We start from the raw sequence: 60,948 nt of genomic DNA, 5'->3' as shown, positions 1-60,948 counted from the left end.
TTTGCTTTCCTATGGGAAGGAGGCCCCTGTGGTCATGCTGTTTGTGTAAGTGTATGTCTGCTTGACAGTTGGGCCCCCCCTTGCTTTCAAAACCATCCACCAGTTTCAGGCAAATCTCAAAGATACTATACTGCCATAAATATATGGAAATTGGAAGTCCAACTGAGGAAAGAGGTCTTGCTAGAGATCCAGTGAGAAGAAGAGAGCAGTGTAAACCCAGTCCTTAATAGGGACCTAGAAAAGCAGCCTGAGGGAGAAGATGCTAAAAATACTCCAGGTATGAGAAAAGCCTCAGCTGGTCTCCACGCTTTATTAAACACTTGGCCACAGTCAAGGTTTACCTCTTCTGTTGGTTCTCTGAATGGGATAAATACATATTGTGGTGATGCTCCTTCAGCAGATCACCCTGCAGGCTGGTACCTGCTGGTCCCAAAGCTCCTTGCCTTTCTGCACAGCCCAGCCCCATGTGGTCAGGGCTTCCCATGTGGTCATTGCTACTGCTTTGGCTTAGCCCACACTGTGGGGACACCCATGTTCTCTGCCCTGCACGCTGCCTTCCATAAGCAATACTCCTTCTTCATGAGAGAGTATGGAACTCTGTCTGGGGACGGGTGATGAGGTAACAGAGTGTTTGTGGGTCAGGATCAAAGGGAAAACAGCAACAGGGGACATTACGGTGGGGATCTGTTACAGGCCGCCTGATCAAGAGGACTCTGTGGATGAAGCGCTCTACAGACAGATAGGAGCAGCCTCACGCTCGCAGGCCCTGGTCCTCATGGGGGACTTCAACCATCCTGACATCTGTTGGAGGGACGGTACGGCCCGGCACAAGCAATCCAGGAGGTTCCTCGATTGTGTGGAAGACAACTTCCTCTTTCAAGCAGTAGAGGAGCCGACGAGGAGAGGTGCCATGCTGGACCTTGTGCTCACCAACAGGGAGGGACTGGTTGGAAATGTAACGCTCCAGGGCAGCCTTGGCTCTAGTGATCACGAGATGGTTGAGTTTGAGATCCTCAGGACGGTGAGAAGAGCGTGCAGCAAGCTCACTGCCCTGGACTTCAAGAAAGCAGACTTTGGCCTCTTCAGGAACCTCCTTAGTAAGGTTTCATAGGATACAGTCCTAGAGGGCAGGGGGGCCCAAGACTGCTGGTTGGTATTCAAGGATCACCTGCTACGTGCTCAAGAGTGTTGCATCCCGACTAGAAGAAAGTGCAGCAGGAGGGCCAGGAGACCTCCATGGATGGACAAGGAGCTGCTGAGGAAACTTAGAGGGAAAAAAGAAGCTTATAGAACATGGAAGCGAGGACAGGCGGCCTGGGAAGAATACAGGAACATTGCCCGAGAAGCTAGGGACCAGGTTAGGAAAGCTAAGGCCCAGCTAGAATTAAGTTTGGCAAGGGATGTAAAAGATAACAGGAAAGGATTCTATAGATATGTAGCAAATAAAAGACAGGCTAGGGACAATGTAGGCCCTCTCCAGAAGCTATCAGGAGAACTGGCTACCATGGATTTGGAGAAGGCTGAGGTTCTTAATGACTTCTTTGCCTCCATCTTCCCCAGCAAATGCTCTGACCACACAACCCAAGTCTTGGAAAGCAAATGCAGGGACTGTGAGAACGAAGACCTTAGGCCCACTGTAGGAGAGGATCAGGTTCGAGACCATCTTAAGAACCTGAACGTGCACAAGTCCATGGGACCTGATGAAATCCATCCACGGGTCCTGAAGGAGCTGGTGAATGAAGTTGCTAAACCACTGTCCATCATATTCGAAAAATCCTGGCAGTCAGGTGAAGTTCCTGATGACTGGAAGAAGGGTAATATAACCCCCATTTTCAAGAAGGGGAAGGTGGAAGACCCGGGGAACTACAGACCAGTCAGCCTCACCTCTGTGCCTGGCAAAATCTTGGAACAGTTTCTCCTGGAAAACATGCTAAGGCACATGAAAAACAACGAGGTGGTTGGTGACAGCCAACATGGCTTCACTAAGGGGAAATCCTGCCTGACCAATTTGGTGGCCTTCTATGATGGAGCCACGGAACTGATGGACAGCGGCAGAGCAGTTGATGTCATCTACCTGGACTTGTGCAAAGCATTCGACACTGTCCCACATGACATCCTTGTCTCTAAATTGGAGAGACATCAATTTGATAGATGGACCACTCGGTGGATAAAAAACTGGCTCGATGGCTGATTGCAAAGAGTTGTGGTAAATGGCTCGATGTCCAGTTGGAAACCTGTAACGAGTGGTGTCCCTCAGGGATCGGTGTTGGGACCGGTCCTGTTCAACATCTTTGTCGACGACATGGACAGTGGGATTGAGTGCGCCCTCAGCAAGTTTGCCGACGACACCAAGCTGTGTGGTTCGGTTGATACGCTGGAGGGAAGGGATGCCATCCAGAGGGACCTTGACACGCTTGTGAGGTGGGCCGATGCCAACCTTATGAAGTTTAACCAAGGCAAGTGCAAGGTCCTACATCTGGGTCGGGGCAACCCCAGGCACTGCTACAGGCTGGGCAGAGAAGAGATTCAGAGCAGCCCTGCAGAAAAGGACTTGGGGGTGTTGGTTGACGAGAAGCTTAACATGAGCCGGCAGTGTGCGCTTGCAGCCCAGAAAGCCAACCGTATCCTGGGCTGCATCAAAAGAAGCGTGGCCAGCAGGTCGAAGGAGGTGATCCTGCCCCTCTACTCTGCTCTTGTGAGACCCCACTTGGAGTACTGTGTACAGTTCTGGTGTCCTCAACATAAAAAGGACATGGAGCTGTTGGAGCGAGTCCAGAGGAGGGCCACGAGGATGATAAGAGGGCTGGAGCACCTCCCATATGAAGACAGGCTGAGAAAGTTGGGGCTGTTCAGCCTGGAGAAGAGAAGGCTGCGTGGAGACCTCATAGCAGCCTTCCAGTATCTGAAGGGGGTCTACAAGGATGCTGGGGAGGGACTCTTCCTTAGGGACTGTAGTGGTAGGACAAGGGGTAATGGGTTCAAACTTAAACAGAGGAAGTTTAGATTAGATATAAGGAAGAAGTTCTTTACAGTGAGGGTGGTGAAGCACTGGAATGGGTTGCCCAGGGAGGTTGTGGATGCTCCATCCCTGGCGGTGTTCAAGGCCAGGTTGGACAGAGCCTTGAGCCACATGGTTTAGGGCAAGGTGTCCCTGCCCATGGCAGGGGGGTTGGAACTAGATGATCTTAAGGTCCTTTCCAACCCTTACGATTCTATGATTCTATGATTCTATGAGATCTTCCATGTCAGCTGCTACTTTAGCATGTGGGGGCTTTGCAAACGTTGGGTAAGCCATCTTCAGAAGCTCCCAGTGTGGATACCTAGGTTCAAGGAGAAGAGATTCAGGTCCTCTCCCATTGTGGAACTAGGGGTATCATGCAGGTGCCCTGGGAGGTATTGGTAGGACACACTGTCCTACTCATGCAGTAAGTTGATAGCCAGATGCTGTACAAACCCCTGGAGGACAGCAGCGCAGATGGCTTCCTGCAGAGACTGGGCATAGTCAGGGACAAACACAAGCAGTGATGGATAAGCAGTGGGGTTGATGGCAGGCTGGAGTGGCTAAACCTAAGCCTGTCTTCTCAGGACTGCGGGAGACCATTACTTCCTTATTCTACAGACTGGAAACTGAGGCTCAGTTAAAGGGCAGCTCAATTGCTTTCTCTAAAGAAAGAAGTGAAGAGGTGCTTCTTCCAAGCAGGGGCTGAAGGAGCAAAGGGGAGGTTGAGCTGCACTGGGGCTCGTAGCCATGGATCAATTTGCTAGTCAAACATGAACACTGATTTTAAACTAGCGCTCAAACCCCACCGAGTCCTGCAAAACAGAATTTAAGATCTTTTGTGAAGCATGTCATAATGCTACACCTCTGTTTATTATAAACCAGACCCAGATGCACGCTGCCCCTCCTCTTTCCAGTGTATGCAGCCTTTTGGCATGGCAGTATTGTTAGAGCCAAAGGTTTAAAGATAAAGATTTTTAGGTAGGTGTAATAGCTTTTATGAAGGCGGCTAATAAAGCTGGAGAAAGCAGATAAGGTTTGGGGCATGCAAGCTCCTTGGAAAAGACACAGTGAATTTCAAACCTGACTGCATATGGGGAACAATTGTTCTGGGTTTAATTAGACCTGTGTCTGAGCTAGATATCTGACAGCACCTGTGGAATGTAAAGAGGATATTGGTGGTTGTCTCCTGAGGGAAAAAGAAAGGCAGGTAATTTGTAGAAAAATAGCAGCACAATGTAGATCACCAAGACATTAGTGGGAATGGTGAAAAGAGCAGGATGGTAACATGCTCTAATACGTTAGTATTCAGAAAAGTCATGAGATAGAGTTCCCAGCTTTACCAAGGGAGAGTTCTGTAGCTTTTCTTTGGGAATCAGGCCTGGGAGATCAGAGATGGAATGACTATGCTGTAAGACATGTTGCCTGTTGGAAGCGCTTCATTCCAGCTGACTTGTATGAAGAGTTGAAGATTGTATCTTTTGACAGACTGAGAAGAAAAACTTTCTTTTGTCTTTGCAAATTTGTGCCTATTGAATTGAAACTCCCAAGCATTTGGCAGATCTTCACTGTCTCAGCTAAACCAAGAATTCCTCCCTGTGAAGAGTTTTTAATGTGACTTTGCAACTAAAACTGCTCAGCTGCTAATTGAGGGGTGTGCAGCAGTCAAAATAGGATGATGCCTCAGCTGCCTGCATCATGCCTCATCTCACTTGCTGGTGGGATTTGGATGCTGGTGGGGGTCTCTGCCTTTTCTGTGTGCCTAAAGCCAGAAAAGAGGTTCCAAGTCCACTATTGGGCAATGTTTCCTCCTTAGGACAGCAGGGATACAGGAAGTATCAAAGGAGGAAGCCTGTGGTCCATGTCCCAGGAGGTATCAGTCTGTTGGTCTGTGCCCATCTCCCAGTGCTAGTGAAGATCACCACCAACTGGTGGCCAGGCAGCTCCTTCCACCCACAGTTTTCCAGGATCTTGATGAGCAGGATTCAACCCATGGGAATGGGACAGAAACTTCACTGTTTGCCGCAGCTGATGGTGAGACATCTTTCATCTTAGGAATGGACAAGGCAAAGTGCATCTCTCTGTGTCGTTCAATAGAGCAGGCCATAAGGTTCCTGCACATCAGTGCAGCCACATAGAGAGAGAAGACTGGTCCTGTGGGGTGGACAGGCTCCCTGCTCACATCCCTGCTCAGCCTGGCATTGCTGCAGCACCTGCCTTCCTGCCTGTGGAATGAGATCTTCGCTCCCCCCTTGCCTGGGGGTACAGCATCTCCAGAGCAGGTCTGAGGGAGCTGCTCCTCAAGCTCCAGCCAGTCTCTTCTCAGCATTTGTGCAGTAGGTGTCATTGCCAGGTCCTCTTCTGATTCCTGCCAGAGCATCAGCACTGTGCAGAAACCTCCCTAAGAGCATCACCCATAACCCACAGCATGGCAGCAGTGGTCTTGTGCTAGCTTATGCCCTAACAGGCTCAGCCTGGTACCTGTGTCTCTCGCCCAGCGGAGGCCTGGGTAGAATGAGGGTGGCAGAGAGAAGATGCTGGGCCAGGGGCACCTGCAAGTGTCAGGACCTGGTTGTGTGTATGTGAGCTCTGCAGGAAGATGGCATTTTTGGGGTGGCCTCCCTACCTATGCAGAGCATGACAGTGACAGGAAGAACTGCGTGAAGTCTTTGTCAATGGCCTTGGTTTCTCTGCTCTGGGAAACTTTCATTTCGCAGACAATAATTCATATGTCAAAGAATTAAAGTGTTGCATTCAATACGTGATTGTGAGTGCATCCTCTTGCTGTGCTTGTTTTCCTCTCACACGCAGGGTTTGAAGAGACAATTAAAACCTGGTGGCTTTTGTAGCAGGCGGCACAGAGGTGAATAGTACCTGACCTGCGTGACCCCACTTCCCCTGTGGCAGCAGCCCAGCTCTCCCATAGTAGCTACAAAGATGAAGTTTGGAAAGCCTTGGCTCCTTTATTTCCCTAGAAGACCCCAGGATGTCCTTGAGGCAGCATCAGAGCCCAGCTGGTGCTGATGCTGGCTGGTGGTCTTGAGGATGCTCACAGGTGAGCCCACAGGGAAGGTCAGAGCCATGTAGTGCAGGTGCTGAGGAACTGTTCATTAACGGGGTCCCTGGGCCCTCAAGTCATGGCTCCAGCTGGAAAGCTGCCTATGGTGATTTTGAATTACCTGGCTTCCCTCTGGCAGTGAGTGAGCTGTGAAGGTTCAGCCATGGCAGCCAAATTCCCAGTTTCTCAGTTCTGGGCCCCTCGCTACAAGAAAGACATTGAGGTGCTGAAGCAGGTCCAGAGAAGGGCGACGGAGCTGGTGAGGGGTCTGGAGCACAAGTGTGATGAGGAACAGCTGAGGGAACTGTGGTTGCTTAGTCTGGAGAAGAGAAGGCTCAGGGGAGACCTTATCGCTCTCTACAACTACCTGAAAGGAGGATGGAGCAAGGAGGTGGCTGGTCTCTTCTCTCAAGTAACAAGTGATAGGACAAGATAACAGCCTCAAGCTGCCCCAGGGGAGGTTTAGACTGGATATTAGGAAAAATTTCTTCACCAAAAAGGTGCTCAGGCATTGGAACAGGCTGCCCAGGGAAGTGGTGGAGTCACCGTCCCTGGAATTGTTCAAAAACTGTGTAGATGAGGCCCTTAGTGACATGCTTTAGTGGTGGACTTGGCAGTGCTGGGGTAATGGTTGGACTTGATGATCTTAAAGGTCTTTTCCAACCTAGCTGGTTCTGTGATTCTGATTCCTTATTCCTGGCACTTTGCCTCGGTGGGCAGATGTGGAAGGGCACAAGGCGAGCAGGCGACAGGAGAGCAGCTGGGAGAACACACAGCATTTCACATGTGTTTTGTTTTCCACCTCAGACCCACTATTTGTATTCTGCCCATGTACTTATAAAGGCTGAGCCTCACCTGGGTCACAGAAGATGGAAGTTACCTTGGAAACCACAGCCAGCCCTTGATGGTTTCTAAACAGATTCCCCCAGGCTGTGGGCTCTGTGCACACCAGCAGCTGGCCTCTCTCCTATTCCTGAAGTTCCATTGTGCCTCTCTGGAAACCACCAGCTTTGACTTACCATCTCCTGGTGCTCTGGGGGCAAACCCCGAGCAGCAGAAAGGATCATTAGTCCGCCATGACCTCCATGTATAAATGCTCTCCAGGCCTCCTGCATTTTAGCTTGGTCAGATCAGCCTGTGCAAGGTGGAGTGGATCCAGCCTGGTGCAGTGCCTGTCCGTGGGTGCAGGCTGTGGGAAGGGACCTGCTTGTTCTCCCATAGCTTAGTGTGTATGGTCACACTGAATGTGACTCATCTGAGTCACGATGGGGAGAGCTGTGGTGGCTTTTCCAGGGCTCACACAAGTTAAGACATAGCAAAAAGTATTTGTTGATGTACATCAAGTGTTTTGTAGCAGCTCAGGCACTGGCTATCGTAGGGAGCAAGGCTCCTGGAAAGAGACAGCCACGAGAGGACAGAGAGAAGACGTAATTTGCCCTGAGGTTGGGAAGTTGTCTAACTCAAGGTCAGGTGTGAGCACAAATGGCTACAACCCTATGAAGCGAAGCAAGTGATGGCAGTGTTAAGTAGCTGAGAGCCTGGGCCAGCCCTTTTTCTTTTTTTCTCTCTCTGAAGCCTGCTTATGAGACTTGCTTTTGAATATTTATGTTTAAATTGCTTATTTGGAAGAAGTCACAGCTGCAGCTGTTCCTGCTGAAGTGACAGTCTGTGCTGCTGTCTCCTAGAGACCTTCAGTTCCCACTCCATACGAGTGGTTTTTAAAATAAGGCTTGATTTGCCACGCAGATTCAAAATGTGTATAATTTCAACGAGCAATGAGATTTATTAGTGGTTTAAAGACCAGTGTAAGAAAACAGATGATCAGAACAACAAGGAACAAAGATGGGATGGTGGAGAATAGGCTTTTGCTTATTGCCTTGATGGCCACTGTGACGTGGCTGCTGTGAAAAGACCAGCTCTGCACAGGTAATAACTCTGTGTTCATGTTGTGACTGAAAATAACAGAAATACCACATGTAGGGGAGTTATTGTTGAGGGCCACCGCTTCTCATTTGGCTGCCAGAGCTGAAAGCACCATGAAGATGCGCTTCACAGGTGCACAACAGAGCCCTCCACTAACGCTCGTCACTGAGTTCAGCTAACAAGACACTATCTTCATTACTGAGCACAAGAGAAAAATCCAGAGGTGGTGGCTGGAAGACACCACGTAACTTTAGGATTTTTTCCCCAGCATATAAAACACTGCACATTGTTCATAAGGACAGAAAATCACATGCATGAATTTATTCCAGATCAGGTAATCACGCAACTAGAAACCATATGCACTGTAAGCAGGTGAGGCGGCTGAAGTTAAGGATGCATACACAGAAAGTTCTCTCAGATTCTGATTTTTAATGCTGAATTACTCTTAAATCAACATACAATTTATAATCAGAAAGAAATAACAAAGTTTACATTTCAGAAACAAAACAGGTCCCCAAAAGTCCAGGGTAGCCCTGGACTCCTGGAGCATTTTGAAACTTCTTTTATGCAGAAAACCTCCTTTCCTACTGGAGAGAAACATCTCAATGTCTCATCTCAACGTTTCTTTCGAGAAGGCTGCTTTGACAATGCCACTTTTGTGCTATCAACATGACAGCTAACTACCAAAGCCCTAAATAAAATGCATTTCTATTGCTGTTTATTATTTGGTAAACACTTCATCCAGGAAAATCACCACACACACAGTGCATCCACTGCCTGCAATGGCAGAAGCAAAGAATAACTCTCCATAAATAGGTGTTTAAATGAGAAGAGCAGAGATTTTCCTCAGGTGACAGTATTGCAATACTATATTCCAACAAAATTTTACAGATCAAACATCATGGTAGCTCAGTATTATGTCCTGAAGATACACACAAAGAAATCAGTAAGTTCTCTTCATATGTCTTTATTGCTTTTAATTGTTCCTTTGTAAAAGCAGACTCAACAGGGTTAAATTTTTTTGTTATTAACATAGAATATTCCTTAAAATGAAACACCCGATTTATCATATGCCTACCACAAAAGCCTTCTTTTTATGGAATTCACTATGAATTCCACACCTATTTAGCATTTCAGAAGGAGGGGACTCTACTCTCGAGCAGAAATTTTTACTGTCAGTTTTAACAGAGGATGCCTGTGCCAGCACAAACAAAGGCAAGCACTTTAAAATCTAGGCTGATGGGCTTCTTGCACGCAGGAAAACCTCTCTGAGAAAACTGAGTTTCCTGATGTGCCTGGAGTCGATACACTGCGACGCAGGCTGGCAGCACAGCATAGCAATAGAATCCATTAAGTCTGTGTCGGGAGCCGGTTACCAGCAACACTACATAGTAATTATGGGGAGGAATTTCTCTGAAGTAAATTCTGGTTTTTCAAATGAGATTCTGAAAAATCACCCACTAACATTTCTGCAGAAATGCTTTACAACTTGTCTAAATTGTAGAGGACACCTCATCTTTTCCCACAAAAGCTTACAGAGCTTGTAATTTACTGAGTTATTGCTTGTTCTAATGACTGTTGGAGGGAATGGTTTGGCATCAGTAAAAAGATTAGTTTATGTATTAATGCAATTCAAAAGTTCACTCAATTTACACACCGTAATGAAAAGCTTAATCTGAACTCTCAACAATTCCATTTTCCCCCTCTCAAGTTCGTAACAGGGATTTCATCGAGTCTTTTGAGAGGCTGCTTCAGAGCGGAGAAAAAAGATGAAGCAGATGAGAGAAAACACATTCCCAACTCACATCAAGGCTTCGCTAATTAGAACCACACATCCCACACACGGAGGTGTAACCTACTGCCACATGGCTGCAAAGGATCTGCCTGCACTCCTGTTACTACAGCTCTCCTGTTGAGCAACACGACAGAGCCTCCACTCCAACACATCATTGGAGAGGGCAGGAGACCACAATGGGGCCAGGGAGGGCAGCGAGCAGACAGCAGGGATACAGCTGGAGGGCAAGGCCCAGCCATCTGCCACATCTGGTGACCAGTCCTCAGTTTGGAGGTGGAGAGACTAAACAACAAAAATGGAAATGCAGCATGTAACAGCAACAAAATCTTGATACAAACAGCCCTCTGCCTGCTACAGACTTGTCTGAATGAGTGATGCATGATGTCTGAACTGCACGATGTGCTCATGAGAGCAGCTTTCAGCATAAGGCAATGCCTGATAGTTGATTTCTCAAGGCAGTAGGGTTTCCAAAAGTGGGTGTGAGGATCATTTTTGTCAACCGTGGAGATTTAGCCAATCATGTGATGCTCACCCTGTCATTGCTTTAGTTGCCTAAAAACCCCCAAATATTCCAAATACTGCCTTTCCAATTCAGGAATCTACATTTGCTGAATTGCTAGAGATGTTATTTAATGCCCAGCTGTAGAGGAGCTCCCAAAAATGGGAAAGCAACAACCCACAAGGTAAAAACCTAGTGAGGGCTTGCTTGCTGGGCTAAAAAAGCACGGGGCACTAAGAGAAGCCTGTTTTAGGGGAGGAAAACCAGAAGGTGCTTGTATAAACTTTCCTCTTGCCTTAAAGAGAAAAGGCTCAGGAACTCGAAGTCAGTTAAATTATAACCAAACCCAGTACAAAGCCAGTCCCTCTTCCTCCTGAAGGCAGCAGACTTTTCTGATGGCAAACTGAACTGTCTATTTAAAAAAGCGCAGAACCTAAATGTATTTTATGTAATCATTGATTTGTGATACTGAAAATTCTCCAAGACTTTGCAGCACATGGAGGCTGTGCCTTGGGCTCACGCACACGTGCAATAAAATAAGACCAAGTTTTTAGCCACTTATTCCTGGGGCTTGTTGGGCCACTGCTCCATTAACACAAACCAACCCAGACACCATCTGCCACGGTAGCCTTTTTACAAATGACAGTGAGCCTCATGGTATTTAACACACCAAATACGTCACACTTCCAAACAAGTTGCAAGCATCTCTCATATAACATTATTTTCATACACAGATACTCTCAGTAACTCCTCAAAAAGAATCCCAAATATTACTCAAGAGAAAAAGGATGTAAATGCAAGTCTAATTTTAAATAAGTAACACAACTCTCCCTTCAGCTTCTCCACATACACACAGGAGCTAAAGGACTCCAAGAATCAAATGTAAAGCTCCTTAAAATAATACCTATTCCAAGTATTTTTATGCTAGCAAAAAATATACATCTCAATGTTTTAAAATAGCAAATTTACATTACCTTTTTTATACTAGGATTTTCCTTTACCAGTTTAGTTTTAGTGCAGATAATCCTCCCTAACAGAGTATTTACAGACAAGGAAAAATAATTAAACATCAGGATATTTATTTTGCATACAAATATTTACAGGAAAATACTTAAAAAATTAAGTATTCAAAGTTTCATTGACTTCAAAAAAGCTTCATGCTTTTATGTTATAAAAACATATTGCCTTTGCTGTGCTCAAATTTACTATTCAGATCTCTGGATTTTCTTATAAGAGCTTTCTTTTGTGCTTCATCAAATCGATGGACTTTGAGATCCTGGTCTCGGTCGAATGGCCTTCTTTCCTGAGGTTTGTTCTTTTCTTCAGATGCCTTGCTCTTTAGCTTTTTCTGATGTATGTCCATCAGGGATTCTGACCTCTTTGACTCCTGGAAAAACAGGAAGAAGGAAGACGAAGTGAGGTATTACAAAATACCAACAGAAAATCCAAATGGAAAGATTGGAACTAGGAAGGCTAAAAATTCCAGAAAAAAGATGACAGCTTAGTAAGTGTAAAAGAGAATGATACATTTAAGCATACGCAAGAGAGCAGAAAGCATGTGTAATCTTGTCTACGCTGAATAAAATACTAATAACCCACTGACACTGAAGATACCCATAATGATGTTGAATCTCTGCAGACAGTGGAGATAAATTATAAAAATAATGCAAAAGAAATGTAAAAGTTGCTCTGCCATTCTTAGCAGAGACAAATGAAGACAACACGCCAAGAGCACAGGCTCAGTTTCTGAGACACTTCGCCAAGCATCTGCATTTGGTCACTGCTAGGGGCAGGAACAAGCTAGATACCCTTCTGATCTTACTCTCGTGCTATTGTGTTTTTAAGGTGTGCCCTCTTCAGCATTTGAATTACCTGTTGCAAGCGTACAGGACAAAGTCACAGGTTTGAGCTAGAACACATGTTTTGCCAAGTCAAGGACTTCAGTTGCATTTATTAAAGAGCACGATCCAGCTCAAATATGACATAAAACTTTTGCTGATTTCACGCAGGAGCAGGATAGGTCTCACAAGGCTATGCATCCCCTCCTTTACCTAAGTGTATCTGTGTATCCCATAGCAGTCAATTTCTCAGACTCTCAAAATCATTACAAATCATCGAAAAGATCAGTCTGAACCAATTCTCTCATCAGAAAAAGCAAAAGGTGAGCAGCTCTGTTTTCTCACGTGTAGGAACAAGACATCTTTATTCCAAAGGTTCACTCTCCCTCACTCCCTGTGCAAACACTTCTTCCCACATACAAATAATAATTCATACATAGCATAAGAAAACAGAAAATGGGTAATACTTATTCCTGGTGTAACTGCATCAGTGTTGACAGCATTGCACCAGAGAATGTATATGGCAGCAGTGTTGAAAGAATTAACTGTAAGAAACCAGTTTAAGAATTAAAGCTCCTGTTCTATGACAGTATCCTTGATAAAGGTCAGTGGAGAAAGAAATAGAAAAGAATAGAGGAAAAAAACTTTAAGAGAACACAAACAAACCCAACAAACAAAACCAACCACCTGAAAACCAGAAAAATGCTGATTTGAATCAAACAAACAAAAGGCAAAAACCCCAAACCAACAACAAAACAACCCGAGAAACATGGTTCTTAAAGTGTCTTCTTCAATACTTTTTTTGGTTTTTTGAGACAACTCCATTAACCTTGGAAACAGGAGAGGCCTATATATATGTTTTATTCTGGCAATGGTACAGAGCAAATCCCATAGTTTTACATGAAAAACTATATTCAGAATGACAGTGGAAACAGACAATACAGAAGGAATTTAAGGCAGTATGCTAACAGCTCTGGATTTGCCAGCCTCTAAGTCGAGAGGGACATGTGATTTAATGAATGACAATTAAAAGTGCCGGATAAACTTCAATCATGTAACATAAGCCAAGGCTGTGATTCTCAAGAATTATACTCTCAAGAGACCAGACTGTCTTCCAGAAGACATCAGGCCTTAAATCAGGGAGGAACAGGAACGAACAGCTGTAAGGCAACAGTCCATATTCTCTGGTGGACAGGGCTGGCAGACAGAAAAGTGAGAGGGAAGTTGACATGGAGTTCAGATTTCTAGTAACCAACATTGGTCTGTGAAAATTATCTGCTTCTCCACAGACTGAGGAAAAGTAATAATGTTGTTGTGATGAGCAGTTAATGTAATTAAGTAAGTAGTATAATTAATGCATTGATCTGCTTAGCCCATCAAGCTTCTTTCGGGTTAATGCGTATTCTGTCCTAATACCTGAATGAAGGTTGTCTACTCCCAGCAACGATGTCCTGGTGTGAGGATGATTTAAGGAAAACCCACCTAAAACTGAGCCAATACACACAAACCCCAATTCTGTCACACTGTTTTCAGCAGCACTCGGCAGACCTGATCCTTCTTGTTGAAGTCAATGGCAAATGTTCTAATGACTTAAGCAGCAGTAGGTTTGGGCACTAAAAGGGAAGACTGTAGTAGCATCACCATGGAAACCAGCAGTGCTAGGAATGAGAACCAGAAGAAAAGTGTGAAGAATTAAAAGAAATGCAGGAAGAAGAAGTATTTTGCTATCCCACTTACATTGTATGAAGTCACCTGCTCAACAAGTCTCTTATCTCTCCCAGATAACACGATTTCTTCATCATCCTTACTGGCCGACTTTTTTGCCTCTTCTCTTTCCTGGTGAGTAAAAGCAAATCACATGCTACAGTAATCAGAATGTCTGCAGTAAAAAGCAAGGAAATCTATATTTACTTTAATTAAATCTGAAGATTAGAGGCCACAGTAGAGGCCACCAGATACTTTTTGCTCAGCTTGATAAAAGAAACTGAACACACTGTAATTGGAAATTCAATGAGCTGATACAGAGTACCTGGCTACTACAGAAGGAAGAGGGAATAAATGAGTGTTAATGTTACTTAAAATCGTTACTTCTTTGCCTTCACCTTTAAGCCTGAATTAGTAAGTTCTGGAAACAAAGGATAAACTCAAAAAAAAAAAAAAATTTAATTGACCAGCTCAGGGCATCTTACTTTGTTTTCACGGAGTATCAACAACATACATCCTGCCCACAGGTGTACCTGGATGAATAAATGCTCACCTTGGCTTTTCTCTCTCTGTCGGCTGGAGTATCTGTCCAAATAGATCTATCGCCTGATTTATCATCAGCTCTTCTCTTGAATGTTCTTGGGCCAAATCCAAAACTTTTCAATTCAGGTGGAAGCTCTGTCATCCACGATTCCCTGGTAATTTGCTTGGGTTCATCCTTTATGAAAGAAATAGGTGCAGAGGAAGAGTAAAAAAAGCATAATCAAGAATTGCTGTCTGAATCTCTTAGCTTCCAGTAGAAATCATGGTTTTTTCTTCAAACATTTAGTGTCCTGAGCAGAACTGCAATTGGGTTCACACAGAAATAGGCAAAGACAAATACACTCCAGCAACAAAATATTAGAAATTAAGAAATACAACTTACGCTGTCTGCTGAAGTAAGTTTTTCCTTCATTCTCTGAGCTCTGCGTTCAAATTCTTTAGTCATATCGGACTCCACTGGTCCTTTTGCAGGCATTGGGCCTATTATATCGTCTTCTTCCTCACTACTATCTGTTACCTTCCAAAAATAAAACATTTCTCTCAACCACAGCTTTAAGACCACCAAGAAACACTTCAGCTTCACAGGATTAGAATGATTTTATAAACCTAACACAATGCATCTGCCAGTCAGACAACAAAAACCTGGATTAAAACTCCAGATTAGACCTGTTCTAGCACTTTAACATGGATACTTAGTGTCCATGTTTCCAAAAGCACCATCTTTTGTCTGAAGCAAAACAGCTGGTAAACACAGTGGCAAAGTCCTTTTACTTTATATTGCTCTGAATGCAGCCATGTAGTCCCTGTGGCCCTAGGTAAAGTTGAAACACACAAGCATACATATTTGATGCTTTGGGCTTCACCATCACTAGCAACATTTGGAAGCATCTCTGGAATAAGGATCACAATTTCTCACTGCAAGGAGAACTGTCTCAAGCTTAGATTCAGTACGGATGCTAGAAAGAGTTACACGCAAGCTAGGGCACAGTGGCATGCATGGTACTACACCCCTAAGTGTATAATAACCTGCCAGCCTCACCTCTTGCTTCTGTTATTCATTTCTTCAAACCCTTTCGACATCGCTTTCTAAGCAATTATTTGGAGAATGGCTCCAAAAAACCAAACTTTGAAAGGGACTAGGTGTTAATAAGAATCTTTATGGATGCCAGAGGTGGTACTGAAAGCTCACAGGTCCCTCCAAGTTAAAACAGCACAGAAGTGGACAGAGGCAGAACTAAATAGGAAATGGTGATGCCACAGTGCCCTGGAAGCAAAGCTGAGATGCCCGATATCTACAAAAGTGAAAAGATTCAGCTACAGCCTGAATATGGGTGATAAAGCAATAGGAGTAGGATGAGGACAAGGCTGCATACTCAGGAAGCACAGAGCATTGTTTGAGAATGTAAGGTGATGGTAAAAAAGTTTCAAATGAAAGATGGTTTTGGGGGAATGGCTTGCTTTTGTCATGCCAAACTTTGGTTACCTGGTGGGCATCCTAAAATCAAGACAGGACACCGTCAGACAAAATAAGGACTCAAGAGTGATGAGCAGCGAAAAAACAGTATCAGTAGCCTTTTATGTAAAATAAGGCTCATGAGGCAGAGGTAAACCCAGTGGAGGATACAATAATGGAGTACAGAACCTTACTGGAAGAGTCACCTAACTGGAGCATGGGGAGTGGAGGACAAGCGAAATGAGGAGGAGAGTGGGAAAGGTCTCCTGCTATACGGAGTTCAAACCTAATACTTCAGGTTGCTCATAGCTGTCATCCCTCTGCTGGAGGGATCTGAGCTAAGGAGGACAGAAGGTGTGAAATAAGCCACTTCACTCCTCTGTGTGCCATTTCCCACAGAAACATTGCTCCAAGCTGGCCAAGCCATTTGGCCCTGCCTGCCTTTTGGGGTCAACAAAAGTGCAAACAATGAGGAAGGCAAGTTTCAAGGAGCAAGAGACACAGCTTCATGTGGCTGTAGACCACAAGGTGCAAGAAGAGGCTTAGCAAATTTAATGGCTGTATGACCAGCTGCATGAAATGGATCTGAAAGACCACCATCAATGCAACATGGTTACACCAATTCCTCTCATAATTTTTCTCAAAACCAGTTACATAGCCAAGCTTTCACTGATTATCTACCACTGCAATATTGCTTCAACTTCTAGAGAATGGGATGACTGCATTTTCTCTCTCTTTTTAAAGAAGGAGCTGGTGGGGAAGAAGAATAACCATCTTGAGAAACCAAGGTAGTAAAACACTTCCTTCTTCTGTGTACAGACAAATAAAAAAAGCAAAGACATAAGACTTTCACAATAAATTGTAGTGTGAAGTAGTTGAGAATGAAAGACAAATTTCATGCTGAGTTTTAATTGAAGAAGTGTGTCTCGTTTCCTTTCTCATTAGACTGAAGTTCAATTCACTCCATTACCACTTGCTTCAAACAAGATGAAATTAAACAAAGATTAAAAAATACTGCCTTCAAGTTTGAAGGGGAAATCAATATAAGGTGAAAAGTCAGCATGGAATAAGCTGCTTCTAAAGATGTGCTACAATACAAAATAAATAAATAAAAATAAACAACCTCCCTCATATTCAAAAGTAAAAGATAAAGTATTATTAGGAAGAGAAAAAAAAAAAGTAAGCTAAGTTCTGTAATAGCTGTAACAAAGCTGATGCTAGATCTATTAAAGATTAAGAGAGACCTTATGTTTGCAAAATATACAAGCAGACCGGTTTTGACATCCCTGCCTCAAGAAATCTGTCATTATGATAAATTGCTTAATTGTCATTTGGAGTTGCAAGACGATGAGTATCTTAAAAATGTCAGACAATCATTCTTCATTAAGGATTATGACAACACTTTGTTGTAGGAGGCTAGAGAATGATGCACAACTACTAACCAAAAAAGTGAAGTTCCAGAGCAGCCCTTGCCTCATTCCTTTCTAACATGTCCCATAGTGGCTGGGAGTTAAACTTTAAAATGTAAGTATTTTAGAAATAAACAGAATAATTCTAAATTCTCACAAGGAATTAATATTTAGTTTATCATAGCATGAGAGAGACTCAGTTGCCTAAATGCTAGTATCCAATACCATTTTTGATGTCTTAGGGCATCCTGCATGGCTTCAGAGGTGCTGTTCAAGAAGGATGCAGGCTTCTCTTTAAGGTGCTACTACCTATCTGCCAGCCTGCTGCAGACAATTCAGATCCTTCAGAATGGTGCTAGAGGCCCCTGTTTAGGGAGCTGAATTTTCCCCATACTTCTGGCTGTATTTCATAATATGTCTTCGTCCAGAATGTTCTTTAGTAGTAGATGCATTATTTTGTGGCTAAGGCTTATCAGCTATAGGACTTCTACCCAGTTTTTATCTAACCTGATGAGAACAGTCAAAAACCATGAACCAAAAAGTTGCGTCGGCATCACTGTCCTGCTCCACCTTACTCCCAGTTACAGGTATCATCTTGCTATTGATAACAACAACTAGTGACATTATGGCATCATTCTTGATTGCATTCTTTCAGATACGTTTAGTTAACACATCCACTAACAAACATTTTTAAGGAGGTGAAGATATGTGAAACATTCAATCATTCTGCTCCCCCATCAGCAATAGAGTAAAAGCTTGAATTACAGGTAAATGTTTTCATTTTAACAGGTTGCATTACTTCTTTCACACCTTTAAAAATTTGAACTTTGCCAAAACGTTCACTTGTGAAGGACACCACACCAAAAGAAATAAAAAAAAAGCACTAGGAAGTATTACTGTGACTGCAGTTCAGGATGCCTACATCTCGTGTTCATTGAGTGCATTATGGCAAACTGCAAAATCACATCAAACCAGACCAGCCTTTTTCTTTTTTAAGGCTTATTTATGCTTCAGTATTTGACTCAGGCAAAAATATGCCTGACACTTTCTGGTCTAAAATTAAACTGTCATTGAGAAGCATGTCTAGTAGACTTTTTCAGGCTCCTCCTTGCTTAAGCATTTCAGATAGCTTGTATTAAAACAAAAGGCTTCTGTTTTCACAAACCTGGGTACGGAATTCCGAAGAAACAGACGGTCCTATGGAACATCTGCTATTCCCGGTGTCCTGTGAAGGTTTTCTAAAGCCAGGAGGTAATGCAGGACCTATAATGGGCCTTGAAGGGACAAAAAAACCTAAGTCTTTATTTTCAATTGGGGGGCAGGAAAAACACAAGAAGTAACATAACTAACATGGACAGTACATTAAATGACAGCCTTCCACTCTTTGCTGCAGGAAAATGTGTAATAGATTAATACAAAAATCAAACGCAGATGACAAATGTGATTCTCCTTCTTCCCCATGCCAAGTGTGCCCCCTATGCGCACAGAGTAAGAAGAGTCTCTGTTCTCCAGGAGGACTTCTGCAGATATCTGGGATGCAAGAAAACAGAGAAAGTTGCAGCATGTAGTCAAAGAAATCCACTTTTTTCTTCCCTAGCTTCCTTCAGCAGATTCAAGAGCAATGAAAGGTGGGAGGTCAAACACACACTACTCTTTCCCCAGCAACAAAGCCAATTTTGTTCATTCTTGCATTGCACCAGTTTCGCTGCCCTTCAATAAACAGATTCAGTGAACTGCTCTGATTTTGAATTTATTTTCTCTTGAAGTGGGGATGAGAGAAGAAGTTTTGTGATCCCAAGTAACTTCACTGGTTTGTTTTTTTGCCACGGCTCTGCCAACAGGATAATTCAATTGTCTCCAGGAACACAGAAAGGTGAGAACCTCTTTTCAGACATGAAAACAGTTCAAAGTATACTACAGACTGTGTTTGCAGCACTGAAAGACTTTTTTTGTACAAGTTCCTCTTAATAACCCCTCAACATATTCTTTAAAGCTAACTAAACCCTCCAAACAATTATCACCTGAAGAGATATCCAAGTGGCAGTATGCTCACAGTGTATCAGCAGAGACTTTATTGATCTCCAGTTTCTGAGCTTTAGGGTGATCAAACATAACACAACATGAACTGAATTATGCTAATTATGGTCTTCTACTAAATCCTGCTTAATCTAATCAGTACAACCCTGCTGTAGTGATATTATTGTCAGGATTTGAAGAGGGGAAATAAAAAGCAGGAAGCCCTGCCAGAAAGCCAACCACAGACAGATAGACAGAAGCAATAAATGCGACCTTAGGCCAGGACAAGGGCACTGGTGCGGTTTCAAACCCAGACAAGAGGTCTGGGTTAAATTTGAAGTTCCACCCCCACCTAGCTGCTATGAAAAAGAAGCAGCTTTTATTTTCCTTTGATTCTTTCTGACTGCTTTCTTGTTAGGACCATATTTTAAAGTCCCAATATAATTTCAAGAGACTGAATTTAAACCTATGCAGATACTGCCAAAATAATCTTATTTTAGCATACAAGTATGAATGGAGAATGAGAGACAGTTTAACCAAACTATAAAAAAAGCTTTCTACCAAAATATATGAGAACATCCATGTTGTGGGCTGTATCTGTGCAACCTGTGAAAAAGAGCAGATCTCAAATACTCTGCCTTGCTTCTGTTGCAGCCCAAAGGCTCTTCTAAGGAATGGAAAAACAGTTCCCATATTCATCCTTCCCACACTTTCCATTTCTATGCCTTTTTTTTTTTTTTTGTTTTCCACATGAATAACCCTGGTACTCAGGTCTTCCCTCAGCAACACACGGCCAACATGATTCTTGACAGTTTCCTGCATGTCCAAAGGCTCTCTGAACAGGTGAAGTGAATCTAAATAAAATTCTGTTAAACACGTTCTGCTGCTGTTGGCAACTTCGGTACCTATCTACACATGTTTAAAAAAACACCCCCCAAAAAACTTAGCATGAATTAGGCTCTAATTTAAGGAATACTGCATTTCATATACTGCAAAAAACTCCTTCCGGTTGTTGGACTTGGAGTCCTTGCGAAAGCATGTTTCAAGACGGGCATTTCAGCATCCCTCTGATGTACAACAACACTCTTTAAGATAACCTTTGCTCTTTACCTTGATGTGTGAATACTTTGGGAATGAGTGCTGCACTTCTGTCTAACATTGCTAAACAGCAATATCCTTTCCAAAGTTGAAGGAAAAATGTTCATGTGTATATTTTATGCTGGAATGATTCAAACAATTTTTAACAAGCTGTGAATTCCCACATGAGCTGCTCCTAATCATGAATATGTTGCTCTGGCAAGTCTGGATAAGATGTAACAGAACAAAAGCTTTCCTAAAAGAAGGAGTATGTCACACAGAGCTAATAAATATTATGTCTATACATTAAAACAAACAGCTGGTATTTGCTTCCATTATTCATGGCTAGATGGTGAGCTAGCAAGTTGCTCAATGCTCGAGGCAATGCAGCAGGGAGACACTTAACAGCATTGTGTCTACACCCTGCACAGCTTACGTGCCTCAGTGTGTCAGACTCCCAGGTGTATGGGAATGGAAGACAGACAGGGCTCTTCCCACACATCACACCTTTCCCACCTATTCAGGGTGCAGAATGGCTCCACTCAATCTGCTTTCTGGGTGTGCTAGGAGCAATTGTATGGTGAGCTAGGACAAAAAAAACCTAGCAAGTGCCTTTTACTGCTTTAATCTCTCACACTCAGACACAGAGCAGACTCCTGCCCTCTGAATGTAAATGCCCTCTGAATGTAAATGCAAGTTACCCAACATTATGGAAATAAACTGCTAGGTAGAAATAAAAGTTGGGTGAATATACAAAAAAAAAAAAAACCAACCCAAAAAACCCACCAAAAAACATTATATGATGGGTCACCACAGGTGTTACTGCTCATCTCTCTAACCTCCAAACTACAAATTGCCTCTTTTCTTCCTCTTTTCCTTTGCACGCTTTGATGTAACATTTTACCACAGGAGTGTTCCTGTCAAAAATCAAGAAAGCAAGAAGGCTACCACTGCTGATATTAAAAGCTACAAGCATTTATTTGCTTTATTAGAGATCACATTATTTTAGAGATTTCCTAGATTTTATGTTCAACAATTATGCATATGAAACAGAACAAAAAGAAAAAATATTACTCTTGGGACCACCATAGCACCAAATGAGCATGACAGCCACAATTAGAAGAGTTGGTCAGTTACAGCAAAGTGTAACCAAACAGATACAGAAAGGATACTTACACAGCTCAATAACAAATTGAGTCCCTTTCCTAGAACTGAAAACTCATACCTGATAGGTAAGTATTGATTTATTTTATCAATCAGCTCTTTATTGCTCTGAGGAAGGTAATAGTGATCAAGGGACTTTCTTGTACCTTTCATTAATAAGCGTCCCCTTGGAAGTACCAATTTCACTATGGATTATCATTTCAAATTATAGAAGGAAGAGCACAGATTGATGTAAAGACTAGAATGCTGTGAGACACGGTTAAGTTCTGCATAGAAAAATCCATAAACAGTTGTTTGGGTTTTTTTTTTTTTTTGGGAGAGGGGAAGTATTTTATAACTGCATGCAAACGAAAAGAAAGCTTCCTTATAGAGGCTATAAATAATGCTTATTTGCTTAGACCTGAGTGCTTGCTTTCTAGAAACCCAGACTGTTCAGATTAGTTCTGTACCTGGAAACACAAAAATAACCGCTGATGCATTAGCAAATGACAATTCCAATAACCTGCATTGCACTGCGCCACACAAAAGCTAACTGCCCTACTTGCCCAGCCCAAAATTAAATACAGAACTGCGTGTCCTTGCACCTATAATGTGTTTTTTTCTGCACTGATCCGAGACCTATAGATTTTGAATGTCAAATTTCTTCTAACTCTGACAATTCATATTTCTTCTTTTTCTCTCCAACCTTCCACTCAGGACTAGGAGGGCAGTGTGTTCTACTTCAAAGGAATGCTGCTCCTGTTCTCAGAATATGGAGGAAGCAGTTCTAACAATCTGAACCTGAAGTGCACAACTGGAAGTGTTCTGTAATAGTGCGATAAAATATTTTACCTTCAATAATCATGTTTCAAGGAAAAGAGTCTGAAAATAATTCCACTTTAATTACCTCTCTGGAGAATCATCCTGTTTTTTAAACCCAGGAGGAAGAGCAGGCCCGAAAAAGCCATCATCATCATCATCATTTTCCTGAATTCTTTTTGGCTTTCTGCAAATACAAAGATTTCACTTAATAATTACCTTGACATGCACAGCAATTATCAACATTTTAAAAAGGAAAAAAACCCCATTAAATTATTTCGAACAGCCTTATGTACTAAATATCCTGCTGTTACCAAGGAAACAGTGCAAAAGGATCCAAAATAATTTGAAGCAATTAAAGAATTGGGAGCATAAGCTTCACTCCAAAAAACGCTCTGACATTTGAAAAAACATTAAGAATGCTTTTGCTGTAGAAGGAAGAGCAGCATAATGTTGAAATACCATTTTCTAGCCACAAAGTAATTTTAAATTCAACACACTTTTTTCTGCATTTTTATACAGTGTCTGCATTTTGACTAGTAATTTTCCCAGTTCAGTTGTAATTAACTGAAAAACTGTTAAGAAAAGAGTAATAATTACTCTAACACTCTAAGATGGCATAACACCCTTAAAGTTCCTTATACAAGGCCTAGCACAAACACACACAAGTTCTTAACACAGCAGTTGTAAGTAATCAGCCCCACCAAATGAGAGTATATGCAGACTCCTGTTATTTGCTAAACAACTCATGTTTTTTCATTAGAGTTGACTTATGAGCATAAATTCATGCCCATAAATAGTTCTTATGACCTTTCAGTGAGAGGTAGTATACCAGAAACAGGGCAAAACTCAAGTACTAAGTACATATATGGTAAGTGGTGTCTGACCTTAGCATAAACCAAGCAAAACATTAAGGATTTATTACTTTAATGGCAGAATTAATGAAAAGACATAGATCTGATTGCCCTAAATAACTTAATTCCACTGTAGGGTGTCAAACAGGTCAGCTGGACATTCTTGACCGCAAAGAACATGCAGAACATGTCATGAAGTTTTACACAGGTACAGGGTTTAAATTTTTATTTATACAATACTGTCCCTGTCTCATAATTTAAACAGAAAATTTCATTTGCAATACAATGTGAATATACAAATAACCTAAGAACATACTCACTTGGGTGCTGGATCTCCTTCTATCTCTTCTTCAGAATCTCTGTCTGCATCTCTGGGTAGAGGAACTGATTCCGAGTCATTGTCACTGTCAGGAGTTTCTGAGCTACAGCTGCTTTTATAGCCTGGAGGCAATGCTGGTCCTGCAACTGAATATCCCAGTATTTAGGATACTTAGTAAACATTTCAAGTAAGTATGATCTATTTTGGTATTCCCAAAACATCTATCTACCTGGAATTGAGTTTATTCAATCATTGTTCTGCCTAGCACTTAGAGAAGACAAATAAATAAACTTCTAGAAGTTACTTTTTTCAGCACCCTATTTCAATGAATAACCCCCCCTGAATTAAACTAGTACATTACTAATCCATTACTACATGAGTGTCTTCTGGAACAGGACTAGAAAAGCCATTTTATCTAGCAACTGATTTACAATACATATGGCATAAACTGGTATATTTAAAAGAAACTACCACCTTAATAAAGCATTTGAATCTTACTGGTGAAGAATCACTCCATTTGTACATACACAGCATGGGAGACCATAGATTAGTGGAATTTAATTGCCAGCCTGCTTTAGGAATGGTTTAACAATTAAGGTTATTCCCAGTTCAGCTACGCATGAACAGCAGACACAGACTTAAATACTCTGCTGAAAAAAGGGGTGATTTAGGCATTCAGACTTCAAAGAATGACTACTGTCAGAAGGCTGGGGCAGTGGATGGAGCATCCAGTCAACCCTTTACGCTCTGGAGTAATGAGGGGGAATATCCCAGCAAAGGAAAAAACGAGATGCTAACACTGCTAACAGGCCTGAGCTGTTTCTGGCACTGTCCCCACAAGCAGGCACAGCTCTTTACAGACTTACTTGGATATAGTACCATGTACACTGGGTCCAGAAGTGGCTTAGCAACTGATCCTAACACCAAATACCCCTCAAATGAGACACTGTGTTAACACAGACACCCTCACAGGCTCAAACAAAACAGAGCCAGCTGGAGTAAGCAAAGACCAGCAATGGTCCCAAATAAGAGGCCTTCCCAGACCCACGGCCAGCACTAATTTACACAGACAGCACAAACAGCCATCTGATATAATGGAGATTTGATCCTACTGAAGATTTAGCATCCTGAAATACAGACACCATTCCTCCTTTTAATATTTCAAGCACCATATCCAAGACTGACAGGACAGAAAGATGCTTTAGTGAGAAAAGACATTGTTAGCTTTCTGAACAGTCAAGGGTTAGATGAAAAGATGAGGTGCAATAAAATCACATAATGAAGAGTACCAGGAAATTACATCTCCAGATAAAGAACTACGACTTTTTGATGGTTCAAAATAAAATCTGATACAGACTATGGTTCCACTATTAGCTGACAAAGGCCAAGCAGAAATTGAGTCCTTCAAGTGAGCTTCATAAAGCTTTGACTGATCTTTAGCACAAGACACAGAACAAGCTCAGTCTACTAGTTACAAAGCATCCAGACAGATCTGCCACTTATTTTGTTTTCTGTTTTAATGGGAAAAACTTTAACCAGGACATACAAATCCATTTCAGCACTAAGAAAGAAAAAAAGCCCACAACACCCCAGCCTATAAAGGTAAAGTAAGTTCAAGATGAGAGGGAACCAACATATCAATGATAAGTAGGAATAAAGACTGCTATTAAGAAGTCTCCCATTTTGGTATGAGAAACACCAATGGATAAAGAGCACTTGAAAACCAGACAAAGCCTGCACAATGGCTTTCTCCAGCCACTTGCTGCCCTGATATCACGAAAGCAGAGCTTCATTTGCTCTGAATGCAGACAAGTAAGAGAAGGCCTTGGACTAAAAGGAGCAAACTGAGATGCAGTCTGCGGAGTCTGACACTGCAGAGAAAGATAGGGAGCAGCTTTGTGAACTAGAAAGAACTCATAAAATCAAAACTATTTAAGGGAGAAGACTGGTCCCACTGACATGCTGGCTAACATCAGGGTTAACACACATGCGTTCTATCCCAATTCCTCTCCATTTTGATGGCACAACTCTTTGCGTGGGCTATGCAATAAACTGGCTCAGGGAACTTCAGAGGCATAAAAATAACACTGAAAAACCCAGCCCTCCCCTGAAAGAACTGTTTGTTCATGGAACTGCAGTCTAAGCAGGACTAACCAGAAACAAAATAAGAGAACAGAGAGTGGTTCATGAAGGGAAAATGGCATTTAAAGCCTGTGGAAGGAAAAGTCATTGGATATGGTAAAAGAAGTGGTAGAGAAAGAGACTTGCAAGAACGGGGATTAAAAATGAATATGGTCCTGGTACTGACTGAGACTCGTAATCAGCACAGGTGAGGATACAGTGATGGATCATGGTAGGGAGCCACAGGAAAGAGTAGAAAGGAAGGAATGAGAATTGCTATGCATAGATTCTAGGGGCAAAGAAGGGAAAGGGTAAGGAGGGAGGCCAAGATCTAATAAGAAGTCTGTGAATGAAATTCCCTGAAAGACATGGAAAAGTGAGAACATGCAGATCAATGGAGGAACAGAAAAGAGCTCAGACCCCCAGCTCACTACAACCTCCCTTCAGACAGTTGTAGAGAGCCATGAGTCGCCCCTGAGCCTTCTCCAGACTAAACAACCCCAGTTCCCTCAGCCATTCCTCATCAGACTTGTGCTCCAGGCCCTTCATCAGCTTTGTTGCCCTTCTCTGGACTCACCCCAGCACCTCAATGTCTCTCTTGTAGTGAGGGGCCCAGAACTGGACACAGGCTTCAAGGTGCAGCCTCACCAGTGCGAGTACAGGGGGATGATCACTGCCCTGGCCCTGCTGGCCACACTATTGCTGATACAGGCCAGGATGCCATTGGCCTTCTTGGCTGTCTGGGCACAAGCTGGCTCATGTTCAGCCATCAATCTGCACCACCAGGTCCTTTTCTGCGAAGCATCTTTCCAGCCACTCTTCCCCAAGCCTGTAGTGCTGCACGGGGTTGTTGTGGCCCAAGTGCAGGACCCCGCGCTTTGCCTTGTTGAACCTCATGCCATTGGCCTTGGCCCGTTGATCCAGCCTGTTCAGATCCCAGATCCATAGCCTTCCTACCCTCCAGCAGATCAACACTCCCAGTCAAATTGGTGGCATCTGCAGATTTACTGAGGGTGCGCTCAATCCCCTCATTCAGATCATCAATGAAGATGTTAAACAACACTGAGCCCTGAGGGACACCACTAGTGACCGGTTGCCAACTAGATGTGACATTATTCACCACCACTCTTTGGGCTCGGCCATCCAGCCAGTTTTTAACTCAGCAAAGAATCCACCTATCCAGGCCATGAGCAGCCAGTTTCTCCAGGAGAAAGCTATGGAAACAGCGCCAAATGCTTTACTGAAGTCCAAACAGACAATGTCCACAGCCTTTACCTCACCAACAAGGTGGGTCACCTTGTCGTATCTGGCACCTGAGAGGGCAAACTGCATCCTGGGGTGCACCAAACACAGCACAACCACTGAGATGAGTTGGTGCAGCCTCACCTGGAGCACTGTGTGCAGCTCTGGGCCTCACAATTTAAGAAGGATGTGAAGGTCCTTGAATGTGTCCGGAGGCGGGCAACAAAGCTGGTGAAAGGGTTGGAAGAAATGTCCATAGGAGTAGATAAGGACTTTAGGCTTGTCTAATTTGGAGAAAAGGAGGCTGAGGGGTGACCCCATTGCTCTCTACAGCTTCCTGAGGAGGGAAAGTGGAGACGGAGGTGCTGCTCTCTTCTCCCTGGTATCTAGGTTTAAAGCTGCATCAGGGAAACGTTACACTGAATTTTAGGAAGCATTTCTTGTCCAAGAGGGTGGTCAAACACTAGAACAGGCCTCCTAACAAGGTGGTAGATGCCCCAAGTCTGTCATTGTTTAAGAGGCATTTGGACAATGCCCTTAATAACATGCTTTAACTTTTGGCCAGCCCTGAAGTGATTGGACTTGGTGATCGTTATAGGTCCCTTCCAACTGAATAGTCTTTTCTGTTATCTTATAGTTCTGAATGGAACCTTTTAGACAGAATTCTCAGAATGGTTATTCAAAGTTCTATTTTGTTGCTGTTGGGAGGCTGAAACTATGAAAGTAGGAAAAAAACCCAACCCCAAACAAATCCCAATGTTCTTAAAGATAAGCAGAGGTCAGATAAAGAACCAGTGAGACCACAAGGAAAGAACACATACTGGAAAAGCTGTTCAGCTTTAAAAGGTGAAGTATCTCTTAACATAACTAGAATATAAAGGAAATGGTTACAGAATGACTTCTAGGCCCTGCCTTTCTCAAGACCCAGCATGTGTCACAGCACAGAAGAGGCTTGTGGCAGCCCTACCACATGATTTTGCCACTTGGAACCTTCAGGCACCAGGCTCCTGCTGGAGCTGTACCTCTGTACAGTGTGTTACACCGAAGTATTTGCTCTCTCTTCCCCATCTGCACTGCAGCAGTACGCCTCCTGTGTTGAGCAGGTACACTGAGTTGTTGAGCCGAGCTGTTTTAAGTCAGGAAAAGCTTACAGAAGTTATAAAAACAAATAAACACACCCCCCAACGTTTGGGTTTTGGTGTTTGTAGCTTGGTGGGTTTTGGTGTTTGGTGTTTGGGGTATTTTTTAAGGCAAATAAATTCTTTCGTCCACTTCACACAGAAACCCTCAAGCAGATCTGCCACTGTAACTGTGGAGCTGATGTACACCTGGACAAAACACAGACACACCAGGCTCAATAACTTAGACTAGATATTGCCAAAACACTTGGTATCATGAAACCACAGTCTAACGGCAAGTTTAACTGTGCTGTTCAGTGGATTCACACACAGTATAGATACCTGTATCACATATATCATGTATGAGGATGTTGGTGTAAAGAAAGTAAGTCATCAGTACATACATGACTAGGAAAGGCTGCATCATTTCAGACAAGCGTGTTAAGTCAGGACTTGAGTACAAAGCCAAGCTGCGGACCCAGAGCTTAATGTTGCTATGATATTGCTAAGGCAGCGCCTTGCTTTCCCTTCCTACTGCTCCCTCTTCTGGATTAAGAAATGAGAAGAGCAAATAGGCACAGCAAACCTTTCCCATTGGAGCTGCACTGTTTGGAATAACTGAATGATCACTGAAATACTGCCAGTAACTGAACATGTATACACTAGTGACTTGAAGATGGGTTAAAGACAGGGAGTACTAATGCTCAAACTGATACTTCCACAGATATTACTGATACAGAGCACGTAAGAGTTCAGAGCAGGGGGCTCCGAGCCCCACTGCAGAAGAGCCAGCCTGACAGTCAGCTGGCCCTGGAGAGATCCCACTGCTGCCAACCCCAGAGACCCTGTGAGGTGCAGCGCCACAGCCCCACTGCTCACAGGCCAGCTCCGCATCCTGAGGGAAGCTGACGAGAAAACAGCAGTTTCATGACATGTTTTGGTCTGACACAGGAAAACATGATGCAAGACCTAACTGCTGCATTTTTCTACCCATTAACTTCACACTCAGAGCTACTAATGAACACAGGCATAAAAATTCAGGAAAAGCAGGAAATAATAAACAAGTCAATGCAGTATTAAAAAAAAGTTTTAGACCATTTCATGTCTGTAGAACCACATCACATGATTTTATTTTTTTTTTTTATAGAATGTCAGAATGGTTTGGTTTGGAAGGGACCTTAAAGATCATGTAGTTCCAATCCCCCGTGCCACAGGCAGGGACACCTTCCACTAGACCAGGTTGCTCCAAGCCCCTGTGTCCAACCCGGCCTTGAACACTGCAAAGGATGGGGCAGCCACAGCTTCTCTGGGCACCCTGTGCCAGTGTCTCACCACCCTCACAGGGAAGAACTTTTTCCTAACATCTGATCTCAACCTCCCCTCTTTCAGTTTAAAGCCATTCCCCCTTGTCCTGTCACTACAAGCCCTTGTAAACAGCCACTCTCCCGATATCCTGTCGCCCGCCTTTAGGCACTGGGAGCTGCTCTAAGGTCTCCCGGACCCTTCTCTTCTCCTGGCTGAAGAGGCGGCTTTTTTGCCCTCGATGAAGTCGCTCTAACGCCCCCGGTGAAGCTCAGCCCCCGGGACACCGCACCGCGCAAGACCCGCCCCCCGCGCGGCAGACCCGCGCCCCGCCGCCCCCCGCGCCTCACCCTGGCTGAAGTCCTCATCCGGGTCCGCCTCCGCGCAGCGCGGGAAGCCGGGCGGCAGCGCGGGGCCGATGAGCTCGCGCGCCATGGCGGGGCCGCCGCAGCGCGCCTGCGCCACGGGGAGGCCGCGCGGCCCGGGGAAGGCTTAGGGCGCGCGCGGCCGAGGCCCGGAAGTGACGCGTTTTGTAGCGGCCGGCGGGGTGTCCCCACGTGGTGGTGGGCGCACACCGCGGCGCGGGGCCTGCCATGAACCCCTTCCCGTGGTTCCCGCCGCCCGGGTTCCCCCCCCCCGCCGCCGCCCTTCTGCCCGCCCGCCTGGGACCCCGGCTTCTGGGCCCCTCCCGGCACCTTCCCGCCGCCCGGACGCTACCCGCCTCCCGACAGCTACTCGCAGCCCATCGACAGCCGCCCGCCTGCCGAGGGCTGCCCGCCAGACGACAGCTACTCGCAGCCAGAGAGTTACGTGCCACCCGCTGCCTGGTACCCCCCGGCCTACAGAGAGCAACGGCAAGGCCCGCACGCTGGTGAGTAGTCTCTTGGACCCGTGAACTCCTGACCGCCCCTCACTGGCAGGGACCTCCCTAACCCTTGTGGGGTGGAGGACTCGCCCTCTACGTGTGTGACCTGCTGTTCGTGCTGGTTGTGCAGCACTGGTTCGCCTCTCAGGCCCTTCCTTGCCACAGCAGGCCCAGCAGGGTAGGAGCAGGGGCTGTGTTTTACCAGCTGCAGGTATAACTGGCCTTCTTTTTTTTGGCAGGTGGAAATGGCAATTTCTCCCAGAAATGGCAAGGCGAGCAAGGGCCTGGGTTTGGTAAACGCTATCCAGAAGAAAATAACAAGCCAAAGGTAAGGACTGGATTCCACAGCACAAGAAAGATAGGGACCTATTGGAGTGGTTCCAAGGAGGACCACAGGAATGGTCAGAGGGCTGGAGCACCTCTCCTGTGAAGACATGCTGAGAGAGCTAGTGGTGTTCAGCCTGGAGAAGAGAAGGGTCCAGGGAGACCTTAGAGCAGCTTCTAATACCTAGAGGAGGGCTACAAGAAGGGTGGAGGGGGGCTGTTTACCAGGGTGTGGAGAGATAGGACAAGGGGGAATGGCTTTAAACTGCAAGAGTGTAGATTTTGATTAAATATTAGGAAAAAATTCTTCCCTGTGAGGGTGGTGAGACACTGGCACAGGTTGCCCAGAGAAGTTGTGGCTGCTCCATCCTTTGCAGTGTTCAAGGCCAGGTTGGACGGGGCTTGGAACAACCTGGTCTAGTGGAAGGTGTCCCTGCCTGTGGCAGGGGATTGGAACTACATGATCTTTAAGGTTCCTTCCAACCCAGACCATTCTGACATTCTGTGATGGTGGCAGTCATGTGGGACTTGCGCCGTGGTACTACAGAGACCTGTTAGTTTTGTCTAATGTGCCTGTCCTTACAGGAGAGCAAGCATATGACAGTCAGTCTGCAAATCTTGAGCTCATTGAAAGAAAGATGCCGTTCAGTCAAATTCTAACACAGGCTTAGTTTGGAAAAGCCCTTACCATGGTGATGCCTGGTGCCTCAGTTACATTAGTGGTCTATTATGTTACCAGGGCTAGGCAGCCAGATCACCTTGATGTGTGTAGTGGGAGATGGAAGGATCTCTGCTGCCCTCTGAATTCTTACGTGTCATGTGAGAATAGGCGTGGCCTGACTTGGTAGGTAAGAGCCTCTGGGTTGTATCCTAGCTGTCCTTCCAGCCCTCAATAAATGTGTGCCAGTCTGGTGTGTTTGCAGACATGACAATTGATGGAAAGATGGTAGTGGAAAGGGCTGAGTGCAGGGTGCTTTATTTGGAAGAGAAGTGATTTGAACTTCATTTTCATCTTTGAAACTCTTGAAACATGTTTTATTGATGGCTTTATTAACAAAAATACTCATGAAAGTGTTTTGCACCTGATTGAAACCAAGAATACTTTGTTGTCTTGTCACTGCAATCTTGACATGATCTCTTTTTTTCTGATTAGCAGACCAAAAAGAAAAAAGAGCCTGTCTTCACTCATTATTGTGATACCTGTGACCGTGGCTATAAAAACCAGGAGAAGTATGATGAACATGTTTCACAACATAAACAGGTTGATGAGTTTGGTTTGTTTTATTTACACTTTGAGTTTTAACTCTGTGCCTGATAAGTAGTTAGCTGTAGTCGCTCTTTGAGTGAGTCTTCGCAAAGAGATTCCAGAGCTACAAAAAAATGTTAGTAGGGGATTTTTTTCTGAATGTTGTGTGTAGGGGAGGTCTTGGTTGTTTTTTTTGTTTTATTGCTGAAGTCATTTTAATGTCTTTTTTGTGAAGTATTGCTAAATGGTAGGAATTAACTCATTGACGTCAGTGTAGCATATAAATTTTGTGTGAGAAGACTTTATGTGGAAAACGTATTTTAAAATCCACTCCTTTACTGCAAAGAAGTATCAACATTTGAAACTGGAGTCTTGCAAATCCTTCTCTGAGGTTAATGTTCTCTTCAGTTATCAGATATGTTGGCTTCATTGGTTATTCTAAAATCAGATGAAATTTTAAAGTGCATTATCCCTTCTGACTGTGTTTTATAAACACCTTTGTTTTGAGACTGTAGCTTAAAAGTTCTGTGTAACTAAATGTACAGGCATCTGGCACTGAGCTTGAAGTGTGCTCAAATGCTTGTTTATAATTTGTTTGCATAATTTGGTGTGTCTCAAGCTCACCACCTTATCTTGCAGTGCACAGAAGAAGGTTGCAATTTCAGCGCACACGAGAAGATAGTTCAGATACACTGGAAGAATGTAGGTATCCCCCCAGGCCCGAAATATGGGTCTGTGCAATGTTTACTGTAGACCTTTTTGTTCTTCAGAGGCTTGCTTTCATTCTGCTGGAAGGAAAACGTATCACCTCTGACTAGAATCTGTTGTAAGACAATATTGCGGATGAGAATATGTTGAAAGCTATGACTTTCTTAAATGGATTTATTTTATAATCACTGCATCTCACTAGTTTTGGAGATGTAAACAGTGCAATACTACTATAATTTGAGAGAATGATGCTTTTTTTTATGTACCTTTTTTTTCCTTCCCCTTTTAAACTCCTATGAAATACTTTTTTCTCAGGCACATGCACCTGGTGCTAAAAGAATAAAATTAGATAGTCCAGAAGAGATTGCTAGATGGAGAGAAGAAAGAAAAAAGTGAGTAAGGCTTGTGACCTATGAATTTGTTTCACTGTGTTTTCCCTGGGTGATTGTTAGATGGCAGCTGAAGGGCAGTAACAGCACATGCTGGCTGCTGCTGTTCCTTAGACTCCGCAAAACTCCTGCGGTAGTGTTCTGTGTCAGAATGCATGAGCTGGGAGGATGCGAGCTGTAGAGACTATAATCATTTGGATGGTTACATTAGAAGGCAAGATACCAACTGAGAAGGAGATGTTTTCCTAGATGCTTTCCTAGATGCTTTCCTAGATATTTGATTTGGTACCCCAGGTGAGGTGAACAACTCATTCCTTGTAGCCTGATCACTGAGACATTTTAGGTCAGAAATGTGTGTATGTTTTCTTGGTGTTTTTTTAATAGCTAAGAAATCTGGAACTACTGCACTGACTACAATTGCAGTACATCCTGCTGTGTGCAAATTTCTGCAGCTTAAGTTGTGCAAGTGTACCCCAACAGGGAGTTTTCCTCATTTTCAAGATTTTTCCATATCGCTTGTTGCTTTTCTACTTGAAAGAGAACAGCATTTGTGAACGATGCTGTTTCAGGTATCTTAACTTGCATTATACAAAGGATGTTAAGGTATAGCTGCCACGTAACCAGTATTTCTCATTATTTCTCATTCTGTGATGTCATGGTGGTGTAGCTTTTTTCGGTTGACCAGTGTTGAAGTGTTTAAAAAATCACACTGTGCTTCCATAGGCCTTATCCTACTGATTTATTTTTTTTTCTGAGTTGAACAGACTAAAATCTACCCTTTTGCAGCAGGTGAAAGATGCTGTAGGCTTTCCTCACTACTTTTCCTTACTTAGAATATAGTCTTGTGGGTGATCAGAGGTTTTGGTTTTGTCCTCAAGAGTCCTATATACAGAGTGGGAAGTGATAGAAACTTAGTTTCAAGATCACTGGTGATGAGCTAGGGCAGTGTACTAGTCACCTGGGTTTTTGGTTTTGGGTTGGTTTTTTTTTAATGAAAATAAACCTAGTTGTCTGATGCAGTCATACTGATAAATCCAGCTTGTGTTTATGTCAGAAAGCAGTGTTTATGTCAGAAAGCAGTGTTTATGTCAGAAAGCAGTGTTTATGTCAGAAAGCAGTGTTTATGTCAGAAAGCAGTGTTAATGCATTCTGGCTTTGAATCTGACTTCTAGAATCATAGAATACCAAGTTGGAAGGGACCTCAAGGGTCACCTGGTCCAACCCTTCTAGGCAAAGCATGATCTAGACAAGATGTCCCAGCACCTTGTCCAGCCGAATCTTAGAAGTGCCCAGTGTTGGGGAATCCACCACTTCCCTGGGGAGATTATTCCCATGGCTGATTGTTCTCATTGTGACTTCTCTTAATAAGTTTTTACATGGTGGTTTAGACAGAAAATGAGTGGATTGTATGGTGGGAGATTTTTTTTTTTTTTGTGGCTTTATGTCATTTTTTGCTATATTGAGAAGCAAAATTTCTCCCCATGTAAGTTGATTCCTGCAAGTTTTAACTTTCCTTTGGATGTGGCTTCAGCTTTTTCTGACTTCCCATGTTTAAAATGCCGTAGTTAGCCAACAAAAATTGATTGTGATATGCGCAGGTATAAGTTTGGAATTAGATTATTTTTGTTTCCAAGCTTTCCTTTTATTCATAACATACTTGAGGGCTTGGGTTTTATTTGCGTATGTCTACATATTGTTATCCTTTTCCCCCCCCAGCAGTGATACTTGCCACGTACTGTTACTTATGATATGAAGTGCTAACAGGGTTAGCAAAACCAAAAACTTCCTTAGATTTGTCTGTCTGCTGGCCTACATTTCATTTTCTAACAGTAGCTCTAAAGAAAAACATCAATACTGGTGTGCAGAATCCTTGCTACTAATTTTCACCTTTTTATACACTTTTCTGTTTTGGGAGGTGTTTGGGAAAGTTCCTGTGTAGTTTCTGATGCCAAGGTTTAAGTGTTGAAATGATTTTTAAGGTGTGCATGTCAGTACATGCACTAGTATCTACTAGAACACTAGGGAAGCAGGATCTGAATGTACAGTCATGTTTTAGATACTGTTGGGGAGTGTGTGCTGCAAGTCAGAGCAGCATTTATCTACAAATCAACATTTATCTACAAAGCAACAGTTATCTAGTTAATTGTAAGGATGATGCTCTGCCTGAGACTGTTTTTGCTGAGTTTCTAGAGAATCTCATGGTGGATACTGTTGCTTTTTTACAGGTGAGTATAATTTGGCTGTGGTACAACAGTGCTGAAAGCCTTTATTGGCTGCAAATGCAGTAAAATCAATGGAAATAAAGTCCAATAGTTACAACCACCAACCAAAAAAGGCAGTATGGGATTAGTACCTTCTAAGCCAGTGCCACTAGATGGAGTAGTGCTGTGGTTTATATTGGTACTTCAGTCCTGTGGGCATCTTATTTAGCTGTAATGGATGGGTGTAGGATGACTACCTGGGTGTCTTTTGTTACTCTTTGTACAGCAAGGAAACTCTACTTGCATCCTGCTTTTTTCCATTCTTTTTTTTTTTTTTTTTCATTTTAATTAAAAGGGAAAAGGGAGAGAGAAACCCAGTTGAAACCTTTGTGAAGCATTAATTGGGTCACCAGCAAAGCGTCAGTTTAGTACTGAAGGTCTGTTGTTGACTCACAGAAAACACTGCATTGTACAGGAAAAAAGGACACCAGAGGGAGTCTGAGTTATTAGGCAGTTTTGGTTTATGGTGACAGGAAAAAGCCTTTTTCTTTCAAGAAGCTCCAGTCAGAGCTGAGAATGAATCTTTTTAGGTCATTAGTAGTTTGTTTCTAATTAGGTTGCAGTGAATTAACATGTGTGTTTCCATGCTGCATCCCTAACAATCCTGTCTTGTTCTTTCAGCTGTTATAAATAATTACTTAGAGTTGAGATTTTTTTCTTCTTAATTAGCTGCTGTGTTGCTCAGTTGTGTATCCTGCTTAAAATCTTTTAGAAAGAGCCTGTGTTTAAAGTGCAGCCTTACTGATGTAGAGGGAAGAGAAGGGAGAGAGCTGGTAAGGAGCGAGTATCTCTGGATGAAGTATGCTGGGCTGGAACGCTGTTTCCCTGTCTGATTCTGTACAATGCCTTGTTCATTGCTGCAGCCTTCATGCCTCTGCTTACCTAAAAGATTCTTTAATGGTTTGTGGCCTGTTGAACCTGCTGAGCCAGGCAATCTAATTAAGCCAACAGCAATAGAGATGAAGTTCTGCAGAAACTCAGGGTTCCCCTATGTTTTGCAGACAGATGGTTGTGAAGTCTGACATCAACTTCGGTGATTACAATCACTTTTCTTGTTTTGATTTGTCCTATCCCTTCCAAGTGTTGAGAAATGTGCTGTTTTCAGCATATTTTTTCTTAAACACAAGCTTGAAGGCAATTATCTACATTGCATTTCCTTGATGTGTCAGAATGAGGTGTTGCTGTCTTCGCTTCTTCCCAAGTGAGATCTGGGTCTTTCTAGCCCATCTGTTTCTAACCCAACTCTTCTTGAGCAAAGGTTATTAGAATGTTGCAAGGCTGCTCTGGTGTTAAAGTGAATCGTTAAACTTACTTTTGCTCAGGTCCTAATATAACTTTGGAGGATCTTTTTGATCTTGTGTGCTCCTTGTAAATTCTCCCTCTCCTCCCCTCCTCTAATCTACTGGGTTTTCTTTGTTCAGTTAGGGATTGACTGCTGTATTTCCTTGCAACACATCTCATAGGCTGAGCATGTGTTTAATGAATGAAGGCCAGTACTGTCAACCACACTACTTTGAATTCGTGGTTTTCTAGTTGAATAATGATAATCCTAAAGTAGCTTGGAGTCCTCACTGATGTTGTGTTTATAGTAGTTAAATATGTAATAAGGAAAGTATTTTCTTAGCACCTAGTAAAAGTAGAGAATATGAAGCAAATAGAAGGAATGTGTGGTAGATCAAGGTAAACATAGATACCATAAAGTTTGCTCTGAACTGCAGGGATGGATTAGCAGTAAAACTGCCTCAGCTAACATATGGCAAGATCACTCTAGAGATGCAATGCCTGATAAAATGGCTGGAAGTCTTAAACCAAGATTTTTATCAGCTCTGTGTTGGGCCATCTTTGGTCCCTTTGGGGTATCGTGTCCCCTTTGCTGTTGGTTGTGCATATGCAATCAAGCTCAAGAAATTATTGAAGCAATTTGATCCCAGTGCTGCTCCTGTAAAGGTGATAAACTTGTATAGGTTTCGACTCAAATTAATTGTGTAAACTGCTGTAGAAACAGGTCTCTCTTCTGTTACACATTGGCAAAGCTCTGGTTTTCTGCTGCTTGCTAAGAGCTAGTTTACTGTGATGTTTATGTGAGCAAGATAGAGTGCTGGCTTATAAAAGCTGGTTTATAAAACATGTATAACTTTGGCTAGTGCACTCATTTACTGGCGGGGGGGGAAGCCCTATTCACTAAGGCACACATGCTAGTGATTATGCTTAGTGTCACCATTCCTGTCTGTGGAAGCTTAGGGTATCCTTTTCCTGCATGTCACTTTGGTGTGTATATATAATATACTCAGCCAGAAAACCATTTTTCTGGTGTTACATTGACAATTTACATGGAAAACCTTCAAATTTAGATTATAGAAGTGTCTATGGTTGGAAACTGCAACTGGTGTGAAATGGGGCTTCTTTCTCGGGCAGTACTGGATCCTTCATGAAATCTAGTGTGCCAGACCATTACATCCTGGTTTAACTCCCTCTTATACAATAAGTTGCTTAGGTTCATAAAGACTTTGTGGTGACTGATGAAGCTGTCTGTATTCAAGCTCTGACAAGTTGTTTGCAGGACCTAAGTGCTAGGCTACTTCTACTTTAGTGGTGTTTGTAGGTAGCATTTTAAGAACCTCATTTTGTTAGGGAGGGAGGAGGAGGGCATGTCTTCTGAGAAGGATTCAAACCCAAGTCAGCTCATCAGATTTTAACACATGGCCTTTTATGTGGAGAAGTTCAGTATAGGCTCTTCCTTCTGCATTGTCACACCTCTGTTCAGGAGCAGCCTTCCTGAATAAGAGTCCTCTGTATATTTAAAAAATAAATAAATAATTAAATTCCTCTTTTTGATTTTTGGTCTCTCTTGAGTACTTTGCGGCTGTCCTTAGACAGTGAAATTTGCAAAGCGTGACATAGAATTGTACCTCAAGACCATAATGTTTCGATCGGAGGCATATGCCTCCACCTAGGGTCCAGCTGAGTTTTCGTGCCTCCATGGGCACATCTAGCTGATGCTAGGAGGTGCACAGACCCTTCGTGCTGGGCACCTGATGGGTTGTGGAGTTGCACTGGGACTGGTGCATTGTGGTGGGTGTGTAACTTTGGTCCATGTCTCTCTGGTCCACTTGTTCCTTGCAGGGACAGCTGGGATTGACTTGGCCACGTCCCACCAGGACCCACTGGTGGGCTTAGCCCAGTCTCATCCTTGCACAGCAGAGCACCTATGGAGGAGTGAACCCAGTCTACCTTGTACTAGGGTGGGTGACCTGTGGACTCGCACATCTAGAGCTTACTGCTCACCATGTCCTTACATAGAAGAATAAACTAGCAGATGCTCGTTTGCTCGCTGTGAATGAAATGAAACACTGCACCTGTGCTGTCAAAATAGGTTCAGATTCTGCACAAGGTAAAGGTAGTGAGTAAAATTAACATTTTACTTGACATTTGAGAAGAGCTGGAGAAAATGAATGCAACCACTACACGTTCCTTCAGATGTGCTTTTGCAGGCATACTTGGACTTATGGCTTGAGCTCTTTTTGGCTGTTAGTTAGTGCCTGTGTCAACTAGAAGGGTGGTTTAGGAGAAATCTATCTGTCTTGGCAATGAATCGAACTGAAAGTATTCATGGATCCATTATGGTGGCTCGGTGGAGGGAGTGGTAACTCATAGGAATGAAAGTGGGAGGCAGTTAGATCTCAAATCATGTTGTGAGAGCATGTCTGAATATGTCCTTAATCAGCATAACTACAGGAGCACTTTGAAGACTCCTTTGCTTCAGGATTAAGGGTCTTCCCATATATCTTTAAAGTAAAAAAGAAATTCTAAGACAAACTTGAGGCTTGTTTGAGCATAACTACTTATTTTGTAGCTCACTCTCTTGTGAGCTTTACTTGGATGAAGGAAAGCATCTTGTCCTAAAACTGTGGAGAGATGCCAAGCACAAGGGTCTTTGCCAGTGTGAAGCTCTTGAGATTAAATAATTCATTGCATGCTTGCTGTGTGCTGGAAGTGTAATATCATGGATGAACAAATGTAGCTAACAGGGAAGAATGGAGATAAAACATCACATTCCTATGCTCACTTTTGCTGTATGGCGGATTTCCGGGAGAAATCCAATGGAAATAGATGTTGACAGCCTGTGTTCACATCCTCTTAAAGGAGACAAGTTCTGTAGCATGTTTAGGTGTGTCCCATAGGAAATGCTTACATCTTTTTCCCTGGGTATGTGGTTGAAGTTGTCTTGCATCAATGTGACGCATAACATTCATGTTGTAAAATGGGGAAGATGCATGTGGTAAGATTAAATATTTAGAGACTGATACGTCCTTTGTGATAGCTGTATATAGTGACTAGCTGTTCCAAGTTTCTCATTACTCCATTTTAACAGATTTATCAAATACTTACGCTTTGTGTTGCTATCCAGAAGCTGAGGGAGGTGGTGGTGCACTTGTGTTTCTCATTTACCACCTTTATCTCAAAGTACTGGGATTTAGCTGACTGATGTTTACAGAGCAACTAGCAGAGCCATTTTTGGGCTTTGACGGTAATTTGCAGCAGGCTTTGCATGTTAGAACCAGAGTGGCATTTGTTTGGAGGGAGGAAGGTGGGGAATAGAGGAGGGGTGGTTTGGGAGATGGTTATAACAGTAAATTTGTTTTGATCCACATGACTTAGCGATTTTTCTTGAAGCTGAATTAAAAAGGGGCAGTAATTTTGGTGAACTAGAGGTCAGTGTGCAAGCACAATACTGAGTATTGCTTGAGAGGAAACTTGTGTGCTTTTCACTGACTGTCACATTAAAGCAATCTTGTGCGCCCAGAAGCTGTTCTTACAGGCTTTTTTTTTGATATTGTAAGAACTCAGCAGTTGCTAAAGGCATGTTGTACCTTTTAAGATCATTCAAATACTCCAATTGAAGCACCATAAAAATCAAATTGCAGGACTAAATTGTGCTGTTATGTGTAGGGATAAGCAGAGGAGCTGTAAGTGTAACTGCACTGTTTGTCTGTAGCTTGTTTGATGGTTTGGTAAATCTAATCATGCCAATTTGGTATAATTTATTTTTATTTTTTAATAACGTGAGTACGTAAGCTGAAGTGCACTCAGATTTCTTTTCCTCACCAATGCCTTTTTGAGAAGGAAACAGTCTGTTAAACTTCAATGAAATGTTTTAAAAATTTATTATGTTTATAAAGGATGCTGGTTTTGTAAAGGGGGAATTGACATAGTGCAGTGAATCATTTAAGATCCAGTGAATTTGTTTTTCCTTCTAGAAATTTTCCTACATCGGCAAACATTGAAAGGAAGAAGGCAATGCAGATGCAGAAGGAAGAAAGGGGAGAAGTGCTGACTACCCAGCAGTTTGGGTAAGTGTTTTGAAACAAGCTAGTTACTTTCCTTCTCATAAGTGCAGAAGTACACTCTCTTAGTGTGGTCTCCCAGCACTTACTGCTTCCACTGTACACACCATCTAGCTGCCCTTTGATGGGGACAGGTCATTTAACAAACTGCAGATGTAATGTTCTTTTGTTTACAGTGCTTCATAGTCCACTTCAGTTAAATTAAACAATAATTGTATTAGAAATCTGATGTTCTTGCTGAATTCTGCACTCTAGCTTGTTTGAGAAAACCACATCCTAGTGGCCATTCATTAGATCAGTGTAACCGTGGTCTCTGAAGAAGAAATAATGGGGACGGAAGTCATGCAGCATAATGAATACCCTAATCCTTTAGTGCCTGAAAATGACCAAGGGAGATTTTATGAGCAGATTTGGCTTCTTACTCTCTCCTTTCAAGTGATAAATCAATAATCAGGTGAAGAGGGGAGGAAGATTTAACTTAATTTTCATAGCTTAAGTAGTGCTACTTCTTCTTCTGCCCTCCATAATCTTTATCTACCTTTTACCTTTGTTCTGAGCCTAGTACTTACTCCTCTTGGACTTGTATCTGTTCTCTCCCTTTTATTGGGAAATTACTTTCCAGCATGGTCTTTGTTCTTTTCCCATCAGTGTCAGTGTTCTTTGGAACCAGATAACTTCATTAGCTCTACTTTAGGGCCTGTGGGAAGGCTGTATAAAAAAATGTTATAATGGTTCATGCTCACAGAATATCACCTATTTAAACTAGAACGACTGAGCTGGAAGGCAGGAGCAGACTCAGTCCTAAGGGCTCTTGCTAAATACCATTTACTGCTGCGTGGAAGTGAAGCTGGAGCTTGCCTAGGGGCTTGCTTTGGTTGTCTTTTTTTAATAGGGGATGGCACCAAAGCAATAAAAACTTGCACCATGGTGAAGTGGTTGAGCCAGTGCAGAATAGGTTTCATGTCAGGCTAGTATAATTTGTTAAATGGTGACAGTGCAAATTACCTTGGTGCAGTGTGGGTTTCATAAGACCCAACATTTATCCCCCCCTTCCAGCCAGTTGCCTTTCATGATTTTTGGAAGGAAAGGTTTATAAAAGACTGAAGGAAGTAAAACTTCTTTTATAGGATATGAAGTTGCAGAAGTCCATTGGACCCAAGGAACCAAACCTAGGCATTGAGGCTAAAGCTGCAAACATGTAATACTAAGTTTGGAGATTCTTACAAGCAAAGATGAGTTTTGCTTGTCACAGTAACAAACTGTTTGGTGTCTGCAGGTTTGTTTTGTAGCTGTTGTGGCTGTGAGTCAGATAAATTATGTAGTCTTACATGTCAATCAGCACTTCCATACTATTATGTTTGTTAGTAACTTTATATCTGGAAAATTGTTCGGAAAAAGAGTCCTCAAAATTACAGGTTGCTTCCTTTCACTCAGTGACCTTTAACACTGGTTGATTCTAGAAATATCTTTTTTCCCCCCGGGGTGCTAGCACTATAGACTTGATGACTTGTCCAAAGAGCTGTCGTTTCTGCTTTGTATATCAACAGTGAAGATCCTGGAATTGGTGCTTATCTGGCAAATTTACTGATGCATGAGACAAAAATAGAATACAGCTTATTCTCTGCAAGCTGTACTGTTAAAGCAAATAGCTAAGTAAGATTTAGGAAGGATTAGATACTTAACACTTCCACGGTGCTTTCCATTTGTGGTTGTCTGAAGTGCTTTACACTGCTAATTCTCAGCATCCCCACATGTGAGATTAGAGATGCAGAAGGACCACTTTGGTAGTCTGTCTGGTGTCTTGCAACGGCTGAGTAATAGCGCATGGCTCTTTATACCCTCTGAATGGGATGTGAAGAGTAGTATATCTTTCACGAGGGGAAAGCAGAAGGCAGATGCTAGGCTGTTGTTTGTTGGGATGTGTTTGTGACCTTGGAGTTCCTTTCTGGGTGTTTGAGGCCCCAGGGAAATCAAAATGTTGTTGTTAACCTTTGGTCAAGGACAACACCTCTAATTGAGTCTATATTTTCTCAATATCTTACAGGTTATACAACAATATCCTGAATTTAGAGTCTGGTTGTACAAATTCAGAAATGCAGTTCTCTGTCTAAATGGAGTGGAATTATGGGAGCTAATATTAATCTCCTTTTGTGGATGAGAGACTGATGGACAGGAAGGTGATGACTTGCCTCTTGTGCCACAGGAGCGCTACAGTGGATGACGCTCTCTGGGCCAAGCAGTCAGTGTTAGACACTGTCATGAAATGACTGGAGAATGAAATGAAATGTATTTTGTTGTGATATAAAGCTGTTTTGAATGCTGTGGCAGGCCCTGTCCTTTCAAGAAGGACTTAATTAGGCTGGAAAGGTATGGAAGAGAGGAGTGTTGGTAATAGGAATGTTTCTGTACAAGAAAAGAAGTGGGTAGCGTGGAAGGGCTCTATAATGGAGGTCTAGAAAAACTGCAGAGGTGGGAAGAGGTGAATAGAATGCAGTTGTACACTGCTTTTTCGCAACTCGACAGGGATGGAGGTACCAAATGACCTTTTTAGAGATCAGAATGAAGACAAACTAAAGGAAGTAATTTTTCACAAAATATTAACACCTTGCTACAAGGTTTCAGGGATGCCAGACATTCACACAGCATCCCACAGTGTGAGATGCAAAACCATCAGTTGTCTTGGGAGCATCTCTAGTGAGAGAGAGTCTCTTAAGTGGTATACCATGCAAAAGTAGGTGAGGAGAAAGGTGTCCGCGCATCAAGCTGTTGTACAAGTATGGTACAGTTGACTAGGAATAACTGGACCTCTGCCATGCTGTAGGTGAGGCTGAGGGAGAGAGTACTGAGCAGAATGAACCATGGGGCTCATCCAGGATGGTAGATCTTGTATGTCTTTTGTGGTTGGAATGTGCTGCTAAGTTGCAGGCTGGCTTTGCTGAATTAAGTTTCTGTTGCTTGAAAACAAGTATTTTCAGGAAGTTTAGGTTGTCCCTTCTATATTGTCTTTTCTGTCTAGGTAATGTGAAAGGAAAACTCAGTGTCCTGGCACCTCAGATGATCAAGAAACTTGCTTAGCCTATGTACCCTTTGCCTTGTTAAAAAATAAGTCATGAACTTCAAACTCTTCATTTAGGTTCCAGCTTTGTCACATTGCCCTGCCAATGAGATGAGCTGTGACTGCCTGTCTGGTCTGTCACCACATGTTAGCTGAGCTGGAGTAAGTCCTGGCATCATGCTATGTTACTGAATCTTAAATCTAAGCTGTTTGATTATGTCAGTAAAGTTTATTCTCATAGCTTGTCATTTGTATGAGCTTTGTGTTTCTTTTCTCCAGCAAAATGAAGGGGATGTGGAAACCTTCAGGAAATGAGGAGAGGCTTGGGCAGCAAGGAAGACAGAAGAGAAGACAAAGGCGCCCGTTCTGGAAGAAATTTAGGAAAAATGGTGGTGATTATAATGTACCTAAAACTCAAAATGAAGCAGATGGACTGGAAAACGGCGTGTGTGAAAAGGAACGTGAAAACCAGCACGCTTTGGCATCTCAGCCATACGTGAGGGACGTAGACCCTCTTGGTCTTCTGGCAAACAGTGATGTCGGTAAGATGAAGGAAATTGGAGTACTTTTATTTTAAGTAGTACTACTTATGACTGACCTTTTGTGTAACTAGCAACTTCTGGGGAGAGCTGGAGATTTCCAAAACCATGTAAACTCTGTCCTTGACTGAAAGAGGGCTAACTGTGCATGTTTAAAATAGGAAAACTCTCTTAGTAGAAGATGGATGCAAGGCTTTATGGTATTCTTGGAGAAGAATACGGGGGAACCTGTAGTACCTTCTCATGGTTACTAACAAAAAATACAGGATTGCCGCATTGTGGCTAGAATAGTACCAGGGCCAACAGGGTTATAAGCTTGAAGGTAGTCAAACATCCCTGCACCTAAAACTTGCACTTAGAACTTCTTTTTAAATGGAAATGTCCATAAAGAGAGATCCTGATTCAGGACATGGTCTTCTGAGAAAATTCCCAGTGTGGTTATTGTGCAAGAATGGGTCAGTGCTTTATCTAAAGAATTCTGTACAGTTCTGTATCATCGAAGAATGCTTAACCTGAAGGGGAAAAGATGTTGGTAGACAGGATGTAGGTGTGTCTTGGATTTGAAAATTAACCATGCTGGATACTTATTTATCTTAGCTTTGTGTGTTTTAAAATACATTACTGGCTTTAAATCAATATTTAGCTAACAAATTGAAGAGGTTTTCTGAGCTGTTAATGGAGCACCTCAATTCTGTCTTTGTTTTAACAAGTGCTTTATCATAATAATCTTATTCTACCTATAATCCTCTGATTAGAAATGCTTTGTTGTCCAAAACACTTATCTGGGAGAGGCAGCAAATGCGAAGTGGTTTGGGCCATAGGGAAGTGATGCTGTAGTAACTTCAGGAACGAGAAGAAAAGAAATAGCATCTGAGTTCTTTTATGTTTAGATGCTGAAGCTTTTCCTTGCTAGTCAGGGGTTTGAAAGTGTGTCCATAAAGTTTGTGTACAGTATTACATGTTCTGATGTAAATACTGTGCAGTAGTCTAAAGGACATGCACCAGCTTAGGTTGCTAAACCAATGTAAAATAAGAAAAGCTTTATAAAGCCAGAAGAAGAATGAGGTACTTCAACAATCAAATTATTTTTAAAGACTATTGAATACACTTTTGTGGTTTTGAAAATAACAGTGTTAAGAATGTGAAAATAAATGGATTTCCTTGTACGAGTTAAGTGAATTATTTAAAATGTCAGCATTTTTCTTTTAATTCTGTTTTTTGCTGTATTATTGCTCTTGATACTCTCCATATGTGTGTGTTCTTTGAAATATTGCCACTTAGTTTTTTTTTTTTTGTGAGCATGTCTTGTTTCCACATGCTGGCAGCAATATAAACTCTCCAGATATAACTGTTTATAATATAGTCAGCAGTGATGCAGTACTCTTAGAATATGGCATGTAAGCTGACTTACACTCTAGCTATTTTTAGCAACAAGGCTAGAATGCATCCCCTGGAAAGATGTCTGATGCAGAGTTTTTCCTCTTGAAAACATAATCTTCAATTAGTGGGAACAAGAACTCAGCATCCCTATGCAATTTGTTTATTCCACTGATCTCTGCATGTTGGGAAATTTAAGTATGCTTAAATATAACTGTATTTCCCCACAGCATCTGCGTTTTACTTAATGTTAAAAAGTCTAATTATACCAAAGTACAGCTAGTAACTTCTGTTATAATAGGTAGGAAAGGAACATGGTACTTGCTTATTATGCATTATTAAAGCCAGGTGCAGTCTTTATTCAGATAATAACAAACACAGTGTAAGTAGAATTTTAAGAAAATCGTACAACTGAAATCCATGATTTTCCGGTATAGGTGTTCAAACCTTTCTAACAGCAGCAGCCCTTCCTCTGGAGGGAATGTGTTGGGTTTTCTGTTTTCTTTTGCATAATGCATTCGCTTAAGTTCTGCTTAGTGACTAGTTCCTTAAAAGATAAGAAATTGAATGGGAGATGACAAAACAGATTTTTTTTCCTCTTGAGTTGCAAGCAGAAACAAGGTAATATGATGGACCTGTCAGGCATAAAATTTTGAGGTATGTACTGACCAGAAACAGTCAGTTGTATTCAGTAATACATGACAGTTCCTCCAAAGGTGTTAACTCTCAAAAAGAAAATGTATTGCAGTAAATGTGTTTTCCTAATTTGCTAAAAACCAAATTAAAAGTAATTCATTAAAATTCAATAAGACGACACCCAACCACAGTATTCACTAAACATTTTGGATGAGCTAGGAAAAAAGACAGAAAAAAATAAAAATAACTTGAAGTAAATGGTATTTTTTGTAATTGCTGAAGTATATGCAGGTGCTAAATATTCTCCATTAGAAAAAGCCACTGTGTTCAGCACGAGCTTCCAATGTAATTGCAAATTGGCATGATTATTAAATTGGTGAGAATCAACCTTCCTCAAGAAGAGCTCAAAGTTAAAAGAGAGATTAAAATACAAAGTTAAAATACACACCTATTTATCTGAAAGTTGTTTTACCCAAAAGCATGACCTCCAACAAATCGAATTGTAAATTGTTCATGGTATACTAGAAGAGCATGGAAAGACGTTTGTGATTTCAAAATGAAGATCTCAAAAGTTTGTATTTCAGTAAAATCTTTTGAAGAAGTGTGAGGCAGCTTTCCTGTGGGGCAGGCTTAGACAAAGAGGGGATGGGAGAGGACACAACTCTTTGTGAAAATAAGATTGCAATCAGTCTTTCCCTAGGAGTTTCAACAGGCTGGTTTGTCAAACTATTTCTAGTGGGGGGGGGGGGGGGGGGTGTGTGCATGAAATTTACGTGCAAGTATACTACTGAAAAGCATTTCCTAGTTTTCCTGCTAATTCTAGCACTGTAAATCCAAGAGTCTTTCCAAGATTCTAGTGCATATAGATCCTTTGCTTCAAACTAAAGCTATCAAAATTTTGCATGTTTATTTTTAGGAATCTTTTTCTGTTAGGGCTCTGTTTTCCTAGTATCCTCAATTTCAGCATTTTTGGTTACTTGCCTCCTATCTTCCTGGCATTCTTTTTTTGGGTAGTTTGAGACTGTAATACCTCTCTTGTGCATGTCTGTAATGCTCTGCAGGGATTTAAATATCAAATATTCTGAAGTGTGGCTGAAAATTGATCATCTGATTTGTAGTCTTGGTTCTCAGTGTCCCCGATGACCTTTTTTACTATCCAAAAATTGTTTTGCTCTTCAAATCTCACTTTGAATGAGCCTAATTCTTCCCCGACTGGCTTGTGAATCATTCTCCCCCAGCCCTCGCCTCCGCAGGACTAAATCCAATAAGACTTCAAAACATATTATGATATCTTCTCTCTCTCTTTACCTACACTTGATACTAAAAACCTATAATTATGTTTGTTATGTGAAGAAAGAACTAGAAAGCCCAAGCTCTTGTTCAGGAAACTTTTTGCTACTGTAGTTTTGCTGGCAGGACTGTAAACCAGCAGGGAGAGGACTTTGCCGTTGAATATCTGTAGAGGGTAGGCAAATGTGGTGCTTTCTTGTCAGTCCATGGTGTTGAGCAGTAGTGCCCAACATCAGGTTTGTGCAGTAGTGAGATAGGGATTCAACAGCAAGACTGGCTGTTGACATGCAGGAGTACTGGGAAAAGTCCTTCTTGCCTTTTCTTTCCCTGCAGAATCTGACAAGGATGAAGCAGCAGCTGAAGATGGGAGGCTGGGTTTGACTGTTGTACCCAAGCAGGTCACCTCTGCCCTGAGTTCATTGTCAGCCAACTATGGCAGTGCATCTGACAGCGAGTCTGAAGGTATGTAGAAGCACATCCCTTTCTCCCTTTCCACCCTATGTCACTGTGTTGATGTGGACTGCAAGCAATGATAAAATCTGGTCACAAATTACTCTCCTTTGGGGGGTTTCACCTCTCCTGTGTTTATTTGGTCCTTTGTCAATTTGCATCTCATTGTCCAGTCTGTGTGTATTCATAAATACATCACTTATGAGTGCAGTAACCCAGTGGTAGCTCTTTATGGCTACATCCCCAACTGCTGAAAGCAGAACCTGTATAGTACTTACATTTTCTTGAGAAAAAACTTTAAAGAGAAATCAGAGTGTTGCAGAAGAAAATACAACATGTAAGCTGTGGCTTACATTTAGCAAAGATGTTAAAATAATGGCAGTTCAGCAGCTATACCTCCAAAACACTTGGCTGTGGAAATGCCTTTTGATTTCTGGCCTGTCTACCAGTGCTGTAATTCAGAGCTGTCTTGTACCTGTTGATTTTTAGGCTTATACAAGTAAAGAGTGAAGCTTGTTAAAGGTTGTGCGTGGGGATGTTCTTGCAGTCTGGGTACAGACCCTTTCCAGGTTACTTTCGGTGACAGTCCATACTAGTACTGGTATAAGCCATGTATAAAGACAGGTTGGGAGGAGTAAAAGGTTATGCCATTATTCTGCTCCTCTTGTTTCCCCATTGCTCCCTTCTCCCAGTTTTGAGCACTAACTAGTGTTACTGAATGAGCCATTACTTATTCCCAGTATGGTAGTATTTCCTGGCCTCAGAGAAGCACCCGGACATAGCACAGCATTTGTGCAGACAGGGATGGCCTTTTCCACTTGGCCTGTACCACACCTAATGCCCTCGCTTCCCAGCCCTACAGCATACTTCAGAAGGCCTCAGAGTTTCCTGAAAGGCTGGGTGGGTTTTTTCCCTCCTCTTTGCTTGCCTTTCCTCAGCAGCATTTGCTGGCTTAAAAGGGGGGCATAAAATGTCTTTGGTTAGGGTAATTGAATTTCCTGAGCCTTTCTTCCCCCTAGTTGGGAAAGAAAAAAGAAACCTGCCCTCAGTCTCGCTTCAAATCCTATTTGAATAGTGCCAGGAAAAAGCTGTTATGCTCACCCTGTGAACAAATTTCTATGTCCTTAAGGGCTTTTTCCATAGAAGGCTGCTGGGTGTTGCAGTAAGACGTGAACCCTCTAGTACTTGATTTTTGTGCTCCTCTTGAAGGCATGCATCAGTGTATAGTACAAAATTGCTGCTGCTCCTTGATTTTGCAGGTAGTTACTATCTAGGTAGCTTTACCTGCCCTAGATGGCTTACTCAAAGTTAGAGAGAGTATCTAGCAGGCAGGGAATTGAACTTGGGCATGCTCTGCCCTAACTGTATCATGATTTTCTTAGCAGCCAAATTTACAGCAAGCTATTTTGTGAAGCAGAAGCAATGTACTTTCTAAGCGATAAGAAGGCAGAGGTTTGAAAATCTTGTTCAGCTCTTACTGCTTCTGTTTTTCTTTTTGCAGTGCAGAATTTAAATATCTTGTTTTCTTTCCTGTGAATGTTTAGAGATTATTCTTTGTATTTTAAAAGAAACTCCAAACCAAACAAAACCCTCCCTTCCCCCAAGTAAACCTTGAACATCTTCACATCAGGTTATGTGAGCAAGAGTAGTGCTAACTAACTGCCAGTGCATGGGGATATAATAATGTTAAAAAGGCTTTTAAGTTTGAGATGAAAGTGTGTTTTTTTCTTTAAGAAATCCCTGTCAAGACTGCAACAAAAGCTGAGAAAAACCAGCCTGCGCTCAAAAATACGCCTCAAACTACTTATGTTCCTTGGAGCCGAAATCCGAAGCAAAAACGTCCAGAATATGCAGGCACGATGTTGAGAAACTCAAATTTAAATGCACGTCCCCCCAGAGGGCCTGATAACTGGGGCAAGAGAACATTACCTCTCCTTCCGAAGCGCCGTCCAACTCTGCTGGAAATGGTAACAGTCTTAGTGCTAAAATAATGCCTCCAGTACCAGAGCAGCGCTGTATCTGAGCAGTTCTCCTTTTCCTTCTTGGAAGTTAGAGCAGTTTGTTAACAAAGATCCTGTCTTAAAAACAGCAAAGTGAGCATTTCACTTGGAGAACCTGTAGATGCTTAAATATACAGATAGAAATACCCTCATATACATTCAGGTAATGGCTGACTTTGGTGAGCAGGAGATGACAACTTAAATATGTGCCTAAAATGAGCTGCACAAAGGACAAAACCTTTACTCCTTCTCCCCTATCCAGTATGTTTTGTTTATGTGTGATCCCATTAGCCTTATTCTGATCTTTCTCCCTTTGCTCCTGACTTTGCTATTCAGCTGCCTTCCTCTGATCAAGGAGCACATAATTTTTTCAGATACAGTCAATAAGGTCTTGTTGATAAGGGTGTTGGTGTCTTAAACTGTAGGGTGGTGTTGAGCTGCATCCTGCATGTGCATGAGGTAGGCATGTTTACATCAATCTGAGGAAGTGACAGCACTGGTACCTTGAAGAGCAGGTTGGTGTCTCAGAAGGGTGAGAAGAGGTTTGTAGTCTGAGGTGTTACAATTCTGTTTTCAGTAATAGTTCAAAGCATCCTATTTGGAAGCTTGGGGGCTTTCTTTGAAGCTTTTGTTGCATTTAGGACTCAGAAGCAGTATCAGATAGTAGGCTACCCTCGTGATTTTGCGAACAGCCTGCATAAAGCTCCTCTATCAAGGGAAAACTTGTTCTGGACAGAACACAGTGGAAAGCAGGGTGCCAGTGACATCAGGGCTCTGAAACAGTGCAGAATGTTTAGGCAAGAGATACCTGATAAGGCACATCCCAAGCTACAGATGTGGGAGAAATCCCTTGATAGTCCTTTTAGCACATAGTACCGTTGCTGCCAAGACTTAAAGCTCCTAGTGACTGAAAAGGAAATGTTTGCCCTTTGTGTAGCTCCCTAAGCATGCAGTTGTCTTTATCTCTTGCTCTTCAAAGTTGTTGGAGATCAAAGCAAAAGAGGACTCTGGAATAGAGTCAGATGAGGTCCCACAAGCTGAGAGAAGCTGGTAGAACATTGGAAGCCTGAACTGCAGCTTGCCAGTATAGTCCATTTTAAAACCTGCATTTTGGTGTGTGGGTTTTTTTGTATCTTTTAATGTTGCTCAAAACTGTAGTTTAAAGGATGTGTACTGTGGCTATGAATCACAGAGGAGTGCTTGAGATTCACAGGTACGCTTCCACTGTCAGAAATGGTCATTGTGGAAAAACCTTGAGGAAGCAAGGTTGAAATTTTACAGTGAGTCACTGCTGAGAATTCATCCAAAAAGTGAGGAAGTAGAATTGCTAAAAAAAGGATTTTTTTTATCAGTGAAATGATACTTTTATTCTCCTACTTCCCCTTTTTGCTATAAAAGAGGGGGTAGGAGAATAGCTGCAAGATGTCTATTGCAGTCATTCAGCAGTGGGCTTGGGTGCTACTGAAACGTGCTTTTTGTAGCCATGCAAACAGTAATGTGCATTTTAGCCATTCTGTATGTTGATGAAAGGCTTTCGTAGCATCACTCTGTTGATACCTATGCCTGCATTAAAAAATATAATACAAAGATGGAGTCTTTGATAGGGCGATGGTGCATCCCATCTGTGCTGTTATTTGGCCATTTGGGAATTCAGCAGTTTCTCCTAGTTGAGCAAAGAGAACATGGCTGTGCTGTCCCATGTCTGCCCTAATGTGCATCTCTTTGTTCAGATGGGAGGTTTCTGAAGGCCTATTTTAGGTGTCAGCTGCTTGTAACACCTTGTAGTAACTAGTCTAAATAGAAATATGCACACCTTAAAGTGACTGGTTAAACCACTGTTGAAACTGACAACAACAAAAAGGCTTCTCTGTGAGATTACAAGCTAAATTTTGCTAGATCTCCTGCAATGTGTAAAACTATCAGGTAGTTACAGATTTAGCCACTTGCTTTAAACTTGTTTCTTCAGAGTACTAGTTCTGCTGATGCTCACAATGACAGAAGTTCCTTCAGCCTTCTGGCTGATTCATTTATTTTTTTTCTTTTAACACCAAAATGAACTTCAATGAGGTTGAAGTTGATGAGGGAGGCCTCTAGCATTTTAAGATACTGTATTAGTGGGTTACAGCCTAAACCAGTTATTGCTATTTAAATCCAGTCTAGTACTTGATGAAACATACCCTTTCCTTGTATTCATAACCATCTTTTACTCAAAGGGGTTTTCTAATAAAAAATGCAAGGGATGTTAAATTACAGGTATGCTATGACCTGGAAAGTGTAAAAGATGCTAATAGTCTTGCTCTCCTGATGTACTGGGACGTGTGGCTTAGTATTACAGTCCATGATATGAGAACACTGTCATCTGGATCTACACTTGGATAACTGGGGGGGAAATTCTTAATATAGGAATAGGTATATTCAGTGAGATTCTCTACCACCTGCGCAAAATGAAATTGTCAGTTTAATCCAGAAATACCGTCAGAGTTATCAGCTTGATCTACCTGCCTTAGTGCATTAATGGTGCTAAATGAGCAGTTTAAATATGTGCACTGTGGGCACTGTCTGAGGTTCAGCTATAGCAGTCATTTTTTTTCCTTCTTAGTAGCTGGTGCAGTGCAGTGTTTTTCATCCTTTTCACTGGTACAGTCATGGTGCCAGTACCATAGTGAATCATGGCTGTTATGAGCCTCTATCTCTAGAAATGGTGTTTAACCACTAACCTGTGCTGCTGCCCAGAAGAGCAGCTCCCTTCCTGCTTCCTTCTCTGTGAATGCCTGGTTGCACCTCTTATTCTCTGCTACGCTGGGCCTTTTGCTTACCCTGTTGAGTTTTTGACACACATGACCCTAAAAAAACCCCTAAACAAAGAATAAAAGAATCCCAGGACATCCCACTGCTTGCTGCTAATTGTCAGGTTTATTTTCTCCTGGCCGGTGAGTTGAACTGATGCAATAAGGGGTCTGGTCTCCCCTTGGCAAGGAAGACAGCAAGCCCTTACATTGCCCAGCCCAGAAAGCTGTGTGGTAGTGCTGTCAAACATGCTCCCTGGCTCTGCCAAAGCCTCAGTCAGGGGGAAAGCACCAAGTGTGGGATTATATGGCTTTTCTGGGCTGTGTCTGGTAAGGTAGTCTCCTGCTCTGTGTATCCAGGACTCCTGTGAGAAAGCCAACTATTTAAATTCAGAGATGTTCAAAATTACTGACTAGAGCCATACATCTTTCTAGGCTTGTATCAGAGCAATAGAGGGAAATGTGCATCATCATCTCTTCTTTCTTTCCAGTTACTGGCCCAGGACATCCGACACGAAAGGAATGTGATTTTGCAGTGTGTTCGATACCTCATCCAGAATAACGTATTTGGACTTCGCTTTAAAACAGAACCACAAGCTGAAACAGAACCACAAGCTGAAACAGAGGCTGTACGGCCCTCTACAACAGCTATGGCAGAGTCTTTGACAGACAAACTCAATGAATCTAATTGTTCTTGTAGCTCTGACCTTCAGTTAGCAGGAGGAAGAGAAGATGCATTATTAATAGCCCAGGGTGAGAAAGCACCCGAGGATCAGACTTCGCAGATGGCTCACTTGGCAGATGAGGACACGTGGGAAACCCCATCAATTCAGTGTGAAGAAGTACTGTAGATGATGTCTGTTGTGGACGGTAAAGCGAAGGCTCATGTTTTCTACCTGACTGATGCTTTTTGAAAAACATCAGTATAACAAAATGATCATTAAATTACATACTGAGAACTGTTAAAACCACTTTTCTGGTCTGTTCTGCCTGAGGTAGCCATTTCCTTGTGAAAACATCATCTGTTTTGAGTAATTGCATTTCCCCATGGCAGAAACGCAGCAGTGGCACAGAGTAGGACCTTGCCTAGAGTAGGTGCAGATCCCCACTTCTGAGCTTCAGAGCTCTGAATGTTTTACCTGTTTATGAAGTGTGTGTCAGTCCATCACCAGAGCCAAGTAATGCTGTGGTAGGGTGGATCTTCCTCGTGGGAAATTGTGGTCTGGTGTCTCTGGGAGTATCCGAGTGTCCAGAATTATTTCAATGTACTTCTGAAGTTTTAATTCATTGCACATTTTGTTTTTCCCGGCTGTTATTGATGCAATATATCCAATACAAATGTAGTATATCCAGTATACAGGGAAGAAATGAAATGGAAGATGTAATTGACCCGGCTCTAAAAGCAGTGCTTGCAGTAGGAGACTCTTCCTCTCTGAACCAATTTAACCAAGCAGAGCATTGGAAATGAGGGTGCAGACTGATGCAAGAAGCATTTGTTGTTTTTTTTTTTTTTTTAACAAATAAATAAACCCAAAAAAGATATGACTGTTAGCTGCTTGCATCAGTTCTAGGTTGCTAGTTGACCTCAGGTACCCAATATTAAGCCTTAACTGCTGTTACAGTCATTGCCTGACAAATCTAACTCTTGAAGCAAAATCTTAGTATTAAGAATATTATTAGAGTTTAGAAAGTTTACCAGGAGTTACTGATTTGACCCTTTTTCATATGCACTGGGAGTTTATTAGTTGGCCTATTGGAAGAATGTCTTCCTTGGTGCATTGTTACAATGCTCCTACAACATTCAGTGGTCTGTTCTGTTTGTCATAGATCTGTTGTGTACATCCATAGTGTCGTGAACATAAAAGCATCAGCCAAGGTTTAGAAACAAGTTTAGCCTTTTGATTACATTGTGCATTTGTTTGTCAGAATGCTTCTTGTCAAGGGCAGGTGTTAAGTTTGTCACATTGACACTGAAAACATGCCACGAAAATCATCGTTACCAAAATCTCCACTTCAGAGTCTGCTCTTTGTCTTTTAATCATGGTTAAATTTGAGAGTTAAATCTCGGGGATTGCTTTTATTTTTATTTTCTTGTTCTTTGATGGAAGTCCAGCTTTCCATTTCACCATCTAAAATAGGGAGACTCACATGGAGGGGGTTTTTTTTGTTGTTGCTTAATAACTGTAATTTCTTTCCTCTAATTCCTTAACTTGTGCCATACATCTCATTTGTGGTGCACAGAAAACAAGAAATAGTTGAAAATTCTGTCCCACTGCTCTGCTATTTATAGCTACGACTGCATATTGTGTTTGTAATTCACTATCTAAATTTATGGAATTATATAAATATCAACACCCTTGTAAAAGTTGTGTGTCTCAGGAATATATGTGCAGAATAGAAGCAGTGATCACAAACATTTATATTTCCAAGGCAGATGATTCATTCTTCCCATAATAATCCCACAAGCCATCTCAATTGCACTGACTTGCTTATGGCACTTACAGTTTTACTCTGATGAAAATACCAGAGTAAAAATACCAGCAAAGGACTGTAAGCTACAGAGGTCTGGCACTCGGGCAGAACCTGATTTCAGAGTGGAGTGGTACTGGTGCTGTTGAAAGCATGGGTAACAGCTTCAGGAAAAAGAAATGGATGTCTTAGGATTGCTACTAAATTGCACTTTAAACGCCTCTTAACATGCTTCTGTCCCTATCAAGTTGATGGCAGAGCTTTCTTTGACTGTACACTCTTAGCTTTCGTTTAAAAAAAAAAAAAAAAAAAGCCCAAAATCCCTTGAATCTGAATTCTTTATACTGTTGTCATTATGGACTTAAGAATATTAAACTTTCACAAAAACCCAAAAGCTTTGTCAGAAGAAAATCTTTTCTGTTTCATGTAGATAGGAAGAGGTAGGTTTCTTCTGGGGGAGAGCAGTACATGGCATAAATTGGGAGTTTTAACGTAGGACTTGTTGTATATATGCAGAATTGCTATTGCTGTTCATGTAGTGAGTTCTGCTAACTCATAGCAGACACGTAGAGGCATGTGCTGCAGTGATGTTAAACCCTGAATTGCGGTCTGGTCAACAAGTGGAAGGTCTTTCCCTTCTTTTCCTTTTCCTGTTCTTCCAGGCCATGGTCAGACCCCACTGTACCCCCTTCTGCTCTTCAAGAATGTGCTTTCTTAGTACTTTGGATTCATCCTTCAGAAAGAAAAGCTGCCAGACTTGACTTTCTCTGGTATGGGAGGCCTGCAGGCTTCTCTGGTGCCTGCAGCTTTCCTGTTCTGGGTTGGGAGGGATGGGTTTTGTTTGCTCTAATAAGATGCCTCTCTGTAAGAAGAGTCTGTTGCTTCTGACATGCTGCAGCAACCAGTGTCTCGATTAAGCTTTGTGTAGCTTTCAACTTTCTCATTGTTTTGGTGTGGGGTGGTGGTTTTGTGTTGATTTTTTAAAGGGGTGTTTGGTTTTTTTTTTCCCCAATGTTATTAGGGAAAAAAATTCTACTTCTCAGGCTTTGTGACTCACTTCAGATAAAAATACTCCAGTAACAACCTTCACACTCCTTAAATTTTATTTTTATCTTTTCTAACTTAACTACTGAAAATGTAATTGTGGGTGGCTAGTTTCAATTCGGTACCCTTGGGCTTTGGTGGTGGTTTTGTTTTAAATCCTTCTCACCTACTGAGCTGGAACAGTTGGGGCAGGGCGGGAGAAATCAGACTTTACTCAGTTATGGTGGTGCAGCTCAGGCAATCTAGACTTTGCTGTGAACAAAATCACAACTGCTCCTTACATGAGGGTAAGGGAAACAAGTGTGCATTTCTGATCTGTACGATTTCTTGGTTAGTGAGGACTTTTGCAGCTGATTTTACATGTTGATGTTGCAATACTTGCATTGAGAGCACAGGAGATGGGGTGGTTTGATAAAGATGCTGTCCCTGCTGTCAGTGCCCTGATCCTCTGTGTCAGCTCCTTACGGCAGGGTGTCCCTCTCCTTCCTCTTGTTCCTGTGACCACTAAAATCCAAGTCATGTGGTGCAGTTGCTATTCAGGAATAACATTCTACAGTCCTAGCAGATCTTGGATGTTGAATGAGTGTTGAGGAACAAATACAAACTCTGTGGGCCAGTTGCTCTGTCAAAGGCAGAAGTCTGGGCTGGAATACTGCATTCCCCAAGCTATCTAGAGTGACAATCTGGCATACTGTGGACCAGTGTCATCAAGAGGGGCACTCTTGAATATCTTTAAAAGCACCAGGCAATTGGAAAAAGTTCCTGAGGACTGGAAGGAAAGCAAGTATCAGTTCAAGAGGATCTGGGGATGTACAGCTCATCAGCTTCACCTTGACCCCAGGGAAGGTGGTGGAACAGATGAGTCTGGAAACCATTTCCAGATGTAGTTAGGACAAGAAGGTGTTTGGGTTTAGTCTACATGGATTTAGGAAGGAGAAATGCTTGATCAGCTGGATGGTCTTCTGTAGAGAGATTACTTGCTGGGTGGCTAACAGGAGGGGAGGGGATGTTGCTTATTGAGCTTTAGCAAGGTTTTTGACACTGTCTCCCATAAAATCCTCATTGGTGAAGTGTGGGCTAGGTAGGTGGGTGATGAGGTAAGCTGATCACTAGCTGAAGTGCCAGGCTCCAAAGATTGTGATCAGTCACCAGTAGGTTGAGGGAGGTGGTCTTTTCCTCTGATCAGCATTGGTGAGGTGCATCTGGAGCGCTGGGTCCAGTGCTGGGCTGCCCAGTGCAGGAGAGACGTGGACATACTGGAGTGAATCCAGTGCAAGGCCACAAAGATGTTGAAGGGACTGGAGCATCTTTAATATAAGCATCTTTGAAATGATGGGAAGAGAAGACTCAGAGGGATCTTATCCGTGTGGATAGATACATGATGGGGGAAGTGAAGAAGATGGAGCCAGGCTTTTCTCAGTGGTGCTTGGGGGCAGGACTTGAGGCAAGGAACACAAATCAAAATGCAGGAAATTTATTTTAAATATAGGAAGAAATGTTTTTATTGTGAGGGGCATCAAACACTGGCACAGGTTGCCCAGAGAGGTTGTGACATCTCCATCCTTGGGGATATTAAAAACCCAGCAGGATGCAGCCCTGAGCAGCCTGCTGCAGCTGACCCTGCCATGGGCAAGAGTTGGGCTGGATGATCTGAGAGGTGCCCGCCAGCCTCAGCAGCACTGGGGCACTGTGAGCTAAAGGTGATGTGCTGCTTAAAATAATTTCTTGGTCTAAGACACCTGCTTTGGAAGCTCTGCCCCTACTGAAATGACAGAGCAGGCCAGCCCCACAGACTGCCCTGCCTCACAGGCTGACAGGCTGCTTCCAGGGCTGAAGAGAAGGTCCAAACTCGGCATCCATGACAACAGACATGACTCCGTGGCCTACATTTGTCCATAATGTTTGCCTTTGCACAACCTTGGACTTAGGTCCGTGCATCAGTTTACAGAGAGGGATGCTAAATCCAGTGCTTTAACTCTCCCTGATACACAGTTTGAGACGGATGAATGAAAAATGCTGTGTAAGTGCTGGGTTTTGCTGTTACGTGGCGAGGTGAAAAAGAGCTGTGTTGTTCTGGGTACTCACTGACACTGCTGTGAGTGCTCAGTACCTGAAAGAAACTCTCGCTCTCCCCGTACTTTTCATTACTCTTCTGGCTTGTGTCGTGTGACTCTCTTTGTAAAATGTCCTCTAATTTCTAAATATACCCTTCAGGTGGCAGCTCTCATTTGGTAAGACAGCTTTCTTGGCATGGTATAGTTTTTCCATCTTCATTGTATATGTAAAGGAAGCTGTATAGACTCTATATGGGTATGGGCTCATGTATAAAAGCAATACAGCTCAGTAAAATAAAGCTTGCACACACTTCGCACAGTCCTTAACTGGTCACAGGAGCAGTTGTTGTTTTGAGTGAGAGGAAATCCAGCACGGATTTCAGCTGAACATTTTTTCTTTCAGGTTAACTAATATCATAATCATCAAGATAATATTAGACTTGTGGAAAACAGGACAAGAAATTGGAACAAATGGAATGTGTAATCGGAGGAATACAGGCTGCTTTGCTGAGGGGCTGCATCTTTCACCTGAGAAGCTGGACCTCTGCAAAATTGAACTAAAGAGAAAGCAAGCCAGAAGGTGCTGGAGAGAGGCAATGTGATGCTTGGAGCATTCCTGGGCAGGGAGACATGGGGGTCCACATCCTTGGGATGATCCCTTCCTGAACAAGTGCCTTGGCTGACTTGCCTGCTAATTAAATCTGTCTGCTTCCTCCTCCTCCTCTGCCTGGGCTGGGGAGTCTAGTCCACACTGTCTTTTGCTGGAGCTATTAAGTAAATTCAACCTGAATTTGAAAATAGCAGTGGGATTACTTAAATAAACCACATTTCTCAGCAAGTTTGCTGTTGGTAAAACTTCATCCTGCTGTACTTAAATCTAAACCCTCTTCTTTGTTTTCATTTGGTCTCTTAGCCGAGAGATTTTTGACTTGTGAGGGCAAGATGTCAGTATTGTACCAGGCAACACTGGAGGGAAGGTGATTGCATCACATAGCGCCAAAATGTTATTGCAGCTTCCCAAAAACGGAGACTGTTTCCCAACCTTTCTATTGAAGCCAATGAATTTTGGTGTCTGTCTTGTCTTTGGTGCTATTAGGTGATACTGCTGATAGAGATTTTCTCACAAGAGACAATGAAATTTGCCCTTGCACCATGGAGAGAAAAGAACAACAACACAAAAAAAGGATTCTTTATTTTTACTGTCCTTTGGTTTCATGGCCAGGAGCATGTTTTCCACCTCATTTTCTGATGACCCCTTCTAAGAACCTGCTGTCTGTTTGCCTGTGGGAGGGCTCCTCAACTTCTGACATGGAAAGTGTCTGGGGAATCCCTGGCATAAACAGGCAGCTCGAGGTTTCAGTCTGAGTGTGGACAATGATGCTCCATCCTGTGAAGCTGAGGAGGCAAAGACATCAGCCCACTGACACTTTTGGGTCGCAAGGCCAAGGCAACATCCCTGTGACCCACTTTGAATTTACCACTTAATTCATCTTTGCCAGTGCTATAAATAATTCAGCCTGAGGCAGTTCAATGGTGATAAATAGGACAATAAACCTCGTACTGCAGTGAAGGCTACAAAGAGAGCAATGCTTTTTAATTGAGTGTTGCACGGTGTCTAGGAAAAGCAGAGAAAACTCACTCAAAGCACTGCACACAAATATCACCGAGCACAAGTTCATTGCTGGCTTTGAAGTTTCCTGGAGTAATTCAGCCCTTATTAAAGGACTGCGTTTCACATAATGTTGGAGGTTTGAACCTGAAGATTACTTGTGATCTGAAAGTCTTTGCATAAACTAACCTCATGGGACCACTGCGAAGGTTCTGTTTTGTAGCTGGTAGAGTCTTTCTTCCATCTACTTCATTCATTTTGTCTCCATGAGAGCCTGGTAAAACCTGAAGGCTGTAGGTGGGGAGGTCATAGCTCTTGCCACTAAGCCTTGTATTTAGGCCACTGTGCAACACCCATCTCAATTAAAAGACATTTTCTTTGCACTTGACACCCAACTAAGAGTGCTGGGTGTCCTTACAGCCCGGGCGTGAGCCAAGAGCAGGAGCAACAGCAGTGGCTTCGCAGGCTTGGACCAGGAGGTTGTTCCAGTAATACCAACCGTTCAAAAGCTGTCCCTGGCTGCTGGTTCTGTTGTGGCTGATCGCCACCAACACCCCTTGTCTCAAGGCAAATACAACCTGCACCATCCTCTGGGCTACCAAGCAAGCCTTGAAAGCAGGAGCGAGCTGCAGGATGGTGGAAAGGGTAGCACATCCCTGGGTTGCCACGTGAGCTCACTCGTGGCTGAGCATGGAAAATAACCAGGTGTGCAGGAGGCTGGTTTTTTTTGGCCGTGGAGCAGAGGCACAGCATTGGTCCCTGTGGTTCTGAGGAGATCTGGTTAAAGCTTTTCTGGCTCACTAGAGCTGAGTTGCATCGTCTGAAGAACATCCCACGTGTTAAGATTTTCCACTCCCTGGTGGATTAGGCTCAGAGCCTTAGAGGTTTTATTATATGTGCCTATATTTAGCTTAATTTTTAATGGTCTGCTAGACTGCTCAGTAGTTAGCTAATGAGATCTGGTTCAATAGGTTACTGTGCTACATCCGTGTCCGGTTTGACTTGCAGCTATGAAAAAAAGGGGCCAGGGCATCTCAGAGCCTGTGTTTGTACACTGCGCTACTACAGGAGCAGACGTGCCTCTGCTCCTTCCCCTGATCCCATCCAAGCATGGGTGGCTCGTGGTCCCAGGGTGGCTTGTGGGAATGGCCTGATTAATTTCGTAAGCCTGGGATTTCTGCTTAGGGTCATGGGTGGTGGGGGTGTAACCAGAGAAGAGCTGAGATCTGGCACAGAGCACTTCTTGACTGCTAATGACTCCAGGGAGTAA

General features: G+C 42.7%; 2 protein-coding genes across 4 annotated transcripts; one reads left to right on the top strand and one right to left on the bottom strand.

The window, feature by feature from the left end:
* Positions 1-8,388: 8,388 nt before the first annotated feature.
* GPALPP1 (GPALPP motifs containing 1) lies at positions 8,389-29,735 on the bottom strand. Of its 3 annotated transcripts, none has more exons than XM_030477613.1 (8): positions 29,582-29,735; positions 23,450-23,594; positions 22,364-22,462; positions 18,386-18,494; positions 14,741-14,875; positions 14,369-14,533; positions 13,849-13,947; positions 8,389-11,660 (listed from the first exon to the last, which is right to left on the bottom strand). In XM_030477613.1, the coding sequence occupies exons 1-8, from the start codon at positions 29,664-29,666 to the stop codon at positions 11,442-11,444; spliced, it is 1,056 nt and encodes a 351-aa protein (XP_030333473.1). In that variant the 5' UTR covers positions 29,667-29,735; the 3' UTR covers positions 8,389-11,441. The 3 variants fall into 3 exon arrangements, with proteins under 3 accessions (XP_030333473.1, XP_030333472.1, XP_030333474.1); XM_030477612.1 differs by having other exon boundaries at positions 23,450-23,597; positions 29,585-29,698; XM_030477614.1 differs by lacking the exon at positions 14,741-14,875 and having other exon boundaries at positions 23,450-23,597; positions 29,585-29,700.
* Positions 29,736-29,824: 89 nt separating this feature from the next.
* On the top strand, positions 29,825-55,365 carry NUFIP1 (nuclear FMR1 interacting protein 1). Its single transcript, XM_030477611.1, is given in 11 exon segments — positions 29,825-29,860; positions 29,862-30,102; positions 30,336-30,424; positions 31,574-31,681; positions 32,306-32,368; positions 32,690-32,766; positions 40,283-40,375; positions 43,704-43,966; positions 47,600-47,728; positions 49,451-49,683; positions 52,994-55,365. Coding segments are annotated over 11 exon segments (1,692 nt in total). The 3' UTR covers positions 53,354-55,365.
* The last annotated feature ends 5,583 nt before the right edge of the window (positions 55,366-60,948 follow it).

The sequence above is a fragment of the Strigops habroptila genome, chromosome 2 (genome assembly GCF_004027225.2).
Source record: "Strigops habroptila isolate Jane chromosome 2, bStrHab1.2.pri, whole genome shotgun sequence".
In the NCBI taxonomy this organism is placed as follows: Eukaryota; Metazoa; Chordata; class Aves; order Psittaciformes; family Psittacidae; genus Strigops; species Strigops habroptila.
The sequence above is the reverse complement of the archived record's forward strand: the minus strand, read 5'-3'. Positions and strand labels throughout refer to the sequence as shown.

Coding starts and splice junctions, on each gene's coding strand:
- GPALPP1 (XM_030477613.1), bottom strand. CDS start 29,666: ATGGCGCGCGAGCTCATCGGCCCCGCGCTGCCGCCCGGCTTCCCGCGC. Junction 23,595..29,581: donor GGATGAGGACTTCAGCCAGG/GTGAGGCGCGGG, acceptor TGGGATATTCAG/TTGCAGGACCAGCATTGCCT. Junction 14,876..18,385: donor CTTCGGAATTCCGTACCCAG/GTTTGTGAAAAC, acceptor TATTTTTGGAAG/GTAACAGATAGTAGTGAGGA.